The following is a 72,089-nucleotide window of genomic DNA, read 5'->3' as shown; positions in this document are numbered from 1 at the left end:
TCAGCCGCTGGACAGATGTTTTCTATATCTTCAGCTTCTCTTCTCTGAAAATGTGAAAGTCAGTCGACAGGTTTGATTTATCATTATTATTATTAATATTATTAATAATAATCATTTTGACGAAAGAAATCATGGCCGATTCTGAAGCTTTTCTTAAATGATCTAAAGAACGTTTTAATATCTGCTTTTAGAAATGATTATGACGTACCGTGTTCTGACAGTTTTATACTCACTACTATGACTTTATGAAGTTTTTAATCATGTTTTTTCGACACACGATACTGTGATCTCTAGAATTTTCACGTTACCTGTTCTGTTCCTTTTCCCTTTTTAGCAGCTCTACCAAAGTGTACTACATTGATCAACAAAGTGTACTACATTGAAGGTGTACTACATTGATCAACAAAGTGTACTACATTGATCAACAAAGTGTACTACATTGATCAACAAAGTGTACTACATTCAAGGTGTACTACATTGATCAACAAAGTACTACATTGAAGGTGTACTACATTGATCAACAAAGTGTACTACATTCAAGGTGTACTACATTGATCAACAAAGTGTACTACATTGATCAACAAAGTGTACTACATTCAAGGTGTACTACATTGATCAACAAAGTGTACTACATTGATCAACAAGGTGTACTACATTGATCAACAAAGTGTACTACATTGAAGGTGTACTACATTGATCAACAAAGTGTACTACATTGATCAACAAAGTGTACTACATTGATCAACAAAGTGTACTACATTCAAGGTGTACTACATTGATCAACAAAGTGTACTACATTGAAGGTGTACTACATTGATCAACAAAGTGTACTACATTGATCAACAAAGTGTACTACATTGAAGGTGTACTACATTGATCAACAAAGTGTACTACATTCAAGGTGTACTACATTGATCAACAAAGTGTACTACATTGATCAACAAAGTGTACTACATTCAAGGTGTACTACATTGATCAACAAAGTGTACTACATTGATCAACAAGGTGTACTACATTGATCAACAAGGTGTACTACATTGATCAACAAAGTGTACTACATTGATCAACAAGGTGTACTACATTGATCAACAAGGTGTACTACATTGATCAACAAAGTGTACTACATTCAAGGTGTACTACATTGATCAACAAAGTGTACTACATTGATCAACAAGGTGTACTACATTGATCAACAAAGTGTACTACATTGATCAACAAAGTGTACTACATTCAAGGTGTACTACATTGATCAACAAAGTGTACTACATTGATTAACAAGGTGTACTACATTGATCAACAAAGTGTACTACATTCAAGGTGTACTACATTGATCAACAAAGTGTACTACATTGATCAACAAAGTGTACTACATTGATCAACAAAGTGTACTACATTCAAGGTGTACTACATTGATCAACAAAGTACTACATTGAAGGTGTACTACATTGATCAACAAAGTGTACTACATTCAAGGTGTACTACATTGATCAACAAAGTGTACTACATTGATCAACAAAGTGTACTACATTCAAGGTGTACTACATTGATCAACAAAGTGTACTACATTGATCAACAAGGTGTACTACATTGATCAACAAAGTGTACTACATTGAAGGTGTACTACATTGATCAACAAAGTGTACTACATTGATCAACAAAGTGTACTACATTGATCAACAAAGTGTACTACATTCAAGGTGTACTACATTGATCAACAAAGTGTACTACATTGAAGGTGTACTACATTGATCAACAAAGTGTACTACATTGATCAACAAAGTGTACTACATTGAAGGTGTACTACATTGATCAACAAAGTGTACTACATTCAAGGTGTACTACATTGATCAACAAAGTGTACTACATTGATCAACAAAGTGTACTACATTCAAGGTGTACTACATTGATCAACAAAGTGTACTACATTGATCAACAAGGTGTACTACATTGATCAACAAGGTGTACTACATTGATCAACAAAGTGTACTACATTGATCAACAAGGTGTACTACATTGATCAACAAGGTGTACTACATTGATCAACAAAGTGTACTACATTCAAGGTGTACTACATTGATCAACAAAGTGTACTACATTGATCAACAAGGTGTACTACATTGATCAACAAAGTGTACTACATTGATCAACAAAGTGTACTACATTCAAGGTGTACTACATTGATCAACAAAGTGTACTACATTGATTAACAAGGTGTACTACATTGATCAACAAAGTGTACTACATTCAAGGTGTACTACATTGATCAACAAAGTGTACTACATTGATCAACAAGGTGTACTACATTGAAAGTGTACTACATTGATCAACAAAGTGTACTACATTGATCAACAAAGTGTACTACATTGATCAACAAAGTACTACATTGATCAACAAAGTGTACTACATCGATCAACAAGGTGTACTACATTGATCAACAAGGTGTACTACATTGATCAACAAGGTGTACTACATTGAAAGTGTACTACATTGAACAACAAAGTGTACTACATTGATCAACAAGGTGTACTACATTGAAAGTGTACTACATTGAACAACAAAGTACTACATTGATCAACAAAGTGTACTACATTGATCAACAAAGTACTACATTGATCAACAAAGTGTACTACATTGATCAACAAGGTGTACTACATTGATGAACAAGGTGTACTACATTGATCAACAAAGTACTACATTGATCAACAAGGTGTACTACATTGAAAGTGTACTACATTGATCAACAAAGTGTACTACATTGATCAACAAAGTGTACTACATTGATCAACAAAGTACTACATTGATCAACAAAGTGTACTACATTGATCAACAAGGTGTACTACATTGATCAACAAGGTGTACTACATTGATCAACAAAGTGTACTACATTGATCAACAAGGTGTACTACATTGATCAACAAGGTGTACTACATTGAAAGTGTACTACATTGATCAACAAAGTGTACTACATTGATCAACAAGGTGTACTACATTGAAAGTGTACTACATTGAACAACAATGTGTACTACATTGATCAACAAGGTGCATCAGGCCTGAGAAGGAAGTGATTTAAAGCTCCTGTGCCAGCAGCAGAAGCAGGCCTCTGGTGTGGACTGCTGGTCTTGCTGATTCTCAGCAGAGGATTTTTTATTGTCTTATGTTTTGTTAATAAATCTCATGGATTTGATTGTTTTAAAGGTGTCTTCTGTGGTTGATGTGGGTGTCATAGTACGTATAGTGTGTCATAGTATAGTATGTAGCGATGATGCCTTCACTTACTGTTGTACATGTGAACGGTGATGCGTTCAGGTACCGTTATGCCCTTTAAAGAAAAAAACATTTATTTAAGTGAGACATAAAACTTCAAACTGGTTTAATCTCAGGACTAGACTTTCCTTAAACTGGGGAATTAATTTCACTGAAAAATCAAACAGAACTAATAAGAATCTATGAATTAAACCTTGTCCTGAATGTGACCCGGCCTCCGTGTCCCGGTCTCCACGGTGACCTAACGTGGTTGTTTTCCAGCGTTTGGCAGCTGAAGTTCGGCTGCAGGCTGCTGCCAGTGAACCGACCAATCAGGAGTTCCCCACATTAACATGCAGCGAGCGCATGTTTGGGAGATCACTCACACAGAGGAGGTCTTGTTCTCTCCATGCTGAGGAGCTCCGGTGACGTAAAAGCGGATGTTAACGACAGAAGAGAGTCGGCTGAACGCTGCTTCTGTTGGAGATGAGGTTCAGTCACAATGAGAGGAAGACACATAAAGCTTCATGTACGCTTGTGTACTTTTGTACGTGCTAAAAGATGTGCATCACTTCTGCTTTTTAAAGCTTGCATCTCACCCAAGCTGAGTGTGATTTAAAGCCAGAATCAAATCTGAAACCTTGAATTCTCGATTAAAGTGTTTTTATTTCATGTTTCTGAAAAAAGAAATGTGAGGATTTTCCTGCTCAACTCAAAACAGTCTGTTCTCTAACGCTGGTTACAGGAGCAGCAGCTGGAAGTGTTCACACCAAACACAAAGGGAATTATGGAAGAAATAACCAACTACTGTACATGTTGAGGAAGTCCAAGATATCCCGGGAAACTAAACGCCGTCTTGTCTGGTTCATAACATCATCTGCAGAATAATTCACTGTATCTAAGAAGAAACGTGTCGTCTGGTTTCCTACAGCTGTATGAACCCATTAAACACATCTCTGATTTAAATGCAACAAACGGATAAAAAAGATGCTGAAATAATATTTAATGATGTTGATTTGTAAGAAGTCTGAATTCATGCTTTGTCAGGTCTGTCCACAAGATGACAAGCTAACAGCTGTTAAGATGGTTGTTTTCTGAATGGAGTCTGGATCAATCAATGCTAAGCTAAGCTAACATTGTAGCTGCTCCATCATCTAGGCGTACATAGGTCAGCGTGGTTATTGTTTGTTCCATAGACAGTCTGTGGTTCACACTCATACATTCATACACAGTCTGGTCTCTGTACTAAGATGAGGTATCGTAGAGCTCTGGGTGAACACAGACGGATACAAGATGTTTATCCTCCATTTGTGATTCAACAGCGTCAGGACGTCAGAGATGAAGGAGGAGGATCTAACGCTGAAAGGCTGTCGAGCGACAGCGTCACGCGAATTTCTCAAATTCGCAAATTAGTCTTTGTAAAGACTTTGTATGTAATCGCGTCGCATGAAAAATCTCCTTCACGTTGGGTGTGAACGCGGCATCAGTCGCTGTGGTTTCCGTCGTTTGGTCCAAACTTGTCTCACATGGAGTTGGGCTCACCTTTCTTTGTTTTAAAATAATTGATTTAAAAGTGAAAATCAAAATCACGTTTGTGTGCAGTGAGCTGTTCCGTCTCGTTAGAATAACCTCCATCAGTGCTGTTAGTTGTTCACGTTGAAGTGCAGTTTGGTTAAAGAACTTCTTCTGGGTCAAAGTCTTCTTCACATGTTCCAACACACGGTCCACAGCAGCCCCAGTGGAACCAGTGGAACCAGTGGAGCGCTTTGTCCGGAGGCTGAGTTGTAGATCTTGATGCGTCCTTCAACAGATGGATACACTTTCTTCTTCTGCATGATGTAGTTGGACACGACTGAAATGTCCAAATTCCCTGAAAAGGAAATGAAAAAAAACAAAAAAGGATCAAACAAACGATGCTTTTTTCTTTTTACGAGTTCACGAAAACCAAAACGACCGGACGTCTCACCGCTGTCGTGTTTGAGCATCTCCTCGGCGATTATGGAGAACCCGTCTCCGCCCGTCACCATGTAGGACGGCAGCACCACTTTGTAAACCGCCTCCTCCTGAACCGGTTCGTATCGAGGAACCCGACACCGTGTGCAGAGGATGCTGAGGCTCTTCACCAGATGGCCCGCCGGTTTGGAGAAGTCGAACTCTACGTGAAACCCTGTTGGGACGACACGGGAAACGTTTCCATTGATACGTGACTGAAGAACGAAACCTTTGAAGAAACAACTGAAACACTTCTCCATCAAAAGGTCTTGTTTTTTTAACAACCAGTGAACAGGAAGTGACCACATCTGGACTGAGGAGGAGTGACGTAGAGACGCCGTATACGTCTCTGGTAGAGACCTGTCAATCACCCTGTAGCCCCGCCCTAAAGCCTCCCCTGCTTTATGGTCTGTGTGACTCTAAATGGACCATAATGTACTAAATGAACATCATGCTGTATTGAAGAAGACTTGAAACTAGAGATTGAGACCATAAACTCATGTTTACAATGTTTACTGAGGTAATAAATCAAGAGAGAAGTAGAGTCATTTTCTCATAGACTTCTATACAACCAGAGGAGTCGCCCCCTGGTGGACACTAGAGAGAATACAGCTTCAACACATTCAACACGCTTTGACTTCACTTAAGTTAAAGAACCAGAGGTTGTCTCCTGGACTGAACCAAGACGGTAAACTTTATTTATCCTTTCAATCAGCAGATCCACTCCTTCTGTTCTTACCTTTCACAATAAAATCCCTAAATATATAATATTTGTGCGAGTGTTTTGTATTTTTCGTGTTGATTATTCGTAACCTCCCGGTGTGTAAGCTCACTTATGTGCCGGACTATCCACTCTACAATCACAAGACAATGACTTATTTGCCCCTTGTCAGTAAAATGTCTTTTAAAAGCTTATTAATGCTCATAAGTTGTCATTATTCAAACTGCTGTGCAACATTTATTCACAGAAATGAACAGTGAGTGTGAGAGAGCACAAAGCCTGTGAAGCCTGTGACATCCTTAATTAAAGCAGGATGTCGTCTCTCCTCGAGAAGAAGCCGAGCCAAGTTCAGTTTGTTTGAGAGAGTCTGCATTCTGCTGCAGGGCGTTGTTGTTGTGTAGCTGCGTGAGTGTCCTTATTGTTAAAGACACAAACCTTTGTGATGTGTTTGCAAAGTGTGTACAGCCTCGTTCTCTTGCATGTTACGTACCGAGTCTGTTTAGCACTTAATACTACATAACACTGGAGGACAGATAGAAGTGTGAGTACCGGACACTTGGAGGAACTCTCCGGTGCTCTGGCCGTATCGTCTCACGGAGTGTTCGAAGGCTTTGAACAGCGTGGAGCCCTTCAGCTGCACCAGGTCGTAGGTTCCTCCGAAAGGTAGGACGGCGATCAGGTCCTCCATGGTGATCGAACCTGCAGACAAAACTAGTTTCATTCTGACAAAACGTTCGTCACGGAAAACACCAAATCGTCAACGAAGGTCTGTAGCGTCTCTTTTAAACAAGGGCAATGTAGAGAGACTAAAACACGGTGAAATAAAAACAAATAGTCCCAAATTTAGCTTGCAAACAGACAGTTTTAGGCTCTAACTGAGAGTCAAAGGAGACCTCAAGTTGTGTTTCAGATATGTGGATCATAAAAACTGAATTCTGTTTTGGACTCTGGGGACAGGAAGTAGACCTGAACCCAGAACATCCGGGAGATCTGGACGCTTTCGTAACTCTCCTGTGAGATGTCCGGTGCAGAAAGGTCCTCAAAGACTGCGTTAAAGATGAACACATGGACAGATGTTCTTCTTATTTTCCTTCTCCAGCCCAAATCATCTGATATCATCTGATATCTCTCCTGACACAGCTGATCAAATATTTCTGTTTTTCTTTGTATAGACGCACCGTTTCTGGTGCGTTCGTCGATGGATGTGCGGACGCCTCCTCCGTTGAGGATGCAGGCGCTGACGTGGTTCCACTGAAGACCGTCTGAGTCCCCGATGCTGCTGTCGATCTGGAGAAGCAGAGTCACGCTTTCTTATTTATTTAAATTGGTAAGGGACCATTTGTTACCATCTGATGAGTTAAGTTAGCTTCAACATGTAGCTTTTACGTTGTCGTGTTCCACGTTCTCTGAGCGAGTATTTCACTCACTTTCCTCACGAGGAACTCTTAAAATACACGACACAAACAATCAAAACATCTTGCAGAAGTATATTCAGTTTGTAGACAGATTTCTTCCCCCGGTTAGCAGATCGATTCAATGATAGTTTAGCCTTTGAATTATGAAATCCAGACAAAGTTCACCAGAAGAGTCCCTCCTGCTGTTTTAAGCTGCTTCACATTATTTTATTTATTTCTCAGCTTATTTTTATCGACTGTCTCACTGAGCTTTCTGTTTTATTATTGCCTCACTTTTGCCCTTGCGGGATTAATAAAGTAACTATCCATCCATCATCCATCCATCCATCATCCGTTCCATCCATCTATCTACTGTATCTATCCATCCATCCATCTATCATCCACCCATCCATCTATCCATCTACTGTATCTATCCATCCATCCATCCATCCATCTATCATCCATCCCATCCATCTATCTATCTACTGTATCTATCCATCCATCCATCTATCATCCATCCATCTATCCATCTACTGTATCTATCCATCCATCCATCCGTCTATCCATCCATCCATCATCCATCCATCTATCCATCAACTGTATCTATCCATCCATCCATCTATCATCCATCCATCCATCTATCATCCATCTATCATCCATCCATCTATCCATCTACTGTATCTATCCATCCATCCATCCGTCTATCCATCCATCCATCTATCATCCATCCATCTATCCATCTACTGTATCTATCCATCCATCCATCTATCATCCATCCATCTATCATCCATCCATCTATCATCCATCCATCCATCCATCTATCATCCATCCATCTATCATCCATCCATCTATCATCCATCCATCCATCCATCCATCTATCATCCATCCGTCTATCTATCTATCCATCCATCCATCCGTCTACTGTATCTGTCTATCTATCTAAATACGGACCATGGCGTCACAGATCAGGTTTCCCAGGTTGCATTCCCTAAATCGACACTCCTCAGCGGACCCGTTCAGGAAGACCAGAGTGTTTCCCAACACCTGGGCCGAGTAGTTGGCCAGATTCTTCTTCCATTCCTCCACGTCGGCGAGAACTTCTCGATCTGGACGAAACATTCAGGCATTTATTTAAGAGACGGATGAAGCCAGCGGTGTTCCGCCCGACATTAAAAACAACAAAAGGCCACAAAGGGTCAGCAGATGTCCTCTTTACCCTGCGGGACGCCGCTGTCCAGCAGGACGGGGTTTCCTGTGGAGGTCAGGACGTTCCCAGTGTCGTCAAAGGTCACCTTCAGATAACCCAGATACTTTCCAAAGGCGTAGGCCTGAACAACGGGAACCTGACGCCCGTCGGATGATCTCACCATGAAGGGATACAGACCTGCAGGGACCTCAGAGGAAGGGGGGGGTCCTGGAACAGAAGAAAGTGTGGAGAGATCAGAGGTATCGGTCTGTGGGAGTCTAAGAACACTGACCACGTTTATCAAGACGCTCAATGAGCCGAGTATGTTCATTGCAGGTCAGCCTGTGGAGTCTGCTGTTAACCTAGAATATGTTGTAAAATATGCTCTTTGCTGTTTCAGAGCTCAAGTTGAACTCTTCGAAAAAAATCATTTGTGAGAAGAGAAAACAATCTGTTAGTATCCGAGCTCCTGAGTCCAGAATCAAAGTTAAAGTGGATTAAACAGAACTGGTTAATTTAGACTCCCCTCATATATTTAACCTGGAAGAGTCTTGAGACAGAATATCTCTTTTATAAGAACATAAAAACACAAAATCACATACAAATAATTACTATTATAATCATATTTTAGCCGTCACATTTCTCATCTAACACGTTTTGAATGTGACGTTTGAACAACAGGAAGTTAATTCTTGTAGTCTGGCCCAACATTTGCATAAAGACAAATCTTACTCCGTCTTTGAGTCATAACTCAGTCAGATCTTAAGTCACAGACCTGATGTGAATAAACGTCTGTAAATCCATAGAGATCACAGAAAACAGAGGCTCTTCATAACTGCAGAAGTTGCCTGAGAGTCCTCGTGTTTTAAAGTTGTCTTCAGTATCAAAGTAATCCAGTGAAAGCTCTCCGTACATTTAAGGGTTAACTGCAAACAGGAGCTGACAATAGATCATTCGGCTGACTTTGTATTCATTTGGCAGAATGTGCACAAATATGGGGTGAAAATACGAGACAGAGATTAGCAACATTCTACTTCCTGTTGAGTTCCCTTCGCTTCGTTCCTTTGAACGGATTCCCAGAAGTCATCACATTTCAGACTAAACACTTCCAGACGTGGAGCTTCTGTTCCTCTCACTTTCTGCTCAACTCTAACGTTCCTCATCTGGCTTCGTGTCAAGAAACCTTTTCAGTGAAACTATTTTGGCTGATTGAAGTTTCTACACTTTGTTGAACACAAGTTGAACGTGTTCTCTCTTATTAGTTCCTCGTACTTATCGAGCACAAACAGCTTTCCTCTCCTCTCAAACAAAACGACTGGCCGGAGGGAGATGTGAAGGCAGGTTTTCATACAGTTAATGAAGCGCGACACACCTCAACAGTGACTCGACTTCGGAGAGAAAACCAACTAACGAAATGAAATCACTTAGAATCCGATGAGTCATCTGCGAGGAACACACTTCTTTTGTGTTTACGAGCTCCGTGTGTGAAGCTCTCGCAAGATCTGACTGATCATCTAACGACGGCTTTTTAAAGAATGTCTTGTCGAGAGTGTGCAATTATGTGCATTCATGACGATGTATGCTTCCAACATGTTGAATTTTAGTCTACATGTTTGTGACGACCCTCTCTGCCTGTTCCTTTGGCTGCTTTCCTTGCAGGTGTGGCAGAGGGTCGTCAGGCAGAGTGGAAGCACCTGAGGCCATTAGCAACACTGGCCCTGTGTGCCAGAGCACTCGGTACAAAAACCCTCTGGATCTTCAGTTGGCTCTCGCTCCTTCCTCAGACACCCACTTTGGCTTTGGTTTCAGTTATGGTTGGTTTCTACACTATGCAACACTGCATATACACTTTACACGCACCCACTCACTTACACTGCTGAAATGACTGACTTCACATGTCACTGTTAGTTTATGTTTGTCTTTTATATGACTTTAAACTTAATAAATAATTAATCAACTGTTCATTGAATGCGGCTCCCTTTTTTGTCATGGCCGTTCGGCCCGGTTTGTGACGTGTTATCCTGTGTTCAGAGGAAATGTGAGCTTTTATTGTGAAGAAACAGGAAGCTTGGTCGTCTTTGTCGTTGCCAATAAAGAAGCTGTCTCGCAACTTTAAAAGTTCTTTTCTTGTCGAGAAACAGAACGTTTTGATGTGAGATTATTATCATAATCGATTCATCTGACAACTTTTGTTTGGTGAAGAAAACTGTGAAAACGTCATTTTGTTTATTGCTTTTTAGTGACGAACTGTCTGAACCCCAAAGACATTCAGTTCATTATAAAATAAGAAAAGCAGGAAATCACATTTAAGTAGCTGGAACCAACAAACGTTTCACAGTTTTTGCTTTAAAATTGAGCGTAAAGATTATAAAAATAGGTGCAGATTTATTTTCTGTATCGGCTATTTGATTAATTAACTTGTCTGACAATCTATGTTCCAAACAGCTGTGATTTATGTAAAGTGGTGCCATTAGCACACCATTAGCACCTCTATTAGCATGGGCATTAGCATGTCCTCTCTTTGGTTGCGCATGGAAAGAACGTGACAAACGAGGCCAAACTTGGAGCTTATGTAACAGGAAGCACCGTGAAGAATGACATCATCACTCTGAACAAGAAAACAAGAGGACGAAGCCTCAGAGTCTTTGAGTTCATGTTTCTTTTTTCCTTCTTTCTGTGCGTTTGACTGACTTTAACGTCACAAATCTGCACTTTACAGGAGGCCTTGAACACACCACTGTCAGCTTTAAGGACACTTTTTCCGTCCAAACAAGTTCTGGCCGATCTCAGCAGAAAAGCATTCCTGCAGGCCGAAGTCCAAACCAACAAGTCTCCGCCTGCTGCTGTTTCTATGAACGACTGAGTTATTTACGGAGACCACACTGCTGTCGACACCACGTTCACTAAACGTTCTCTAAACCTCAGCACCAGTGTGACCTCACAGTCTCCTCTCCTCACACAGCTCACAGAGAAGTGATAATAATAATAACCTGTTTCTGCTCAGTGGAAAACTCAAAGTTATGAGCTGAGATGCCTCTTGTTGTTACACTTCTCCTCTTTGCTGCTGTAACGCTGCGTATTAAAGATGAAGATGAATCCTCAACACATTGGTGAGAAAATAGCTGCAGAAAAACATTTGCATTAATAAAATAGAAATGCACTCGGATCCACTACAGATAAATAAATGACAAATTGATGTTGTTTATATGTTGTGCAGCGGTGTGAGGGAGTCGTACGATGGAGGTTTCACTGAGTGTACTTGAACGCAGCATCAGCGTGTCCAGATGTGACGTCAGCAGCTGTATCTTCCTCCTTACCCGTGAACAGGAACGTGTTGCTGTGTCCGCCGATGACCACGTCGACTCCGCGGACCTTCCGGGCGATCTCCTGATCCACGGTGAAGCCGGAGTGACCGAGAGCGACGATCTTATCGACTCCCAGCGTCTGCAGCTTGTCCACCTGCAGCTGGAGGGCGCTCACCTCGTCCTCGAACCGCAGGTGAGGTCCTGGAGAGAGACCGGAGGAATGAAGTATTTACACATCATTTATTATCTATTATCACTGATAGAAATCTGATTACTGACGATTTACAAGTTTCATTCAAAAGAAAAGTTGTTTCAGATTCTTAACACAACTAAACAACATGTTTAAAGCTCTGGACACTTTAATAGATGTATCATTTATGAACAAAGTAAAGAGCCTGAAGAATAAAAGAGATGATTTAAGATTCATGTAAAAATAGCAAAAACAACTAAATTCTCTGCAACTCTTAAAGCGTTCGAATCTTTCACTTTGGTGTTTGTTCTTTTGTACGATGTAGCTACAAGAATAAATCATATTTATCTTGTGAACAGTCAGATGAAGAGTTTTGCATATTTAGGATTTATGACTCTAAAATCTTGCATAACACGTTTTTAGATCTTCTCTTCAACATAAACATTCCCTCCAACTCCTCATGACAGCTGGAGAGGAAACAGACAGAGAGAGAGAGAGACAGAGAGAGACAGACAGAGAGAGAGAGACAGAGAGAGAGAGAGACAGAGAGACAGAGAGAGAGAGAGAGAGAGAGAGACAGACAGAGAGACAGAGAGAGAGAGAGACAGAGAGAGAGAGACTTTTTTTTTTTAGAAAACCTTTATTTTGTTTGAACAACATCTTTCTTTATCATTTTAAACAGTTAACCAAATAAAGTCCAACAAACATAAATGTGTCTTTGATTGTCAGATCTGACTCTCACTGAGCTCCATCTTTGTCCAGTTCTTTGTCCACTTTGTGAACTATCTTCTTCAGTCTGAAGCCTTCCTGCTGAGTGAGACCTCCTCTGTCCTTGCTCCTCATGTGAGCTCTGGCAGAGCTGGAGAGCTTCTCTTAGTCAGAGAGGTAGTCCTCCACTTTGGCTCCTCTCACGTTCTTACTGCTCCTCAGATACTCCTTTATTATCTCCACGCTGTAGTCTCTAGAGCTCCTACAGCTGCGTTTAGAGGGCTCACTGTCAGCAGCAGAGTCCTCTTCCATACTGGACTCAGAGTCCTCCCAACTTGATTCAGAGTCCTCTTCCATACTGGACTCAGTGTCCTCCTCCAGACTGGACTCACACTCTGCCGCTCCTCCACTTTCTTTAGTTGCAGCTTTCTTCGCCTGTGAGCTTCCGCTGTCTCCTCTCTGTTTCCTCTTCAGCTGAGGGGCTTTGAGCTGCTCCTCGTCTGCTTCCATGTCCACCTCCCTACCTGTCTCCACCTGTCCTCCAGCACTCTCCCTCACCTGCTGGACCTCACTTGCCCCGTCCTTCACCACCTCCTGTGTCTCACTTGTTTCCTCCACCCTCACCTCCTGTGTCTCACTTGTTTCCTCCACCCTAACCTCCTGTGTCTCACTTGTTTCCTCCACCCTCACCTCCTGTGTCTCACTTGTTTCCTCCACCCTAACCTCCTGTGTCTCACTTGTTTCCTCCACCCTCACCTCCTTTAACCCGCTCGTCCCCTCCTCCCTGCTCTGTTGGACCCCATCTGGCCCGTCCTGTCCGTCTTGCTTGTCCCCTCTGCCCTCTTCAGTACCCATCTGGTTCTGGTTCTGGTTCTGGTCCTTATGAGAGCTGTTTTTCTCAGGACACGTTCTGCTCTGATGACCCACTTTTCCACAGCTGAAACATTTAAAGTCATCAGTTGTTGCATAGATCATGTAGTCAAAGTGGTCTACTCTCACATTGAACACTAGGTTGAGTCCCTTGCTCCTGTTGTTCGGGATCAAGCGCAGCTGTCTCCTGTGAGACACCACGTGCTTCAGGAGAGGAGACCTGCACCCAGAGGACACCTTCTTCACCCCAGACACTGTCCTCCCGTGTCTCGATAGTTCTCTGGTTATGTCTTCATCTCTGATGAACGGTGGGACGTTGGACACGGTTACCTTCACAGCCGGTGTGCAGAGAGGGTACACGGGGAAGAAGTCATCGCCCACCTCGATCCCGTTGTCAATCACCACTTCCGCATTTCTGATGGTGTCTAAAAAGATGACCACGGCATTGTTCATTCGGGCAGCGGACTTCACGCTGCTGTGGCCGACAAGTTCACCCACAGCCAGGCTGCATTCCTCCACTGACACCGGGAACGTCGGCGGGATCTTTATGCCGTGTTTCCTCGTTAACCCGGTCATGTCCATGGTGGCGTTTAGCAGCCGACAGCTCGCGCTGCTCGACTGAACCACTCACAAAGACCCTAAAACCAGCTAAATGTTCACACAAACACCGTGAACCCTGCACACCCCACTACACTATCATATACAACATTCCCCAGTGAAGAAAAATGTCGAAATATCGCTATTAATCGCTCTCAAAACCACGCTCCGTCAACTCCATGCTCCTTCCACTCAGAGAGAGAGAGAGACTCTCTTCCTGCTGGTGCTACTGAGCCTCTCTGTCTCATGTGTTCAGATATCGTGGTCATTATTAAAAGCACTGATGTGAAACGCCACCACGAGACCAAACACACATCTTTAGAGCAAACACTCCGATCTGAACTGAGAGAAGATGTTGAGATGTGTAGACGTTGTTTATTATAAAGTTGACTGAGACCGTTATGATGTGAAATGATTTAAGAAAAGAGAAGAAGAAGACCCTAAAAACAGCTAAATGTTCACACAAACACCGTGAGATACACTATCACATCCAACGTTAACTAGTGACGGGAAAATACCGTAAAAATCAGTGTTAACCGCTCTCAGACACGCTCCGTCAACTCCGTGCTCCTTCCACTCAGAGAGAGAGAGAGAGAGAGACAGAGAGACAGACAGAGAGAGAGAGCGAGAGAGAGAGAGAGCGAGAGAGAGAGAGAGAACATCCTCAGGTCAGCGTGAGACTCACCAGGCTTGGACAGATGGGGGGTTTCCCTCGACGTGTATCCCACCACGCCCACCTTCTCACTGCCGACAGTGAGGATCTTATACGGTAAGAAAGAGCTGCCGAACGTCGCCGCCAGAGTTTCATCCGGTCTGATGTTGGCGCTGAGAACGGGACACTTGATCTGCTGCATGAACGGCTTCATGAGGCCCTCCACTCCGTTGTCAAACTCGTGATTTCCAAAAACCTGAAGAACAAAAAAACAAATAAAAAATAAAAAATTAGAACTGCAGAATGAGATTCAGGCCGCTGCTCTCGGAGACATACGGTGTATTATAGTGTGTTTAGTGAAAGCACACAGAGACTAGTTGCTCTACATTCTGCAGATGGTGAACTTAGAACATGAAAGAATACAACCGGACACGATGGATGGTGGAAGAAGTTCTCAGATGCTGTATTTAAAGGAGCGGCGTGAAGGATTCAGCGGCAGCTAACACGTTGTGGTTGCAGATTGCAACCAGCTGAAACCCCTCCCTTCACTCCTCCCTTTACTTCAGAGTCGGAGAACTACGGTGGCCTACAGGTAACGTAAAAACGCTAAAGGCTCCGTCTCAAACCACTTTGTGAATTGTCCATTCTGGGCTACTGTAGAAACCATAGACTGCATCATCATCAAACTACTGACTCGGACACTCACTTACAGTTACACACCGTCGCACTGCACTTAACACTTTAATAACATACTTGATTTAAACATACTCTTAATCTGTGTTTGTTTATCATATATATATATATGTATATATATATATATGTATATGTTAGTTGTTATTAATAATCAATAATTAATGAAGCTCTCTGTGTGTGTGTGTGCGTGCGTGCGTGCGTGCGTGTGTGTGTGTGTGTGTCTCTCACCATGGCATCATAACCCAGTTTGTTCATGAAGTGTGCAGCTTCGGCTCCTTTGTAGTAGTTGAACCAGACGGACCCCTGGAACTGGTCTCCGGCGTCCAGCAGCAGCACGTTGCTCTCGGCGTTGCGGATCCTCTTGATCATCGTGGCTCTCCGGGCCACTCCGGCGAAACACCCGCCGCCTCCGCCGCATTTCCCGGAGTGCTTGCTGGTCTCCTCTATCCGGGCGTGCACGTCGTTGGTGTGCAGGAGAACCAGGTCCCAGGTCGCCGAGGTGGACACGGAGAAGAAGCCGAGCAGCAGCAGGAGGACGAGCCGCGGCAGAGCGCTCCGCTCCGGGCGCACCGCTTCCATTTCTCCTGCGCGTAAAAACACTGGAGGAGAAACCCGGGACGTGTTACTGTTACAAGACCCGCAGGAACCGGTTCTCTTCGCTCCTTCTGCTCCTCTTTATGAGTTAAACGAGTCCCGCTGACACCACATGCTGGGCAGACTAGACACAGCGCGCCTTCGAGGAGGAGGAAGAGGAGGAAGAGGAAGAGGAAGATGAAGAGGAAGAGGGTTGTTATGATACGCCTTTTCTTCTCTCGTGCCCCCCCCCCCACCTTTGACTTCTCCTCACATTTATTAACTCTGAAGAAAAGACGCTGGTGGAAGTTTAACTGGAGGGAAGTTTATTTATAGACTGTGAACAATAAGGGAACAATGAACACAAGGTAACATGTCAAATGATTAAAACGGAATAAAATGAATCTGTAAAACTGGAAGTTTCTAATAATAAATAAACTAGTTTGTTCTGCAGGATTCATGGAAGAAAACCTCAACATGAAACATGAAATCACTGAACAATAAAACGTCTTCAGGAGCAAACAGGTTGAGTACACACCTACACACACACACACACACACACACACCTACACACACACACCTACACTCACACACACACACACACACACACACCTACACTCACACACACACACACACACACACACACCTACACACACACACCTACACTCACACACACACACACCTACACACACACACACACACACACACACACACACACACCTACACACACACACCTACACTCACACACACACACACACACACACACCTACACTCACACACACACACACACACACACACACCTACACACACACACCTACACTCACACACACACACACCTACACACACACACACACCTACACTCACACACACACACCTACACACACACACACACACACACCTACACACACCTACACCTACACACACACACACACACACCCCTACACACACACACACCTACACACACACACACACACACCTACACACACACACACACCTACACACACACACACACACACACACACACCTACACACACACACACCTACACACACACACACCTACACACACACACACACACCTACACACACACCTACACACACCTACACACACACACACACCTACACACACACACCTACACACCTACACACACACACCTACACACACACACACACCTACACACACACACCTACACACCTACACACACACACCTACACACACACACACACACACACCTACACACACACCTACACACACACACCTACACACACACACACACACACACCTACACACACACCTACACACACCTACACACCTACACACACACACACACACACCTACACACCTACACACACACACACACACACCTACACACAAGTCGACAAGTTTGAAACACAGCTGAAGGAGAGAGAGCTGCTGGTTTCCCTTCACGTCCCTCTGAGGAGGAAACCTGAGGGAACATTTCCACCATCGATAAAATTATTTCTGCTTTTATCTTTGAGCAACAAAAACACACTTCACACTGTCAAACGATCCCGAACACTCTTTCATTTCTATTCATTTTTTGGTTTCCATGTTGAGCAGCGTGAACAAGTCCTTCTGTCCACCAATGAAAGTGATCGTCATGAACTGAGGTTCAGACATTCAGGGTCCCCAGAGGATGAATGTCCTCCTTCAAAAATACTTATACTACATATTTTAGTATAATACTCATCATTTTAATGTTGTAGTGGGACTAGAAGAGAAGGCAACTTTAAGTTGGGAATAATAAAATCCTGAGTCCATCTTCCTTCCTTCAGCGACGGCTCTGATGACGTCATGGTTGAAAGTATTGAACCGTATATTTACTGCTGGAAACGTGATTTAGACTTTAGTGAAATGAGACTTTAAACCTTTTAAGAGAATGTTTTTCTTGAGGCAGCTCTGAAAGTCTTTCTGCTCGTGAAATACACTCAACGACCGTTATTGTGATGAAACGTGGTTCTTGTTCGTGCTCTCCTGAGGATGAACTGTAATAAGCGACTGTTCATCAGGTCAACATGTTGAACTAAAGACATTCAGCCTCAGCTCTACTTTGTGTTGACTGATAATAAGTTAATGCTAACACGCTAAACCAACGAGGCAAACATGCTACATGTTACCTGCTAAACATCAGCATGTTAGCATTTAGCTCAAACCACCACGGTCCAGCCTCACAGGGCCTCCAGTCAGTCTACAGTCAGTCTACAAACATCTGCTGCACTCAAACCTCAGCGTATCGTTGTGCTGCAGCACATTATCCTCATTTATAGTCCATCACAGTCAAAGCAGGCTGTGAACACTCTGCACAGAGGACAAAAACAACCTTCTGTTCGTACATGAAGGAGCTTACTGCGACGCTCTGCCCCGTTTATGACCGCGTACACAGTTCACAGTAGAAGGTGATCTCTGTTTACATCCCATCTGAAGATAAACCAGCCATGAGGCTCCCTGTGGTGGGTTATGTAACTGACCACAGGAAACCAGAGGCTGCCTGCAGGAGAGGAAACTGATGACGCGCCTCTTTAAATCTCTGCAGTGGATTGGCTGGAGACAACAGCAGAATGTAGTTTATATCAGACGAGTGCTTTTCACATCCAAACATGTTCATTAATAGCACACATGCACCACAAAACACTTCAGACATGTGACGATGAAACAAAGCCAGTTCAGTGGTCGAAGGAAAACTTCACTCTAAACTGTTCCAGAAGTTTGTTAAAGTTTTTAAACTTTGAGAAAGGAAAATAAACACATCCATCATCACTTAACTTAAAACCATCAAGTACAGGAAAGTTCTTTGGAAGTTAACACAAAGCATTCTGGGAGTTTTTTATACAACAACAATACTTAGCGGCCTCCTGGCTGAACGATCGCTGGTTGTTGGAAACATCCATCTCCACTTCCACCGTCCCTGTGTGGGTTTCTGTGGTATTTATACTTCCTCTTTCAAATGATTTTGTTGGATATCTACAAATTTCGATGTATTATTTTTTATTCTAGGTATAAATGTGAACGCTGTTTGAGACCAGCATGCTAGGTTAGGTTTTGTAAAAACATCACAGTAAATAAGTACGTTTGTTAGGTTATATATGTTACAGACATAGATGACAATAAGTCAAAGTTGACTTTTGGTTTCACACGGGACACAAACATCGGCCTCCTGAGTGAAAGTCCTGTGTTTGTTTGACCCATTCCTCCATTGCTACCTCATATTATTAGAAATGTATTAATTATACATCAAAAACAAACGTAATCTGGTAGAAAATACGTTTCCCTCGACAGGTAATGTAGTTACTTTGTATGGGAACATAATGTGTAGGAGGCTGATATGTCAGAATCAGAATCAGAATCAGCTTTATTGTCCATTTATGCGAACGCATACAAGGAATTTGACTCCGGTTTTCACTTTGCTCTCAACGCACAAACACAAGTTTACAAATAAACATGAAAAATACAAAAAATAAAACAAGGACAACAAAACAAGTAGAGTAGATGTAAGTATAAACATTTATAGATGTATGAACACAAACCTATACAACAACAATGGAATTAAGGTAATAGTACAAACAGAGGTCGTAGTGCAGTATGTCTGATTAACTGTTCATCAGAGTGACGGCCAGCAGAAAGAAGCTGTTCCTGTGTCTGGTGGTTTTGGCGTACAGAGCTCTGTAGCGCCCTCCAGAGGGGAGGAGGTGAACAGCTTGTGTCCAGGGTGTGAAGGTCTGCAGAGATCTTTCAGCCCGTTTCCTGACTCTGGAGGTGAACAAGTCCAGGATGGAGGGCAGGCTGGAACCAATGATCCTCTCTGCAGACCTGACAATCCGTTGCAGTCTGTTCCTGTCCTGTTTGGTGGCCGATCCAAACCACACAGTGATAGAGGAGCAGAGAACAGACTGGATGATGGTGGAGAAGAACAGGACCAGCAGCTCCTGAGGCAGGTTGAACTTCCTGAGCTGGCGAAGACATAAACACTTGATGAGTGAGAACAGGAAGTGGTGACGATGGTTCCACACTGGACAAGATGAAGATGTTGTGATAATATACTCAGTGAAGAGACAGTCTGATGAAATATCCTCTGAAATACAGATTAAATAAAACCTCTTCAGATCGGAGAAACATGAGCAACATTTACCGTTTTCTCTTCGTCAGACATTCAACACAGAACTTTGATCACAGCATGAAAGCTGGTAAAGAAAGTAGTCGTCTTCATGTGACCATAACTGACCTACAACATGAAGTGTGTGTCACATGTTGATTGATCACCTCGGGAGATTTTCTTTGCCGGCGAGGATCCCTCAGTTTGGGCAAACTTCTGAGGGTCCTCGTTCTCCACTAAAAACAAAAGGTCTGCCTCCAGGAGCGGGGGAGGGGCCTGCCTTCAGTTTAAAACATGTCACCATTGCACGTAACACCTGGGAGGAGGAGTCAGGTGTCTTTATGAGCTGTTGCTTCCTGCACTAAATATCTATAATGCATGTAAAGCACGTAGTGTTGAGAATTCATTGTAAAGGCAGTGAAGATTACTCATGATGGTAAAGAGTGAAGTGTTACTGTGAGCCTAACAACAACAGATCTCTGAATGCTTCTTCCAGTTCTTAGTCCACTAGACTCGGCTCACTAGAGACCGGTCTCTGACCTTCAACAGGTGGTGGAGGACTGGAAGTAGTCCAGGATGGACCTGTTTAAAAGGCCACCACAGGAGGAGGAACCCTGTGGGGCTGGGACCCTCCCTCGGTTATGAAGGTCGGCTTCAGGACTCTGACCCCAACACCCTCAAATCAGGTCCCAATCTGACCCCTACTGCTTCACCACAAACACAAGAGTTATGTGTAAGTCCTGTAATCACATGAACACCAAGCATGATAAACCAGCAGAGCATCAACACTATCTGAGCCAACGAGTTAGTGAATCACATGAGACTGAAGAACAGCATTGAAGCTCAGCTTGTAGCAGCTCTGTTATTCATATTCATATCAATCATTCAGCGCTGTCAGCCTCCCAGGAGAAGAGCTCTCTGACCTCATGGAGACTACGCAGACACCCTCAGAGACCAGCAGCACTGCACTCTGGTCTGAATGTACAGAATACAAACCAGTTTTATTTGTTTTATACAATAAAAAGAAGATTAAAAGTTACAAAAATGGACAATATCAAAAGAAAAGAAAAGACAAAATTCAAAAGTTCAAATCACCAAATAATCCTCGTCAAAAAGACTCAAAGCTAGAAACACCTGAATAAACCCAAAAGCTCTGATTGTGTGTTGTCTCCTGTTTCTACCTTTTTACTTGGAGCGTCTTTAACCTCCTGGTCCTTATATGGTCACAACTAAACATCAGTACATCACTGATGAAGCTGTTGACGTGGTCTTACAGTTCATGAGACTTCTTTAAGTTAACTCTTGTCTCTCAGGTTCCTGTCTGGTCTTCCTGGTGAACGTCAGTCAGGATGTCTCCTAAACAGTTACCATGGTGACAGCATGTGACCTCACATCCTGTTTCCTTTGCTGATCAGAGCAAAGTGTGTCAAACCAAGATTATCTCATTAAATCATCTCAGCCAGTGATGCTTCACAGAGCATGTCTGATATCACATCAATAAATGACTGAGAGTCACTTAAACATCATCATCATTAAATGACCACTCAGCAATATTAGAAATCAAAGAAGTAAAATCATGAGAGATTTATTGAGAGAAATCAATAGTAACTCACTGAGTAGAACAAAACTTAAATGCATCAAGACTTCATGAGTCTAAAGCAGAACTAAAGAAAACAAGCCAAGTCTGCTTCACAGCGCCGGGGTTACAACTGAAAGACTCAGATATTGTCGTTCATGTCATCAGAAAACATCTGCAGCACATTAATGTGACAGAATACACACATGTAGTAGATGTTGTGCTCTACATGAGACAGTGATATTATTAATGTGTTCATTTCATCACCAGGTTTACAAGTTATCCTCAAGATGTTGGTAACCTTTGACAGTGTTTGAGCAACAATGATCCTCAGAACATCTGGTAGCAAACAGAGGTAAGGTTTAGGAGGAGATAGCAAACATCTGTATACGCTCCAACACTCTGTTCAGTAGAGCAGACTGAGCTGAACATGGGCGTCAAACTTACAGTCAGTGGGACTTCTGGTGTGAGGGGCGTGGCTTTTCAAAAATCGCATTTTGGGAGGTTGATTACAGCGCCACCATGTGGCCGATTGGAGTCATATTTATTGAGAAGCACATGAACATCATTTCCAGTTATTGATCCAAGTTTCATTTTTCTACCTCATTCCAGCTCACGGGAGTTTGAGCTGAAGCGGCAGACAACAAATAAGAACCCCAACAAAAAGAATCAGTAGAATTTCAAAAGGTCCTCGAGCCTAAATAAGAGTAAACCTGTTGTTATATGAGACCAATGTCTCTACATGTGAGAGGGTGTCAGACTTTAGTCTTTAAAAGTCTTCTGGTGTTTAACACACAACATAGAATCCAGGTGGAGGTGGTGGAGCAGTCTCCAGTCTCCAGATGCTCTCTGGATCACCAGGACTCAGCTGACATCAGATTACTTCCATCTGATGAGAGAAGAAGAGGAGAAGAGATGAACGAGTGTTTCCAGAGACTCCCTTCATCAGCTGTCAGTCAGTGACAGCACATCCAGTAGAAAGAGCAGCTTCCTCTCAGCTCTCATGTTAACCTACACTGAGCTCCAGGCTCACACACCTGCAGACTCTTTGGACCTCCGGTCTGTTGACTCTGCAGGTTCCACTGAAATAAAGTGCTGAGAGTCCTGAACGCATCATGACTGCAGAAGCAGAGAGGTGTTCACTGCTCACTGTGAAGATGGATCTAACCCTGTTACGCTGCGTTCACAACAAACACCGAGCGGATGTTCAACACGACGCCATTACATACAAAGTCAATGCAAAGACGCTGATAGACGTAGATTTGAGCCAATGAGGCGAAAGACGTGATGAGAACTGAAATATTTCCAACGGAGTAAGAGACACACGTGAGGCTGTGTGGTTAAAGCCTTTCAGCGTTAGATCCTCCTCCTTCATCTGACGTCCTGACGCTGTTGAATCACAAATGGAGGATAAACATCTTGTATCCGTCTGTGTTCACCCAGAGCTCTACGATACCTCATCTTAGTACAGAGACCAGACTGTGTATGAATGTATGAGTGTGAACCACAGACTGTCTATGGAACAAACAATAACCACGCTGACCTATGTACGCCTAGATGATGGAGCAGCTACAATGTTAGCTTAGCATTGATTGATCCAGACTCCATTCAGAAAACAACCATCTTAACAGCTGTTAGCTTGTCATCTTGTGGACAGACCTGACAAAGCATGAATTCAGACTTCTTACAAATCAACATCATTAAATATTATTTCAGCATCTTTTGAATGTTTGTTGAAGTTAAATCACAGCTGAATGTGTTTATTCTGGGTTCATACAGCTGTAGTAAAGCAGCCGACGAGTGTCTGATAGATACAGTGAATACTCCTCCACATGATGTGATGAACCACACATGATGGACTTTGGTTTCATCAGATATCTGGGACTTCCTCAACTCGTACAAAGCAGCACTAGAGATTATTTCAGCCCTGACTGATGATTGGCTACATGGAGGTAAGCCCCTCCCCCCTCTTGATCAAACTACCACGATGCTAACATTAGCTTTGTGTTTGGTGTGAACACAGCATCAGAGCTCAAAGAGTCTCCGTCACATTTCATCTACTGTGAAATATTTAATGTCAAACATGTAAATATGGAGTCTGTTGTAAAAATATGAGGACAAAACTAAAGACAAAAGGACAGACACATATAAGATGTTAAAGGTTCCACATGTTCCTACAAAGACTGAGCAGTAGAACATCAGCAGAGGTTACTAAATGTAACGCTGGTTCTATGAAGTGAGAGCAGTGATGTGCAGGCTTCAGTCAGACTGATCTCAGAGCTGTGACTAAGATGAACTGATCAATAGTTTGATAGTTTGATGAATGAGGACCACTGTCTCTAAACATCTGGTGATGCCGTCAGCTGTTAACAAGCTTCACTTCCTGTAGACGTGAACAACAACACATCGACTCAAACACACAATCACAACAAGCTTCTGACTCATCTGATTGGCTGACTGCTCTCTCGCTCTCGTCCAATCATGAAGCCTGTGGATCTGTGTTTGGTACAATACTGCTGAAACCAGCACGGACTGACTCCAACCCTCTACTGACCTCAGAGTCTCCAGTCTACAATGTGGACTCTTCTTAAGATCAGACAGAAGCTTCACGTCTGAATCCTTCAGCTTGTTTCCTCTCAGATCCAGTTCTCTCAGATGGGAGGGGTTTGACTTCAGAGCTGAGACCAGAGAAGAACAGCCTTCCTCTGTGATGTCACACTCTGACAGACTGCAAACACACAAAACAACACACAGAGTTTATCATATCGATACACAATGAATCATTATTTTCATCATCAACATGAGTGGCTTTCATTTTGGTTTCATCTTCTTTAGTAAACAGACATTTAGTGTAAATCCTGTCACTGTTGTGACATTTTAAATCATTATTACAGTGAAATAAGTGATTCCAGTGGAGTAGATTGCTGTAACAAACTAACAGCACGACTTAAACCGTCCTGGTTCCCTGACAGCAGGTGGGCCAAAGGATGTTCATGTTGGTTGGACAAGACATCCAACACTTTGATCCTGAGCAGGATAGTGACCAGTTCACCGTTCACTTTACGCCATTATTTCCAAACTCATATTAGCAGAGACACTAGCAGACATTGTTATCCCACAGTAACATGTTGGTAACACCACCATGAACTTGTATGCAGTAGATCACTTCAGACTTCAGAGCTGAGAGCAGAGAAGAACAGCTGACCTCTGTCAAACTGCAGTAACTCAATCTGCATGAAGAAGAAATGATGAAGAGAAACAATCTGTTCATAATCCAATCAGATGTGTTCATCTTTTAAATGTGGAACTCAACTTCACAAGGGTTTCCTGCAGCGTGGTAGCAGACGTGTAGAAGCAGCTTAAGTCAGGAGAAGTCATGACTTGTTTCAAATATAATATGAACTTTCAGGACAAACTGATCACAAAGCAAATGTTCAGATGAACCTGGAGCACAACAGGTTGATGAAGATGTGAGATGGATGATTCTTTATAGAACTTTGAGACATCTGTTACTAAATGTATTGATCTGTGTTGATCCAGATTCTAAAGAGCAGATCAGAAAATTAAGACAAAGTTTAAAAAATCCAAAATGTTATGAAAAAAAAGTCAGTATCAGAAATGTTATTTATAAATTACTTTAATAGTTATTTTACTACAAATTTGAAAAAAAGGTTTGGTTCCTGACGTGTGATTAAACTACATTTTCTTTCTCTCAATGATGAACACTGACTCACTCAAATATAGATTTTATCAGTGGCGGCTGGCCAATAGAGGGCCATGGGGCGTGGCCCCACCTTGAGCCACACAAAAAAGATTTATAATAAATTATACAAATTGTCAATATTTGTGTTTTTGAACTTTGGAATGTACCCAGTAATATGTGTAAAATATGATATCTGCGCAAAATATATGCTTTTCCTGCTCGTCCTCTCCGCCTGTCTGCTCGTCTCAGAACGTGCAGCTAGGGGGGCCAAACGAATTTGGGCCAAAAGAGGCGGGTCTAAGAAGCAGTTTAGCCAATTGCTGATTAAAGATATAAATGAGTGAAATACAATTTAGCCAATCAGCGTCCTCCAATAGATTCAGCTTTGGGCCAAAGTCGTTTGGCCCAAAGCTGCGCGTTCTCGTCAGGACTAGTCTCTACAGGCGAGCGCCAGCGCGAGCACTGCTCCTCCAAGACCCGTCTGAGAGGAGAACTTTGAGGAGAACCTTCAGGCCAAAGAGCTGATATCAGATCAGCCTGACCTCACAACCAGACAGCAGACTAGCGGGAAAGGGAAGCAGCACATGAAGCTGCTCCACTAGCTGAACACCAGACAGGTTAGGCTAGTGTGATGGGAAAATATATTATCGTATTATGCTTAGTTTTAAAGAATGTAAGTACTAAAAGTGCAGACACAGAACAGTAGTTCTGTAGATTTAATTAGTTTAGTATCCAGGTGTCTTGTTATCTGTTATCTTGTACACTGTTTCTTTGTTGGTAAGACGGAGACACAGAGAGACCTTGACTAACAGACATCCTTTGTCTGAAATACTTTTACTCCCCTTTTGACGCATTATCTGAAGTTGTAAAGGCGTGAACCTTTGTATGCATAAATGATGTTGAATATTGCACTTCGAAGAAGGTTTCACGCAGTCTGCTGAATACGTAGTTGCTGTGCTTTCTTCCCTCTTGCAAGAGAATAAACGGACAAAGACAACTTTGAGTCTTCTGATGACTTCATTATTAATTCGTGAACAAAAACTCTCTCCTCCCGATTAACCTAGAGATTTTCCACCACACTAGCTGGATGACGTCATGCTAATAACTTATTTAGCTTTTTAAAACTACGGGGACAGATCCAGCACGGACACTTAGGGAGTGAGGGAGGAGGAGGTAAGGAAACATGAGAACACCACGGTAGGGAGTGAGGGATGAAGAGGTAAGGAAACATGAGAACACCAGGGTAGGGAGTGAGGGATGAGGAGGTAAGGAAACATGAGAACACCAGGGTAGAGAGTGAGGGATGAAGAGGTAAGGAAACATGAGACCACCAGGGTAGGGAGTGAGGGATGAGGAGGTAAGGAAACATGAGAACACCAGGGTAGGGAGTGAGGGATGAGGAGGTAAGGAAACATGAGAACACCAGGGTAGAGAGTGAGGGATGAAGAGGTAAGGAAACATGAGACCACCAGGGTAGGGAGTGAGGGATGAGGAGGTAAGGAAACATGAGACCACCAGGGTAGGGAGTGAGGGATGAGGAGGTAAGGAAACATGAGACCACCAGGGTAGGGAGTGAGGGATGAGGAGGTAAGGAAACATGAGAACACCACGGTAGAGAGTGAGGGATGAGGAGGTAAGGAAACATGAGAACACCAGGGTAGGGAGTGAGGGATGAGGAGGTAAGGAAACATGAGAACACCAGGGTAGGGAGTGAGGGATGAGGAGGTAAGGAAACATGAGAACACCAGGGTAGGGAGTGAGGGATGAGGAGGTAAGGAAACATGAGAACACCAGGGTAGAGAGTGAGGGAGGAGGAGGTAAGGAAACATGAGAACACCAGGGTAGGGAGTGAGGGATGAGGAGGTAAGGAAACATGAGAACACCAGGGTAGGGAGTGAGGGATGAGGAGGTAAGGAAACATGAGAACACCAGGGTAGGGAGTGAGGGATGAGGAGGTAAGGAAACATGAGAACACCAGGGTAGGGAGTGAGGGATGAGGAGGTAAGGAAACATGAGAACACCAGGGTAGGGAGTGAGGGATGAGGAGGTAAGGAAACATGAGAACACCAGGGTAGGGAGTGAGGGAGGAGGAGGTAAGGAAACATGAGAACACCAGGGTAGGGAGTGAGGGATGAGGAGGTAAGGAAACATGAGAACACCAGGGTAGAGAGTGAGGGAGGAGGTAAGGAAACATGAGAACACCAGGGTAGAGAGTGAGGAAGGAGGAGGTAAGGAAACATGAGAACACCAGGGTAGGGAGTGAGGGATGAGGAGGTAAGGAAACATGAGAACACCAGGGTAGGGAGTGAGGGATGAGGAGGTAAGGAAACATGAGAACACCACGGTAGGGAGTGAGGGATGAAGAGGTAAGGAAACATGAGAACACCAGGGTAGGGAGTGAGGGATGAGGAGGTAAGGAAACATGAGAACACCAGGGTAGAGAGTGAGGGATGAAGAGGTAAGGAAACATGAGACCACCAGGGTAGGGAGTGAGGGATGAGGAGGTAAGGAAACATGAGACCACCAGGGTAGGGAGTGAGGGATGAGGAGGTAAGGAAACATGAGAACACCAGGGTAGGGAGTGAGGGATGAGGAGGTAAGGAAACATGAGAACACCAGGGTAGAGAGTGAGGGATGAAGAGGTAAAGAAACATGAGACCACCAGGGTAGGGAGTGAGGGATGAGGAGGTAAGGAAACATGAGACCACCAGGGTAGGGAGTGAGGGATGAGGAGGTAAGGAAACATGAGACCACCAGGGTAGGGAGTGAGGGATGAGGAGGTAAGGAAACATGAGAACACCACGGTAGAGAGTGAGGGATGAGGAGGTAAGGAAACATGAGAACACCAGGGTAGGGAGTGAGGGATGAGGAGGTAAGGAAACATGAGAACACCAGGGTAGGGAGTGAGGGATGAGGAGGTAAGGAAACATGAGAACACCAGGGTAGGGAGTGAGGGATGAGGAGGTAAGGAAACATGAGAACACCAGGGTAGAGAGTGAGGGAGGAGGAGGTAAGGAAACATGAGAACACCAGGGTAGGGAGTGAGGGATGAGGAGGTAAGGAAACATGAGAACACCAGGGTAGGGAGTGAGGGATGAGGAGGTAAGGAAACATGAGAACACCAGGGTAGGGAGTGAGGGATGAGGAGGTAAGGAAACATGAGAACACCAGGGTAGGGAGTGAGGGATGAGGAGGTAAGGAAACATGAGAACACCAGGGTAGGGAGTGAGGGATGAGGAGGTAAGGAAACATGAGAACACCAGGGTAGGGAGTGAGGGAGGAGGAGGTAAGGAAACATGAGAACACCAGGGTAGGGAGTGAGGGATGAGGAGGTAAGGAAACATGAGAACACCAGGGTAGAGAGTGAGGGAGGAGGAGGTAAGGAAACATGAGAACACCAGGGTAGAGAGTGAGGAAGGAGGAGGTAAGGAAACATGAGAACACCAGGGTAGGGAGTGAGGGATGAGGAGGTAAGGAAACATGAGAACACCAGGGTAGGGAGTGAGGGATGAGGAGGTAAGGAAACATGAGAACACCAGGGTAGGGAGTGAGGGATGAGGAGATAAGGAAACATGAGAACACCAGGGTAGGGAGTGAGGGAGGAGGAGGTAAGGAAACATGAGAACACCAGGGTAGGGGGTGAGGGATGAGGAGGTAAGGAAACATGAGAACACCACGGTAGGGAGTGAGGGATGAGGAGGTAAGGAAACATGAGAACACCAGGGTAGGGAGTGAGGGATGAGGAGGTAAGGAAACATGAGAACACCAGGGTAGAGAGTGAGGGATGAAGAGGTAAGGAAACATGAGACCACCAGGGTAGGGAGTGAGGGATGAGGAGGTAAGGAAACATGAGACCACCAGGGTAGGGAGTGAGGGATGAGGAGGTAAGGAAACATGAGAACACCAGGGTAGGGAGTGAGGGATGAGGAGGTAAGGAAACATGAGAACACCAGGGTAGAGAGTGAGGGATGAAGAGGTAAGGAAACATGAGACCACCAGGGTAGGGAGTGAGGGATGAGGAGGTAAGGAAACATGAGACCACCAGGGTAGGGAGTGAGGGATGAGGAGGTAAGGAAACATGAGACCACCAGGGTAGGGAGTGAGGGATGAGGAGGTAAGGAAACATGAGAACACCACGGTAGAGAGTGAGGGATGAGGAGGTAAGGAAACATGAGAACACCAGGGTAGGGAGTGAGGGATGAGGAGGTAAGGAAACATGAGAACACCAGGGTAGGGAGTGAGGGATGAGGAGGTAAGGAAACATGAGAACACCAGGGTAGGGAGTGAGGGATGAGGAGGTAAGGAAACATGAGAACACCAGGGTAGAGAGTGAGGGAGGAGGAGGTAAGGAAACATGAGAACACCAGGGTAGGGAGTGAGGGATGAGGAGGTAAGGAAACATGAGAACACCAGGGTAGGGAGTGAGGAAGGAGGAGGTAAGGAAACATGAGAACACCAGGGTAGGGAGTGAGGGATGAGGAGATAAGGAAACATGAGAACACCAGGGTAGGGAGTGAGGGAGGAGGAGGTAAGGAAACATGAGAACACCAGGGTAGGGGGTGAGGGATGAGGAGGTAAGGAAACATGAGAACACCACGGTAGGGAGTGAGGGATGAGGAGGTAAGGAAACATGAGAACACCAGGGTAGAGAGTGAGGGAGGAGGAGGTAAGGAAACATGAGAACACCAGGGTAGGGAGTGAGGGATGAGGAGGTAAGTGTGACTAAGCGGAGAGCAAGGCAGTCCTTCAATCAGAGGATCGGTGGTTCGATCCCCGGTTCCGGCTCCACTAGTCGCATGTCAATGTGTCCTTGAGCAAGACACTGAACTCCAACAATTGCTCCTGTAGTTGAGCCTACGGTGTAAAAACGGAATAGAATCTGAATTGTAAGTTGCTTTGGATAAAAGTGTCTGCTGAATGACTGTAATACTATACTATATATATATATATATTACACTGAATATTATTATATGATATATATATTATATTATATTATACTGAGACTAAAATTATATCCTGACGTGTTTATCAAAATGTTATTTCTGCTTTTTTTCGTGTTGGAATAAATGTTAAATATTTAACTGTAAAGTAGTAATGCGTGTTTGATACCTTAATGATTTTGCATTAAATCATTCTGGGATGTTTGCTGACATTGATTAGATGGCCCTACCGAGAACATGTTCACCAGCCAACACTGGTATATAGAATATTCAAGTTTATTTTTGTGTCTCTTAGAGTGACATCTCGTAGGTGAAGCTCAGTGGGCCCCTGACCCTTTGGGCCCCTGGGCCTGTGCCCGGTAGGCCTGTTCAGTAATCCATCCAATCCATTCAGTTCTTCTACAAGTGGCCATATTTACCATTATCAGCATTTTGAAAATGTCGTGTATTGTTGAGACTAAGTCGTGGTTACAGTTTTGGCTTATTGAGCAGCATGAAGCCAGACAAGTTGTACATTTGATGATTGTAGAGGATGACATGCAGACAACGAGGCAGCTGATGTGAAGTGGAACATGTTACCAGAAAATGTATCACTTTATGGATCTATACGTAGATAAATCAAATAGAGTTATTGATGAAACATGAAGGTGCTGCACTAGCAGCAGACAGTGAACCCACCTCAGAGTCTCCAGTCTACAATGTGGACTCTCCAGAAAACCACTCAGCAGCTTCACTCCTGAATCCTTCAGGTTGTTGTGACTCAGTTCCAGTTTTCTCAGATGGGAGGGGTTTGACTTCAGAGCTGAGACCAGAGAAGAACAGCCTTCCTCTGTGATCCCACAGTCTGACAGACTGCAAACACACAAAACAACACACAGAGTTTATCATATCGATACACAATGAATCATTATTTTCATCATCAACATGAGTGGCTTTCATTTTGGTTTCATCTTCTTTAGTAAACAGACATTTAGTGTAAATCCTGTCACTGTTGTGACATTTTAAATCATTATTACAGTGAAATAAGTGATTCCAGTGGAGTAGATTGCTGTAACAAACTAACAGCACGACTTAAACCGTCCTGGTTCCCTGACAGCAGGTGGGCCAAAGGATGTTCATGTTGGTTGGACAAGACATCCAACACTTTGATCCTGAGCAGGATAGTGACCAGTTCACTATTCACTTTACACCATTATTTCCAAACTCATATTAGCAGAGACACTAGCAGACATTGTTATCCCACAGTAACATGTTGGTAACACCACCATGAACTTGTATGCAGTAGATCACTTCAGACTTCAGAGCTGAGAGCAGAGAAGAACAGCTGACCTCTGTCAAACTGCAGTAACTCAATCTGCATGAAGAAGAAATGATGAAGAGAAACAATCTGTTCATAATCCAATCAGATGTGTTCATCTTTTAAATGTGGAACTCAACTTCACAAGGGTTTCCTGCAGCGTGGTAGCAGACGTGTAGAAGCAGCTTAAGTCAGGAGAAGTCATGACTTGTTTCAAATATAATATGAACTTTCAGGACAAACTGATCACAAAGCAAATGTTCAGATGAACCTGGAGCACAACAGGTTGATGAAGATGTGAGATGGATGATTCTTTATAGAACTTTGAGACATCTGTTACTAAATGTATTGATCTGTGTTGATCCAGATTATAAAGAGCGGATCAGAAAATTAAGACAAAGTTTAAAAAATCCAAAATGTTATGAAAAAAAAGTCAGTATCAGAAATGTTATTTATAAATTACTTTAATAGTTATTTTACTACAAATTTGAAAAAAAGGTTTGATTCCTGACGTGTGATTAAACTACATTTTCTTTCTCTCAATGATGAACACTGACTCACTCAAATATAGATTTTATCAGTGGCGGCTGGCCAATAGAGGGCCATGGGGCGTGGCCCCACCTTGAGCCACACAAAAAAGATTTATAATAAATTATACAAATTGTCAATATTTGTGTTTTTGAACTTTGGAATGTACCCAGTAATATGTGTAAAATATGATATCTGCGCAAAATATATGCTTTTCCTGCTCGTCCTCTCCGCCTGTCTGCTCGTCTCAGAACGTGCAGCTAGGGGGGCCAAACGAATTTGGGCCAAAAGAGGCGGGTCTACGAAGCAGTTCAGCCAATTGCTGATTAAAGATATAAATGAGTGAAATACAATTTAGCCAATCAGCGTCCTCCAATAGATTCAGCTTTGGGCCAAAGTCGTTTGGCCCAAAGCTGCGCGTTCTCGTCAGGACTAGTCTCTACAGGCGAGCGCCAGCGCGAGCACTGCTCCTCCAAGACCCGTCTGAGAGGAGAACTTTGAGGAGAACCTTCAGGCCAAAGAGCTGATATCAGATCAGCCTGACCTCACAACCAGACAGCAGACTAGCGGGAAAGGGAAGCAGCACATGAAGCTGCTCCACTAGCTGAACACCAGACAGGTTAGGCTAGTGTGATGGGAAAATATATTATCGTATTATGCTTAGTTTTAAAGAATGTAAGTACTAAAAGTGCAGACACAGAACAGTAGTTCTGTAGATTTAATTAGTTTAGTATCCAGGTGTCTTGTTATCTGTTATCTTGTACACTGTTTCTTTGTTGGTAAGACGGAGACACAGAGAGACCTTGACTAACAGACATCCTTTGTCTGAAATACTTTTACTCCCCTTTTGACGCATTATCTGAAGTTGTAAAGGCGTGAACCTTTGTATGCATAAATGATGTTGAATATTGCACTTCGAAGAAGGTTTCACGCAGTCTACTGAATACGTAGTTGCTGTGCTTTCTTCCCTCTTGCAAGAGAATAAACGGACAAAGACAACTTTGAGTCTTCTGATGACTTCATTATTAATTCGTGAACAAAAACTCTCTCCTCCCGATTAACCTAGAGATTTTCCACCACACTAGCTGGATGACGTCATGCTAATAACTTATTTAGCTTTTTAAAACTACGGGGACAGATCCAGCACGGACACTTAGGGAGTGAGGGAGGAGGAGGTAAGGAAACATGAGAACACCACGGTAGGGAGTGAGGGATGAAGAGGTAAGGAAACATGAGAACACCAGGGTAGGGAGTGAGGGATGAGGAGGTAAGGAAACATGAGAACACCAGGGTAGAGAGTGAGGGATGAAGAGGTAAGGAAACATGAGACCACCAGGGTAGGGAGTGAGGGATGAGGAGGTAAGGAAACATGAGACCACCAGGGTAGGGAGTGAGGGATGAGGAGGTAAGGAAACATGAGAACACCAGGGTAGGGAGTGAGGGATGAGGAGGTAAGGAAACATGAGAACACCAGGGTAGAGAGTGAGGGATGAAGAGGTAAGGAAACATGAGACCACCAGGGTAGGGAGTGAGGGATGAGGAGGTAAGGAAACATGAGACCACCAGGGTAGGGAGTGAGGGATGAGGAGGTAAGGAAACATGAGACCACCAGGGTAGGGAGTGAGGGATGAGGAGGTAAGGAAACATGAGAACACCAGGGTAGAGAGTGAGGGAGGAGAAGGTAAGGAAACATGAGAACACCACGGTAGGGAGTGAGGGAGGAGAAGGTAAGGAAACATGAGAACACCAGGGTAGGGAGTGAGGGATGAGGAGGTAAGGAAACATGAGAACACCAGGGTAGAGAGTGAGGGAGGAGAAGGTAAGGAAACATGAGAACACCAGGGTAGAGAGTGAGGGAGGAGAAGGTAAGGAAACATGAGAACACCAGGGTAGGGAGTGAGGGATGAGGAGGTAAGGAAACATGAGAACACCAGGGTAGAGAGTGAGGGAGGAGAAGGTAAGGAAACATGAGAACACCACGGTAGGGAGTGAGGGAGGAGAAGGTAAGGAAACATGAGAACACCAGGGTAGGGAGTGAGGGATGAAGAGGTAAGGAAACATGAGACCACCAGGGTAGAGAGTGAGGGATGAAGAGGTAAGGAAACATGAGACCACCAGGGTAGAGAGTGAGGGAGGAGAAGGTAAGGAAATATGAGAACACCAGGGTAGAGAGTGAGGGATGAGGAGGTAAGGAAACATGAGACCACCAGGGTAGGGAGTGAGGGATGAAGAGGTAAGGAAACATGAGACCACCAGGGTAGAGAGTGAGGGAGGAGAAGGTAAGGAAACATGAGAACACCAGGGTAGAGAGTGAGGGAGGAGAAGGTAAGGAAACATGAGACCACCAGGGTAGGGAGTGAGGGATGAAGAGGTAAGGAAACATGAGACCACCAGGGTAGAGAGTGAGGGAGGAGAAGGTAAGGAAACATGAGAACACCAGGGTAGAGAGTGAGGGAGGAGAAGGTAAGGAAACATGAGAACACCACGGTAGGGAGTGAGGGATGAGGAGGTAAGGAAACATGAGAACACCAGGGTAGAGAGTGAGGGAGGAGAAGGTAAGGAAACATGAGAACACCACGGTAGGGAGTGAGGGATGAAGAGGTAAGGAAACATGAGAACACCAGGGTAGGGAGTGAGGGATGAGGAGGTAAGGAAACATGAGAACACCACGGTAGGGAGCGAGGGATGAGGAGGTAAGGAAACATGAGAACACCAGGGTAGGGAGTGAGGGATGAGGAGGTAAGGAAACATGAGAACACCACGGTAGAGAGTGAGGGATGAGGAGGTAAGGAAACATGAGACCACCAGGGTAGGGAGTGAGGGATGAGGAGGTAAGGAAACATGAGACCACCAGGGTAGAGAGTGAGGGAGGAGAAGGTAAGGAAATATGAGAACACCAGGGTAGAGAGTGAGGGATGAGGAGGTAAGGAAACATGAGACCACCAGGGTAGGGAGTGAGGGATGAAGAGGTAAGGAAACATGAGACCACCAGGGTAGAGAGTGAGGGAGGAGAAGGTAAGGAAACATGAGAACACCAGGGTAGAGAGTGAGGGAGGAGAAGGTAAGGAAACATGAGACCACCAGGGTAGGGAGTGAGGGATGAAGAGGTAAGGAAACATGAGACCACCAGGGTAGAGAGTGAGGGAGGAGAAGGTAAGGAAACATGAGAACACCAGGGTAGAGAGTGAGGGAGGAGAAGGTAAGGAAACATGAGAACACCACGGTAGGGAGTGAGGGATGAGGAGGTAAGGAAACATGAGAACACCAGGGTAGAGAGTGAGGGAGGAGAAGGTAAGGAAACATGAGAACACCACGGTAGGGAGTGAGGGATGAAGAGGTAAGGAAACATGAGAACACCAGGGTAGGGAGTGAGGGATGAGGAGGTAAGGAAACATGAGAACACCACGGTAGGGAGTGAGGGATGAGGAGGTAAGGAAACATGAGAACACCAGGGTAGGGAGTGAGGGATGAGGAGGTAAGGAAACATGAGAACACCACGGTAGAGAGTGAGGGATGAGGAGGTAAGGAAACATGAGACCACCAGGGTAGGGAGTGAGGGATGAGGAGGTAAGGAAACATGAGAACACCAGGGTAGGGAGTGAGGGATGAGGAGGTAAGGAAACATGAGAACACCAGGGTAGGGAGTGAGGGATGAGGAGGTAAGGAAACATGAGAACACCAGGGTAGGGAGTGAGGGATGAGGAGGTAAGGAAACATGAGAACACCAGGGTAGGGAGTGAGGGATGAGGAGGTAAGGAAACATGAGAACACCACGGTAGGGAGTGAGGGATGAAGAGGTAAGGAAACATGAGAACACCACGGTAGGGAGTGAGGGATGAAGAGGTAAGGAAACATGAGAACACCACGGTAGGGAGTGAGGGATGAAGAGGTAAGGAAACATGAGACCACCAGGGTAGGGAGTGAGGGATGAGGAGGTAAGGAAACATGAGACCACCAGGGTAGGGAGTGAGGGATGAGGAGGTAAGGAAACATGAGAACACCAGGGTAGGGAGTGAGGGATGAGGAGGTAAGGAAACATGAGAACACCAGGGTAGGGAGTGAGGGATGAGGAGGTAAGGAAACATGAGAACACCACGGTAGGGAGTGAGGGATGAAGAGGTAAGGAAACATGAGAACACCAGGGTAGGGAGTGAGGGATGAGGAGGTAAGGAAACATGAGAACACCACGGTAGGGAGTGAGGGATGAAGAGGTAAGGAAACATGAGAACACCACGGTAGGGAGTGAGGGATGAAGAGGTAAGGAAACATGAGAACACCACGGTAGGGAGTGAGGGATGAAGAGGTAAGGAAACATGAGAACACCAGGGTAGGGAGTGAGGGAGGAGGAGGTAAGGAAACATGAGAACACCAGTGTAGGGAGTGAGGGATGAGGAGGTAAGGAAACATGAGAACACCAGGGTAGAGAGTGAGGGAGGAGGAGGTAAGGAAACATGAGAACACCAGTGTAGGGAGTGAGGGATGAGGAGGTAAGGAAACATGAGAACACCAGGGTAGAGAGTGAGGGAGGAGGAGGTAAGGAAACATGAGAACACCAGGGTAGAGAGTGAGGGATGAGGAGGTAAGGAAACATGAGAACACCAGTGTAGGGAGTGAGGGATGAGGAGGTAAGGAAACATGAGAACACCAGGGTAGGGAGTGAGGGATGAGGAGGTAAGGAAACATGAGAGCACCAGTGTAGTGTAACCAAGTGGTACTGACGGGGTGAAACTATTGGGTCCGCCGGACCGGTAATGGGGTGCATGGGCCCTGATTAGCTAAAAAGATGCACCTGCTGGCAAATCGGGGGCTTTGTCGTTCTCTCCGGTGTCACGAGCGGGTGTGCTGAGTCTGCTCGCTGTCTTCGCCGCCACGAGTGGGGGGTGCGGAGTCCAACTACTTGCTCTCCCGCAACAAGCAGAGACATAGCGTGAGGCCGCATGAGAAGGTGCGTCGGTGGCGCAGTGTCTGGGAGGCATCCGTTACGGAGGGGACAGCGTGTGTTTGGGGGATGGCTGATTCGGGTAAATATATTTAGAGTGGAAGGGTTTTCTTTATGTATGTCGTGTGCTGGGGGAATTGGGTATAATTCAGAAAGATGTAATGTTGTATTTGTGTTTTTTAGAGCTTCCTGAGCAGTGCACCCAATGGTAGCTGGGGGGGAATCCAAGTGGGGGTGGCTGGGTTGCTAAATATTCGGTGGGTTGAATTACAATCTTTTTGGGTTTGTTTTCTGTTTAGTGGCAGTTGTTTGTGATTACTTATGTTTTCGTTTTCATTTCTTTTCTAGTTAGTGAGACGCTGCGTTGGTCTTTTGTTTTGTTTCTGTTGCTTTAAATTATTTGTGATGCCGATCTGAGCGCACGGTCTGTGAACTCCTCCTGCCCACTAAACCAGCTGTCACTGGTTGCTACACACAGTTAGATTTGTACCAATAAAAGAGTTATATTTTCATAACACTGCTTCCTGTGTGTACGTGCCTTTACGGTGTTTGAACCGGGTTTCTGTGGTAACGGGGTGCTACAGTAGGGAGTGAGGGATGAGGAGGTAAGTGTGACTAAGCGGAGAGCAAGGCTGTACTTCAATCAGAGGATCGGTGGTTCGATCCCCGGTTCCGGCTCCACTAGTCGCATGTCAATGTGTCCTTGAGCAAGGCACTGAACCCCAACAATTGCTCCTGTAGCTGAGCCTACGGTGTAAAAACAGAATAGAATCTGAATTGTAAGTTGCTTTGGATAAAAGTGTCTGCTAAATGACTGTAATACTATACTGTATGTATATATATATATATATATATATATATATATACACAGTGCATCCAGAAAGTATTCACAGCGCTTCACATTTTGTTATGTTACAGCCTTATTCCAAAATGGATTAAATTCATTATTTTCCTCAACATTCTATACACAACAACCCATAATGACAAAGTGAAAACTGTTTTTTGAAATTTTTTGCAAATCTATTAAAAATAAAGAACGAAAACATAACATGTACATAAGTATTCACAGCCTTTGCCATGACACTCAAAATTTAGCTCAGGTGCATCCTGTTTCCACTGATCATCCTTGAGATGTTTCTACAACTTGATTGGAGTCCACTTGTGCTAAATTCAGTTGATTGGACATGATTTGGAAAGGCACACACCTGTCTATATAAGGTACCACAGTTGACAGTGCATATCAGAGCATAAATCAAGCCATGAAGTCCAAGGAATTATCTGTAGACCTCCGAGACAGAATTGTATCGAGGCACAGATCTGGCGAAGGGTACAGAAAAATTTCTGCAGCATTGAAAGTCCCAATGAGCACAGTGGCCTCCATCATCCGGAAATGGAAGAAGTTTGGAACCACCAGGACTCTTCCTAGAGTTGGCCGCCCAGCCAGACTGAGCGAACGGGGGAGAAGGGCCTTAGTCAGGGAGGTGACCAGGAACCCGATGGTCACTCTGACAGAGCTGCAGTGTTGTTCTATGAAGAGAGGAGAACCTTCCAGAAGGACAACCATCTCTGCAGCACTCCACAAATCAGGCCTGTTTGGTAGAGTGGCCAGACGGAAGCCACTCCTCAGTAAAAAGCACATGACAGCCCGCCTGGAGTTTGCAAAAAGGCACCTGAAGGACTCTCAGACCATGAGAAACAAAATTCTCTGGTCTGATGAAACAAAGATTGAACTCTTTGGCCTGAATGCCAAGCGTCATGTCTGGAGGAAACCAGGCACTGCTCATCACCTGGCCAATACCATCCCTACAGTGAAGCATGGTGGTGGCAGCATCATGCTGTGGGGATGTTTTTCAGCGGGAGGAACTGGGAGACTAGTCAGGATTGAGGGAAAGATGAATGCAGCAATGTACAGAGACATCCTCGATGAAAACATGCTCCAGAGCGCTCTGGACCTCAGACTGGGGCGACGGTTCATCTTCCAACAGGACAACGACCCGAAGCACACAGCCAAGATAACAAAGGAGTGGCTTCGGGACAACTCTGTGAATGTCCTTGAGTGGCCCAGCCAGAGCCCTGACTTGAACCCGATTGAACATCTCTGGAGAGACCTGAAAATGGCTGTGCACCGATGCTCCCCATCCAACCTGATGGAACTTGAGAGGTTCTGCAAAGAACAATGGGAGAAACTGCCCAGAAATAGGTGTGCCAAGCTTGTGGAATCATACCCAAGAAGACTTGAGGCTGTAATTGCTGCCAAAGGTGCTTCAACAAATTGAGCAAAGGCTGTGAATACTTATGTACATGTTATGTTTTCGTTCTTTATTTTTAATAGATTTGCAAAAATTTGCAAAAAACAGTTTTCACTTTGTCATTATGGGTTGTTGTGTGTAGAATGTTGAGGGAAATAATCAATTTAATCCTTTTTGGAATAAGGCTGTAACATAACAAAATGTGGAAAAAGTGAAGCGCTGTGAATACTTTCCGGATGCACTATATATTATTATATTATACTGAGACTAAAATTAGATCCTGACGTGTTTATCAAAATGTTATTTCTGCTTTTTTTCGTGTTGTAATAAATGTTAAATATTTAACTGTAAAGTAGTAATGCGTGTTTGATACCTTAATGATTTTGCATTACATCATTCTGGGATGTTTGCTGACATTGATTAGATGGCCCTACCGAGAACATGTTCACCAGCCAACACTGGTATATAGAATATTCAAGTTTATTTTTGTGTCTCTTAGAGTGACATCTCGTAGGTGAAGGTCAGGGGGCCCCTGACCCTTTGGGCCCCTGGGCCTGTGCCCGGTAGGCCTGTTCAGTAATCCATCCAACAGCAGCATGAAGCCAGACAAGTTGTACATTTGATGATTGTAGAGGATGACATGCAGACAACGAGGCAGCTGATGTGAAGTGGAACATGTTACCAGAAAATGTATCACTTTATGGATCTATACGTAGATAAATCAAATAGAGTTATTGATGAAACATGAAGGTGCTGCACTAGCAGCAGACAGTGAACCCACCTCAGAGTCTCCAGTCTACAATGTGGACTCTCCAGAAAACCTCTCAGAAGCTTCACTCCTGAATCCTTCAGCTTGTTTCCTCTCAGTTCCAGTTTTCTCAGATGGGAGGGGTTTGACTTCAGAGCTGAGACCAGAGAAGAACAGCCTTCCTCTGTGATGTCACAGTGTGACAGACTGCAAACACACAAAACAACACACAGAGTTTATCATATCGATACACAATGAATCATTATTTTCATCATCAACATGAGTGGCTTTCATTTTGGTTTCATCTTCTTTAGTAAACAGACATTTAGTGTAAATCCTGTCACTGTTGTGACATTTTAAATCATTATTACAGTGAAATAAGTGATTCCAGTGGAGTAGATTGCTGTAACAAACTAACAGCACGACTTAAACCGTCCTGGTTCCCTGACAGCAGGTGGGCCAAAGGATGTTCATGTTGGTTGGACAAGACATCCAACACTTTGATCCTGAGCAGGATAGTGACCAGTTCACCGTTCACTTTACACCATTATTTCCAAACTCATATTAGCAGAGACACTAGCAGACATTGTTATCCCACAGTAACATGTTGGTAACACCACCATGAACTTGTATGCAGTAGATCACTTCAGACTTCAGAGCTGAGAGCAGAGAAGAACAGCTGACCTCTGTCAAACTGCAGTAACTCAATCTGCATGAAGAAGAAATGATGAAGAGAAACAATCTGTTCATAATCCAATCAGATGTGTTCATCTTTTAAATGTGGAACTCAACTTCACAAGGGTTTCCTGCAGCGTGGTAGCAGACGTGTAGAAGCAGCTTAAGTCAGGAGAAGTCATGACTTGTTTCAAATATAATATGAACTTTCAGGACAAACTGATCACAAAGCAAATGTTCAGATGAACCTGGAGCACAACAGGTTGATGAAGATGTGAGATGGATGATTCTTTATAGAACTTTGAGACATCTGTTACTAAATGTATTGATCTGTGTTGATCCAGATTCTAAAGAGCGGATCAGAAAATTAAGACAAAGTTTAAAAAATCCAAAATGTTATGAAAAAAAAGTCAGTATCAGAAATGTTATTTATAAATTACTTTAATAGTTATTTTACTACAAATTTGAAAAAAAGGTTTGGTTCCTGACGTGTGATTAAACTACATTTTCTTTCTCTCAATGATGAACACTGACTCACTCAAATATAGTATATTTAGAATATTCAAGTATATTTTTGTGTCTCTTTGAGTGACATCTTGTAGGTGAAGGTCAGGGGGCCCCTGACCCTTTGGGCCCCTGGGCCTGTGCCCGGTAGGCCTGTTCAGTAATCCATCCAACAGCAGCATGAAGCCAGACAAGTTGTACATTTGATGATTGTAGAGGATGACATGCAGACAACGAGGCAGCTGATGTGAAGTGGAACATGTTACCAGAAAATGTATCACTTTATGGATCTATACGTAGATAAATCAAATAGAGTTATTGATGAAACATGAAGGTGCTGCACTAGCAGCAGACAGTGAACCCACCTCAGAGTCTCCAGTCTACAATCTGGACTCTCCAGAAAACCACTCAGCACCTTCACGTCTGAATCCTTCGGCTTGTTGAAGCTCAGATCCAGTTTTCTCAGATGGGAGGAGTTTGACTTCAGAGCTGAGACCAGAGAAGAACAGCCTTCCTTTGTGATCCCACAGTTTGACAGACTGCAAACACACAAAACAACACACAGAGTTTATCATATCGATACACAATGAATCATTATTTTCATCATCAACATGAGTGGCTTTCATTTTGGTTTCATCTTCTTTAGTAAACAGACATTTAGTGTAAATCCTGTCACTGTTGTGACATTTTAAATCATTATTCCAGTGGTGGGCCGTGTGTTTTATACCTGGGCCTTCAGTGCTGTTCTACAGTTGAATCATCTCCTAATAACCTCATGATGACGCCACAGCTACGGTTATCATTTGTTTCTAGGGGTGTAATAATACACGTATTCATATTAAACCGTTCGTACGAGGCTTAGGAACCGAACAATACGTCTGAATAATACTCGTGCATTTGTAAAATGCAGAAGCTTAAATTGAGGGAAATATAATGTTTTCGGTGGAGCCACTGCGCCCAACCTGGCAACGTGCTGTCTGACACGCCCACCACAGAAGAAGAACATTGTACTCTGGTGAGGCGTGTGGGTTCTGGGAGGCTATGCTAAACTAGCTTAGCAGGAAAACCAACAGCAGCACACACGCTGCACTCTCCCCGCAGCGTTTAGCTGTTCATTACTGATTCAAACAGGCTAAAGCAACATGACAACAGAGCAACAGATCAATCCAGCAACACTGCAGCGTTGAAACACGTATTCATCCACACACTGAAGAGCACCATTCAAATATTATCCACATCAGAGGGAACAATATCATAAAATATCATAAAAATGACACCAGAGACACATGAACTCAGTAGTGACGCTGCTGCAGATGTAAAAACACAGAAGGATTCATCACTCTCTCACCAGCCTCGGCACAGCAGCAGTTTAAAGATTATAATCACATCGTAATGAATTGAAGTAGAAAAGTATTATCTGTGTGAGCTGTTGCTATGTCTTGCTAATTATCCTGCAATACATATCTAAACTGAATTTAAAGTAACTATATCTGAGATTTAATCCACCAAGTAGAAATAAGTACTCATGACTGTAAAGAGTTAAAGTATTACTGTGTGCAGAACAACTAAAGGGCTGTGGATGGTTATCCTAGTTCCCAGTCCACTAAACAATCCCTTAGAGTTTAAATCCTAGCTATCAAGACCTATCCTGGCACCTCACCACGAGCCTCCATCCATCAGAGGAAAGCTGCCATTAACTGACGCGACTGATCGCTGCACTCGGCCAGAGGGCCTCTCTGCCGAGTGCAGCTACCGGAGGAAGCAGGGTAGACGTCAGGAGAGACGGGGTGAGCAAAGCCAGGCGAGTCTCCTCAACCCCCCAGCTTATCAACCTTTCAGTAGAGAGCTGATCACTAGTTAGCCGGTATCACGACATAAAGCTCCGGGATCTAGCAAGGTGAAGCTCAGGGGGCCCCTGACCCTTTGGGCCCCTGGGCCTGTGCCCGGTAGGCCTGTTCAGTAATCCATCCAACAGCAGCATGAAGCCAGACAAGTTGTACATTTCATGATTGTAGAGGATGACATGCAGACAACGAGGCAGCTGATGCGAAGTGGAACATGTTACCAGAAAATGTATCACTTTATGGATCTATACGTAGATAAATCAAATAGAGTTATTGATGAAACATGAAGGTGCTGCACTAGCAGCAGACAGTGAACCCACCTCAGAGTCTCCAGTCTACAATGTGGACTCTCCAGAAAACCACTCAGCAGCTTCACTCCTGAATCCTTCAGCTTGTTCCAACTCAGATCCAGTTCTCTCAGATGGGAGGAGTTTGACTTCAGAGCTGAGACCAGAGAAGAACAGCCTTCCTCTGTGATCTCACACCATGACAGACTGCAAACACACAAAACAACACACAGAGTTTATCATATCGATACACAATGAATCATTATTTTCATCATCAACATGAGTGGCTTTCATTTTGGTTTCATCTTCTTTAGTAAACAGACATTTAGTGTAAATCCTGTCACTGTTGTGACATTTTAAATCATTATTCCAGTGGTGGGCCGTGTGTTTTATACCTGGGCCTTCAGTGCTGTTCTACAGTTGAATCATCTCCTAATAACCTCATGATGACGCCACAGCTACGGTTATCATTTGTTTCTAGGGGTGTAATAATACACGTATTCATATTAAACCGTTCGTACGAGGCTTAGGAACCGAACAATACGTCTGAATAATACTCGTGCATTTGTAAAATGCAGAAGCTTAAATTGAGGGAAATATAATGTTTTCGGTGGAGCCACTGCGCCCAACCTGGCAACGTGCTGTCTGACACGCCCACCACAGAAGAAGAACATTGTACTCTGGTGAGGCGTGTGGGTTCTGGGAGGCTATGCTAAACTAGCTTAGCAGGAAAACCAACAGCAGCACACACGCTGCACTCTCCCCGCAGCGTTTAGCTGTTCATTACTGATTCAAACAGGCTAAAGCAACATGACAACAGAGCAACAGATCAATCCAGCAACACTGCAGCGCTGAAACACGTATTCATCCACACACTGAAGAGCACCATTCAAATATTATCCACATCAGAGGGAACAATATCATAAAATATCATAAAAATGACACCAGAGACACATGAACTCAGTAGTGACGCTGCTGCAGATGTAAAAACACAGAAGGATTCATCACTCTCTCACCAGCCTCGGCACAGCAGCAGTTTAAAGATTATAATCACATCGTAATGAATTGAAGTAGAAAAGTATTATCTGTGTGAGCTGTTGCTATGTCTTGCTAATTATCCTGCAATACATATCTAAACTGAATTTAAAGTAACTATATCTGAGATTTAATCCACCAAGTAGAAATAAGTACTCATGACTGTAAAGAGTTAAAGTATTACTGTGTGCAGAACAACCAAAGGGCTGTGGATGGTTATCCTAGTTCCCAGTCCACTAAACAATCCCTTAGAGTTTAAATCCTAGCTATCAAGACCTATCCTGGCACCTCACCACGAGCCTCCATCCATCAGAGGAAAGCTGCCATTAACTGACGCGACTGATAGCTGCACTCGGCCAGAGGGCCTCTCTGCCGAGTGCAGCTACCGGAGGAAGCAGGGTAGACGTCAGGAGAGACGGAGTGAGCAAAGCCAGGCGAGTCTCCTCAACCCCCCAGCTTATCAACCTTTCAGTAGAGAGCTGATCACTAGTTAGCCGGTATCACGACATAAAGCTCCGGGATCTAGCAAGGTGAAGCTCAGGGGGCCCCTGACCCTTTGGGCCCCTGGGCCTGTGCCCGGTAGGCCTGTTCAGTAATCCATCCAACAGCAGCATGAAGCCAGACAAGTTGTACATTTGATGATTGTAGAGGATGACATGCAGACAACGAGGCAGCTGATGTGAAGTGGAACATGTTACCAGAAAATGTATCACTTTATGGATCTATACGTAGATAAATCAAATAGAGTTATTGATGAAACATGAAGGTGCTGCACTAGCAGCAGACAGTGAACCCACTTCAGAGTCTCCAGTCTACAATCTGGACTCTCCAGAAAACCACTCAGCAGCTTCACGTCTGAATCCTTCAGCTTGTTTCCACTCAGATTCAGTTCTCTCAGATGGGAGGGGTTTGACTTCAGAGCTGAGTCCAGAGAAGAACAGCCTTCCTCTGTGATCTCACAGTGTGACAGACTGCAAACACACAAAACAACACACAGAGTTTATCATATCGATACACAATGAATCATTATTTTCATCATCAACATGAGTGGCTTTCATTTTGGTTTCATCTTCTTTAGTAAACAGACATTTAGTGTAAATCCTGTCACTGTTGTGACATTTTAAATCATTATTACAGTGAAATAAGTGATTCCAGTGGAGTAGATTGCTGTAACAAACTAACAGCACGACTTAAACCGTCCTGGTTCCCTGACAGCAGGTGGGCCAAAGGATGTTCATGTTGGTTGGACAAGACATCCAACACTTTGATCCTGAGCAGGATAGTGACCAGTTCACCGTTCACTTTACGCCATTATTTCCAAACTCATATTAGCAGAGACACTAGCAGACATTGTTATCCCACAGTAACATGTTGGTAACACCACCATGAACTTGTATGCAGTAGATCACTTCAGACTTCAGAGCTGAGAGCAGAGAAGAACAGCTGACCTCTGTCAAACTGCAGTAACTCAATCTGCATGAAGAAGAAATGATGAAGAGAAACAATCTGTTCATAATCCAATCAGATGTGTTCATCTTTTAAATGTGGAACTCAACTTCACAAGGGTTTCCTGCAGCGTGGTAGCAGACGTGTAGAAGCAGCTTAAGTCAGGAGAAGTCATGACTTGTTTCAAATATAATATGAACTTTCAGGACAAACTGATCACAAAGCAAATGTTCAGATGAACCTGGAGCACAACAGGTTGATGAAGATGTGAGATGGATGATTCTTTATAGAACTTTGAGACATCTGTTACTAAATGTATTGATCTGTGTTGATCCAGATTCTAAAGAGCGGATCAGAAAATTAAGACAAAGTTTAAAAAATCCAAAATGTTATGAAAAAAAAGTCAGTATCAGAAATGTTATTTATAAATTACTTTAATAGTTATTTTACTACAAATTTGAAAAAAAGGTTTGGTTCCTGACGTGTGATTAAACTACATTTTCTTTTTTTTTAATGATGAACACTGACTCACTCAAATATAGTTTATAGTGTATTCAAGTATATTTTTCTGTCTCTTAGAGTGACATCTCGTAGGTGAAGCTCAGGGGGCCCCTGACCCTTTGGGCCCCTGGGCCTGTGCCCGGTAGGCCTGTTCAGTAATCCATCCAACAGCAGCATGAAGCCAGACAAGTTGTACATTTGATGATTGTAGAGGATGACATGCAGACAACGAGGCAGCTGATGTGAAGTGGAACATGTTACCAGAAAATGTCTCACTTTATGGATCTATACGTAGATAAATCAAATAGAGTTATTGATGAAACATGAAGGTGCTGCACTAGCAGCAGACAGTGAACCCACCTCAGAGTCTCCAGTCTACAATCTGGACTCTCCAGAAAACCTCTCAGCAGCTTCACTCCTGAATCCTTCAGGTTGTTTGAACTCAGATCCAGTTCTCTCAGATGGGAGGGGTTTGACTTCAGAGCTGAGACCAGAGAAGAACAGCCTTCCTCTGTGATCCAACACCGTGACAGACTGCAAACACACAAAACAACACACAGAGTTTATCATATCGATACACAATGAATCATTATTTTCATCATCAACATGAGTGGCTTTCATTTTGGTTTCATCTTCTTTAGTAAACAGACATTTAGTGTAAATCCTGTCACTGTTGTGACATTTTAAATCATTATTACAGTGAAATAAGTGATTCCAGTGGAGTAGATTGCTGTAACAAACTAACAGCACGACTTAAACCGTCCTGGTTCCCTGACAGCAGGTGGGCCAAAGGACAGAAAGCTCAGTGAGACAGTCAATGTGAAACAAATTAATTAATTTTAAACAAAATTATAATAATAAAAATAAATAAATAAAAGATTTATTTGATAATTTAGTAAAATCAAGAAATAAAAGTAAAACAGAAAAGAGACAACATGACATAAAAGCCAGTCTGTAAAAATGTGTTTTAAGAAGTGATTTAAAAGAGATTAGTGATCCTGAGAGCCTCATCTCCTCAGGCAGCTCGTTCCAAAGCCGAGGGGTCCTGATGGCAAAAACACGGTCACCTGAGATTTGGTAAACTTCAAGCTTGCACAGTTAATGTATGACGGCTCAATGTAGTGAGTGAGTAATGTAAGATCAGTTTCGTATGACTACAGAACAAGATTAGAACAAATGCAAACAAAACAGTTGAAAGAGTCGTGAATGGTTTACAAATAAAATGAGTTTGTTACTCTGAGGTTAATTAAAAATATCTATACTGTCGGGGGAAAATTGTTAATAGTTCTAATGTTACTTTTATTTTGACTTGAATCTGTCCACATGTGGTTTCGGTCTAGTGTGAACTTTGACCTATGGGCAACAGAGCAGGGGTTTCCTGCTTTCTTCTGGGAACCAAGGTGGGGGCAGCTTCTCAAATGTGGGGAGCCTTATAGGAGACAGATGGTTACTTGATTTTGTGTAAACATCCCTCAGACAGCAGGAGACTGACTGACTGACTGAAGTTTGATTGACATGCAGCTTCCTGCTGATGGGGGAAAGGCGGCACTCAGTCGTGTTCTTAAGGCTCGCTTCTTTGTGGAGAAGAGAGAGTCTCCCTTCGCTCCTGAGGGTGAAGAGACCCTCTCAATGCTATCAGCTGATTAGCAACCTATGACTCTGTTTTACTCTGTCGTTTTATTCAGTTCATTCTGTTAGTGCACATTTGAGCTGTTTGGGCTCGTTAGATCTGTTTGGATTTTGTTTGTATGCTTTTATAATTTTTCTATATCTTTATCTTGTAATAAATACTTAAAGACAGAAAGCTTAAAGGTGATTTTGATTTCTCTCGAGGAAATACTTTAATTTCCACCACATATACAAAATAAAAAGACTAACTAAACTAGGACTAGCCTATGAATTAAGGTAAATGATATCTTGCATTAAGACTCATCTTCCTTAAGTCGTTATTCATAATTGGATATCTCTGTGTCCCTCAGGAATGTAGATGCTGGTATAACTGGAAAAGTGGGGAATTAAACCTCGTACGCTCAGCCTTTACAAAGGTTTTATAGTTCATTAATTGGTTTGAGTGTCAAGATTGACCACCAAGCTGCTCTGAGTCAAACCACTGAGTGACCGTCGGGGTCATGAGAGCAGTCTATGGACGAAGTTTATTAGTTCAGATTGTGTCATCGTTGTTATTTTCACTTTTCAGTTTAATCATCTTTCCATCGACGTTCGCTACAGTCATGCTAACAGATTCAGTGTTTTAGTGTTTTCAGCTGAGCTCGACCAGAGAACATTCAGTTAAAACAGATCCTCATTTTTCTCCGTGGAGTTAGCTGGTGTAATGTAGCCTCATTGTGTTTTATGTTGAACCTTCTGTGTCAGCGCTCTCCTCCTACAGTTACTTTCGAACAAGTCATCTCTTCACTAAAAAATGAATGAGAATGACACGAAAAAAACACAACTAAGCTGTGCTCATCCGAACCCCCAAAATAAATCAACCAAAGGAAATGTCACAAATCTTCAGTTAAGGATTTATATATACGTATATATATATATCTATATATATCTATATATATATATATATATATACCTATATATATATAGACACGCACACACATGTATGAGGTAGACAGACCAGCACCAGACAGACGGTAAACTGACCTCAGAGTCTCCAGTCTACAGTTTGGACTCTCCAGTCCAGCAGACAGCAGCTTCACCCCTAATTCCTGCAGGCTGTTGTCGCTCAGGTCCAGTTCTATTAGATGGGAGGGATCGGACTTCAGAGCTGAGGCCACAACTTCACAGTGAGTGTCTGAAAGTCCACACTTTGGAAGTCTGTGAATAAAGATAAATGTATAATCTGTTATCTTAAAAGTCTAATAATTATAAAAATGAACTAAAAGACAACTTCTCATACAGCATATGTGGACAACAGATACGGTAAGAATCACTGGTATTAATTCATAGATTTCTGTTGTTCATACTTTCAACACAATAAACAACAGCAGACTGAAGTTACATCAGAAATTTGGGGTTTATGATGCAACATTGTTGCATTTTTCATTCTTGTTCAGTTCACACTGCACTTCGTCAAACACATCACAAATATCAGCGTGAAACCCACCGACACTTCTCGGGCTCAGAAACAACGGAGCAACACCAAATGTATGCGTTCTTGGATTTTCTGGGTTTGGATTGGTGTTTCTATCAATCAAATATTTTAGAAGAAGGCAAACAATATGAGAAGGAGAAGGAGAAGGCAGTCGCTGATGAGAGAGAGAGATTATGATGAGTTGTCCTTATTACACAGACGACTGTTTTTTGGTTCACTTCCTGTATTTTGGTGGAATCGTGTTTTCATCTAAAGTGAAGCAACAAGAGCTGGAATAAAAAAACGACCGGCCAGACAAGCCTATGTGAGCCGGAACACGAGTCACAATTCTTCACGTTCACGATGAAAATGACCGAGCCAATCAGATCTCAACATAAATAAGGAGCAGTCCAAATTTGGAGGAGTAGGTTGGTCCTCGCCACGGCCGAGGACCACATCTACAGACATCGTAATTTACAGTCTATTTTAATAATTTTTGATGCTATAATCAGATAACACTTGTGAGATTGTTCAGATCTAAAATATTGTGTATATGTTGCTGGTTAATATAGTCCATGAAGATATTACACAGCTCAAATTGAAAATATTCAGGTTCGCCTGAAAAAAAAGCACTTTTATTGAAATTTTGTTTTTGAAATAATGCAGGTAGCAGCCTAAAAACTCTCCCAAATCATAGCACAACTGATCAGTAGTCTTAGAGTAAAGGTTTGGCTGGGATACAGTGAAGAATAATAAAGGTTAGAGAGGCTTTTAATACAGAAAGGTCACTCGAGGTCATCATTTTGGAACCAGCTGTTGCAGCTCTTACATTGTACTTTTATATACTATATAACTATATATTTCACTTTTTTATCACTCATATTATTCAATACATCCAAATACAGCCGATTGGCATCATTTTGAGAGCCAGGGTCCTCTCAGAGCCTGTTTCTGGCTCTCATCCTTGGGATTTTCTCGTCTGAATTCCAGTTGCTGTGTGTGTATGGGGCTGTAGCTCAGCCTATCATCGGTCGATTTCAGTCAATGAGCCCGCCTTCAACGTGTCAGAGTCTCAGGAAGGTGGTCTTCGAAACCGGTGTTGATTGACAGAACTTTCAGTGAGTAAAGATGCAAAAGGTGCCGCGCATCCCAGAGCGTAAAATTCCATTCGCCAAAAGTCCGACCCCCTCCCCCCGGGTCCCACAAGTGGGATTGACCCCCCTTCGACAGGAAACAGATGAGAAACAGACAGAATGTAGTTGCCACCAATGTTTCTATGAACCGGATTATTATCGCCGTTTCTTTCGTGATTTCTTCATAAATGTGAGTAAATACCTATGATTTTTTCCGGTGAAGTGAACTGTTGTGTTGGCGTTGTTGGCTCACAGCTTTGTACTGGTTTCACGGAGAGAAAAACCCAAGGCATTTATGGGTTCTGCGTCGAATGCTAATGCTAGACGATGTATTGATTAGCCGTGTAGCCGTTAGCTTGTTGTTGGAATATTGAAGCGCAGTAAATAAAACGCCGATTTTTGGCCAGAAATTCGTGGTTTCATGGCACATTTTCTAGTTGCTTATACTAGTAGTGTATAGTTGTGTTTGGAGTGTGTAAAAAGTGACTTATATGATAGTGTTGCCCAGACTTTGCTGTTTAATCCGGTATATAAAATGTACAAATGCACAATAATCGCTATCAATATGAGCAATTTTTGGACGATATTTGCTACCCCCCCTCAGCTCGAGAGCCCCCAAATTTTTTTTTTTGGGGGCTAGTATGCAGTTCATAACAGTTATAAATGTTTTATTCTTGATTAATAAGCCAGTCTATTATGTGTTTCATAATTGTGTTTTCATACTTTATAAATGATGGATTCACCATTTGTAAATGAAGTATTATATATTTTACAAACCAATTATTAAGGAGTTGTAGATGATTAATAACATCCTTTATAAAGTGTTAGTAAATGATTAATAACTTCTTTAGATTTACATTATTCATGCATTTATATCTATAATGATTTAGATTAGGTTAGGGACTATATTAATATATTAATATATGCTTTATAAATGCAAATTAATACTGCAATTCATGATTCAGTAGGTAGTTACTACTCCTTAGTAAAGTGTTTTGTGTGACCTCATCTAAAGTGAGGACTATCTCTGCTTTATAAAGCATTTATAAATGACATTGAAAGGCCAGCAGTGCCTCTAAACACATAGTTTTTCAACAGAAAAGGCAAACAGACAAAACACAAAGTGATGAAGAACATATTAATATTTATTACAAGAAGGAAACAATATACTGTTAAAACAAACCTCTCGGCCGTTCATTCATGTAAGAAACAAACAAACAAACAGATTCTCCTTCAGGAGAACATGGCTGGATACAAAACATTTGTAAATATACAACTAGAGCTAACCAGGAGCTTTGCATATTAGTTTACATTTACTGATTGAATTATTCATTTTAACCAAGCTAGAAGAACAACAAGGTCATCATCCATTTGTCTTAAATACCCTTTCTGACCCCGCCCTCACTGGTTTCATTATCTAGTCCAACTCTCCACACTCCACATAACAAGATACATGACCCATGTGCTGCCTGTTTGCTTCCGCTTCCCATCTCTCTACACAAACTCCAAAAATATGCAAATTACATACCGTACGTAATGGAGCCACTAAAAGTTATACGTTATAATGTCAAAGGTCTCCATAACCCTGTTAAGAGAAAGAAGAGTGTGCATCAGATGAAACAGGCCAACTATCACATTGCATTCCTTCAGGAAACCCACTTATCTGACGCGGAACATGAAACGTTGGAAAGGTCTTGGGCAGATAAAGTATATTACTCTTCACACCGGTCAGGGAGAAAAAAGGGAGTATCCATACTCATACACAGACAAATGAATTTCACACAAACACTAGTTCATAAAGACTATATAGAGATATATTTTAGTTTATGGATTAATTGATGACACAGAAGTGTCCCTCATAAATGTATACGCACCTAATGAAGACGAGCCGGGCTTTATCAGGACGTTGTTCAATAAGATCCTACAATATAGTCCAGGGCTGCTACTGATGGGAGGAGACAATTAACGGACCGACAACCTGCCTCTAAAGCTCCACTCTCTACAATGAGTACAACGCTCAAATACCAATCCCTTGAAGCACGCCTTGTAGATATATGGAGAAGCAAGTTCACCTTCTATTCAAGCAGACATACATCCTATTCAAGGGTTGATTATTTCTTTACCACTAAGGCAGATCTACACAGGACAGTGGACATTGAGATTCTGCCTATAACTATATCCGACCACAAACCTGTGGCATTAAAATGGGATGTAGGTCAAAGACCAACATCTAAACAATGGAGACTTAATGCATCTCTCCTTCATGATAAAGAATTTACCTCCTTTATCACAGCAGAACTCAAGGAATACTTGGATATCAATCTCTCGGCCGAAACGACACCTCTTACACTGTGGGATTGTGCCAAAGCATACATCAGAGGCTGTATTATTTCATATACTTCTGCTAGGAGAAGAGGAAAAGAGGCTAAACAGAGAGAACTGGAAGATAAAATAAAAGACTTGGAACATAAACATAAACAATCTGCGTCGGCCAGTCTCCTAAAAGACCTAAACACAACCCGGAGAGAACTCAACAGCCTATTATCAGATACAATGAGGGAAGTTTAAGATTCACAAACCAAAGATACTATGAACACGGTAACAAGGCAAGCAGATTATTAGCATTAAGAAAACAGCAATCATCTAATACAGGACAGAAAATCAAATCAAAAGAAACATTTGTTACAAAACCAGATCAAGTAGCAGAATCCTTTTATGAATCTATATACAAAAACACGGATACCTGCTCTGATGATGCAAAACTTACAGAGTTCCTAAATCCTATGAAGTTAACTGAAGTGACAGAATTAGCAGCTAATTAGATGAGCCTATTGAGGAATGGGAGATCAAGCAGGTGATCTCAACGCTCAAAAATAATAAAAGCCCAGGACAAGGATATGTTATCACCACTGTTGCTAAAAGCATACCACCATGCATTAGAATCTAAAACTATGGCATTGTGTTGGACTGAGGCAACTATAGTGGTAATTCATAAAGAAGGTAAAGACCCCACAGAGTGCCAATCCTATAGACCAGGGGTCGGGAACCTATGGCTCGCGAGCCAGGTGTGGCTCTTTTGATGATTGCATCTGGCTCGCAGATTTCGGCTTTTCAGATAAAACATAAAATATTATCACTTGTTTTAATCCATCCATCGATTTTCCACTGTTCATGTCCTGTTCAGGGCTGCAGTTGGCTGCAGGAGCAATTGTCCATTATTTTTATTGGATGATAATAGCCGACGTTGGCCGTTGCTGGGTAAACAGGTAAACGCCCCCTTTTGACTCAGTGTTCTCGGTCGTTAGCTCAAAGCTAACCCTTCGACGAAGAAGATGGCGAAAAGAAAAAAGGATGAGGAGTATCGTACATTTCAGGACGAATGGACTGAAGAATTTGCCTTTGTGGAGAGAGCAGGTTCTGCGGTGTGCTTAATTTGCAATGACAAAATTGCATCGATGAAACGGTCGAATGTAAAGCGGCAGAAGTCGCAGAAGTCGCATTAATTGTGAGTATTACAACAACATTATTTAAAACAATAAATTCAGAGGCTTATTATACTCACATTTAGTTGAATTCAGTCTTAAAATATATTATATGGCTCTCACTGAAATAAATTTCCAAATATTTTGCTTTCATGGCTCTCTGAGTCAAAAAGGTTCCCGACCCCTGCTATAGACCGATGTCACTGCTGAACGGGGACCTGCGCATTCTAACAGCAATCTCAGCAAGAAGAGTTCATCATGTAATAACTGGAATCATCCATCCTGATCAGACGGGATTCATCACTGGAAGATACTATGGCGATAACTTACGACGCTTATTAAACATAATATCCCATCAGAAAGAAGAGAAAACAGAAGCAATGATTATGTCCCTAGATGCTCAAAAAGCATTTGACCGGGTATCATGGCAATATTTATTCCAAACACTAAAACGGTTCAAATTTGGCCCCAATTTTTAAATTGGATACAAACATTATATTCATCAGCGCAGGCAGCTGTTAGTTAATGGATATAGATCACAAAGATTCACGTTGGAACGCGGCTGCAGACAAGGCTGCCCTCTATCACCCTGCTGTTTGCTGTTAGTATTGAACTCTTGGCCCAGCTCAGCCGAGATGACAAAATAAAAGGAACTGTAATACATAAAGAAGAGCATAAAATATCTCTTTACGCTGATGATGTATTATTATATCTGACGCAATTATTATTTCTTCATCCCTTGTTTTTATTTATTTTATTTCATTTTATTATAATTATTTTGTGTACCAAGACTACATGCAGCTGAAAAATGGACAAAGAAAGTAACTGTCTGAAAACGCATGTTGTTATGTTGTTGAAAACTAAATACAAAGTGAGTTAAAAAACAAACAAACAATGCACTTACCGAGCCTTTCTGCAGTTCCTCACAGCTGGAATCAGTCTCCGTCGTCCCTCCTCTGATGTCTTGTACTTCTTCGGGTCCAACTCATCCAGAACCTCCTCTGACATCTGCAGCATGTAGGCCAGAGCTGAGCACTGGATCACTGAGAGTTTCTTCTCTGATCTGTTCTCTGACTTCAGGAACTCTTGGATCTCCTGATGTACTGAGAGGTCGTTCATCTCCATCAGACAGTGGAAGATGTTGATGCTTCTGTCAGGAGAGATGTTCTTACTCTTCATCTTCTTCAGGTTGTTGATGGCTCTCTGGATGGTTTTTGGACGGTTGTCTGTCTGACCCAGCAGGCCTCCTAAGAGTCTCTGGTTGGACTTCAGAGAGAGGCCATGAAGGAAGCGGACAAACAGGTCCAGGTGGCCATTTTTACTTTCAAGGGATTTCTCCATGGCTCTCTTCAGGAAGTCCTCCAGAGATGAATACTTGTAGTCTTCTCCCATGAAGTCCTTCAGTACCTCTGTCTTCCTGTTTGTGAAACAGTGGAACATGTAGACTGCAGCCAGAAACTCTTGAACACTCAGGTGAACAAAGCAGTAGACTGTTTTCCCAAAGATCACACTCTCTCTTTTGAAGATCTCTGTACAAACTCCTGAGAACACCAAGGCCTCCGTGACATCAAGACCACACTGCTCCAGGTCTTCTTGGTAGAACATGATGTTTCCTTTCTCCAGATGTTCAAACGCCAGCCTCCCCAACTTCAGGAGAACTTCCCTGTCAGCCTCCATCAGTTCCTGAGGACTCGTCTCTTGTCCCTCATGGTACTTCTGCTTCTTCCTCTTTGTCTGGACCAGCAGGAAGTGTGAGTACATGTCAGTCAGGGTCTTGGGCAGCTCTCCTCTCTGGTCTGTAGTCCACATGTGGTCCATAACTGTTGCAGTGATCCAGCAGAAGACTGGGATCAGACACATGATGTGGAGGCTCCTGGATGTCTTGATGTGTGAGATGATTCTGCTAGACAGCTCTTCATCACTGAACCTCCTCCTGAAGTACTCGTCCTTCTGGGGGTCGGTGAAGCCTCGTACTTCTGTTACCCTGTCAACACGTGTAGGAGGGATCTGATTGGCTGCTGCAGGTCTGGAAGTTATCCAGACGAGAGCCGAGGGAAGCAGATTCCCCTCGATGAGGTTCGTCAGCAGCACGTTGACCGATGCCTTCTGTGTAACATCAGACACGACCTCATTGGTGATGAAATCCAGTGAAAGTCTGGTTTCATCCAGACCATCAAAGATGAACACAACTTTACAGACAGAGAGCTCCTCTGCTGGGACCTTCTGTAATGTTGGATGGAAAACATGGATCAGCTGGAGAAGACTGTACTGCTCATCTTTGATCAAGTTCAGCTCCCTGAACGAAAGCAGAACCACCAGACTGACATCTTGGTTCTCCAAACCCTCGGCCCAGTCCAGAGTGAACTTCTGCACCGAGAAGGTTTTTCCAATGCCGGCGACGCCGTTGGTCAGAACGACTCTGATGCGTCTCTGTTGGTCAGCTGAGGCTTTAAAGATGTCGTGGCACTTGATCGGAGTGTCATGGAGGCTCTTCTTCTTGGAAGTTGTCTCAAGCTGCCTCACCTCATGTTGGGTATTAACCTCTTCACTCTGTCCCTCTGTGATGTAGAGCTCAGTGTAGATCCTGTTGAGGGGGGTTCCACTTCCTGCTTCATCACTTCCTTCAGTCACACATTCACATCTCTCCTTCAGACTGATCTTATGTTCATTTAAAATGTCCTTCAGAACACTGGTCTGACTGGCTGTCTCTACTCTAGGTCTTTTTCTGGATCTTTCTCCACACTGGGGACAAGAATAGTCTCCTGATGTACCAGACTGGTCCCAGTATGAGGTGATGCACTGTGTGCAGAACCAGTGTCCACAGCTGGTAGAGACTGGATCCCTCAGGACGTCCTGACACAAAGCACAGCAGGACGGCTGCTCCACCGTAGCAAGATGAGTCCTCTTCGTTTTATCTCTGTGGAAATGAACACATGACATTAGTTGTGACCAACTCCCGTATTCACATCCACTTGTCTGTTAATTCATTCATTCATTAAATAAAAAAAATGTTCAACACCACAAATGTAAATAGTTATGTATATATAAATATGAAAGACAAGCTCTAGAATAAAAGGAACAAAACCACAGACCTCATAGAGGGGAAATCACATACCGTCTATCTAACGTTTACTACCTTGGTGTTTGCAAAGCTTGCAGCTCTCTGCAAAGACAGAAAACAGTCAATGATCGGTTCCGTTTAACTTTCTAGACTTATGAACATCATCCAACAAGACCGCCTGATGTACAAAGAGCTTAGACATCGTCCTGACATCCGTGCTGGAAATTGTGCATTTTATCCACACGCCTAATCACTGCAGTTCAGATATCGAATGGTGGCGCATCATGGAAACATATTGAGTGATGTTCTGCTCCATTGTGAGATGGCTTTCAAAAGTTAAAAGGCTTCCTCTCTTTTTTCAACATTTACTTGCAGTGAAACTTACTCTCAGTATCAAAGTCGGACCTTGAAAAACATCTATAGATGTGCTGCACTGACAACCGATGCACCGAAGAAATCACCTTCCAACTAGACATGCAACCAATCTAGCCACCAGAACAACAGCTCGATGTTAACCTGCATAGCTGGAGTGAAGAGGAGAAATCGGTGCACAGAACAAGGCACCTTGGTTTCCAAAGTGCCTTAGCAGCATATGACTCGACAGCTAAGGGGTCCTAGAACTACTACTACTACATATTCTGGAGATTTTATCTACAGCTGGAAACACGTGTGAGAGTGAATAGTTTCTACATGTCTGAGGTTGATTTAATGAACTTTGCACAAAGTCCCACATGTGGAGGGGGAACGTTATTTTATAATAGTAGTTTATTGACAAACACTGAGGATGCCTTCATTACTGTTCTCTAGAGTGTTTCTTTACTGTTCTCTAGAGTGTTTCTTACTGTTCTCTAGAGTGTTTCTTTACTGTTCTCTAGAGTGTTTCTTACTGTTCTCTAGAGTGTTTCTTTACTGTTCTCTAGAGTGTTTCTTACTGTTCTCTACAGTGTTTCTTACTGTTCTCTACAGTGTTTCTTTACTGTTCTCTACAGTGTTTCTTTAATGTTCTCTACAGTGTTTCTCACAGTGTTTTTTCAGTTTTCTTCAGGTCAGTCTACAGTAGAAACAGTCTCTTACTTTGTTTCTGAGGGTTCAGGTTCATTGCTGAAGTTTAGAGGTTCCCCTTTGGACCAATCACTCTTCATGGACAGACAGCTGGGTGTTGGAGACGCTGCTCTCAGTCTGTGGGAATAGTTATATATATTTCACCATCTGCATATTCTAGGGATTTTACCTACAGCTAGAAACACATATGTGTGAGAGTGAATACTTTCTACATGTCTGAGGTTGATTTACTAAACTTTCCACAAAGTCCTACATGTGGAGGGGGAACGTTATTTTATAATAGTAGTTTATTGACAAACACTGAGGATGCCTTCATTACTGTTCTCTACAGTGTTTCTTTACTGTTCTCTAGAGTGTGACTAACTGTTTTCTAGAGTGTTTCTTTACTGTTCTGTAGAGTGTTTCTTTACTGTTCTCTAGAGTGTTTCTTTACTGTTCTCTAGAGTGTTTCTTACTGTTCTATAGTGTTTCTTTGCTGTTCTCTACAGTGTTTCTTTACTGTTCTCTACAGTGTTTTGTACTGTTCTCTACAGTATTTCTTACTGTTCTCTACAATGTTTCTTACTGTTCTCTACAGTGTTTCTTTACTGTTCTCTAGAGTGTTTCTTTACTGTTCTCGACAGTGTTTCTTACTGTTCTCGACAGTGTTTCTTTAATGTTCTCAACAGTGTTTCTCACAGTGTTTTTTCAGTTTTCTTCAGGTCAGTCTACAGTAGAAACAGTCTCTTACTTTGTTTCTGAGGGTTCAGGTTCATTGCTGAAGTTTAGAGGTTCCCCTTTGGACCAATCACTCTTCATGGACAGACAGCTGGGTGTTGGAGACGCTGCTCTCAGTCTGTGGGAATAGTTATATATATTTCACCATCTGCATATTCTAGGGATTTTACCTACAGCTAGAAACACATATGTGTGAGAGTGAATACTTTCTACATGTCTGAGGTTGATTTACTAAACTTTCCACAAAGTCCTACATGTGGAGGGGGAACGTTATTTTATAATAGTAGTTTATTGACAAACACTGAGGATGCCTTCATTACTGTTCTCTACAGTGTTTCTTTACTGTTCTCTAGAGTGTGACTAACTGTTTTCTAGAGTGTTTCTTTACTGTTCTGTAGAGTGTTTCTTTACTGTTCTCTAGAGTGTTTCTTTACTGTTCTCTAGAGTGTTTCTTACTGTTCTATAGTGTTTCTTTGCTGTTCTCTACAGTGTTTCTTTACTGTTCTCTACAGTGTTTTGTACTGTTCTCTACAGTATTTCTTACTGTTCTCTACAATGTTTCTTACTGTTCTCTACAGTGTTTCTTTACTGTTCTCTAGAGTGTTTCTTTACTGTTCTCGACAGTGTTTCTTACTGTTCTCGACAGTGTTTCTTTAATGTTCTCAACAGTGTTTCTCACAGTGTTTTTTCAGTTTTCTTCAGGTCAGTCTACAGTAGAAACAGTCTCTTACTTTGTTTCTGAGGGTTCAGGTTCATTGCTGAAGTTTAGAGGTTCCCCTTTGGACCAATCACTCTTCATGGACAGACAGCTGGGTGTTGGAGACGCTGCTCTCAGTCTGTGGGAATAGTTATATATATTTCACCATCTGCATATTCTAGGGATTTTACCTACAGCTAGAAACACATATGTGTGAGAGTGAATACTTTCTACATGTCTGAGGTTGATTTACTAAACTTTCCACAAAGTCCTACATGTGGAGGGGGAACGTTATTTTATAATAGTAGTTTATTGACAAACACTGAGGATGCCTTCATTACTGTTCTCTACAGTGTTTCTTTACTGTTCTCTAGAGTGTTTCTTTACTGTTCTGTAGAGTGTTTCTTTACTGTTCTGTAGAGTGTTTCTTTACTGTTCTCTAGAGTGTTTCTTTACTGTTCTCTAGAGTGTTTCTTACTGTTCTATAGTGTTTCTTTGCTGTTCTCTACAGTGTTTCTTTACTGTTCTCTACAGTATTTCTTACTGTTCTCTACAATGTTTCTTACTGTTCTCTACAGTGTTTCTTTACTGTTCTCTAGAGTGTTTCTTTACTGTTCTCGACAGTGTTTCTTTACTGTTCTCTAGAGTGTTTCTTTACTGTTCTCGACAGTGTTTCTTACTGTTCTCGACAGTGTTTCTTTAATGTTCTCAACAGTGTTTCTCACAGTGTTTTTTCTGTTTTCTTCAGGTCAGTCTACAGTAGAAACAGTCTCTTACTTTGTTTCTGAGGGTTCAGGTTCATTGCTGAAGTTTAGAGGTTCCCCTTTGGACCAATCACTCTTCATGGACAGACAGCTGGGTGTTGGAGACGCTGCTCTCAGTCTGTGGGAACGACAACAGTTTTACGCATCTCATTAGAACTAATAAAGAGCAGAGTTAACATTGACATCATCATGATCTGATAACAACAAATCTTCATCTCATGTAGACACATATAACTGCACATCGTTCTTGTAAATCAGTTTTCTTTCTTTCTGTTTTTGTGCTACTTTGCTCTATTTCAATGCTTCATTATACTCTTATTGACATATATATGTAGTGAGTAGTGTGGAGGGAGCTACAACCACATTTCATAATGTCATGATTGTCCCTGCTCTTACGAGATGTTATTGTATCCTGATTTATTTTGAAGTACTCACCTGGTGTCTTGTTTCAGGTAGCTTCACTTCCTGTCTTTGTTTGTTTCCGCCTGTGATTACCTGCCTCGCCCTGGTTACTTTGACCTTTCACCCACTACCTTTGCTCCCTTGTGTACTCAGTCTTTTGCTCCTTTTGTCTGTTGCCAGCTCGTTAGTACTTCCTCCTCTAGCGTAGAGTCTTTTCTGCTGTATTAGTGGTATTTACACCTTTCTTTTGTGTGTTTTTGACTCAGCCTCTGCTGATTCTGGACGGCATTCCTGTTTACCGAACCTTTGCTGCAAAGTAAAGACTTCACCTGCTCCGTGTTTTCAAGTCTTGCATTTGAGTCTGTTGTCTGTTTGTTCCAGTGTCACATGTAAAGCTGCACCTTAAACCAGTTTATGAGCCGAGCAGCTCGTGAAACATAAGGTGTGGCAGAGTTAGAACCTACAACTGTTTATTTCCGTGTGTCAGACACATCGTTAGTCAACTTATTGGGCCGGACTCAGCAGATTTACTATTTAAAAAGCCAAATAAACTTTAATGAGACATCCCCAGTGACTGAATATAACAAACCTCGTGTAACTGTAAAAGAACAGAGTTGCACTGCAGCGTATAGCATGAAATAACTGAACCAGTCTCTTACTTTGTGTGTGAGGGTCCAGGTTCCTTCCTGAAGGGTGGAGGTTCCCCTTTGGACCGATCACTCTTCATGGACGGATGGCTGGACTCTGATCCGTCCGCCTCTTCTTCCAAATCACTCATCTCCTCCAGTCAGTGACACTGAGACACAAACAGTGTAATAAAGTGACTCCACCTCTGAAGTTGGTCACCTCTTCCTTATTTCACATTAGTTTGATCAAAGACGTGTATTTTACAGCCTTCAGAATGATAAACTGTGACTCTGTCATGCAGCTGCGAAGGCTCAGAAACCAGGAAATGAAAACATGTGAAGAGTCACCCTGTGCTCTGGTTTTATGTTATCTATTAAAACGGATTAATAAACAATGAATCAGAAAATATTGTCAGATGAATCAACAGCAAGAGTAAATAGAGTTAACTCAACCTCAACACGACGTCCTGTTTTCCTCCTGTTGTCAAGTTTAAAATGGAGTCCAGACAGACTTCACTTTCAGTTTCACAGGACCACGAGTGTGTGTGTGTGTGTGTGTGTGTGTGTGTGTGTGTGTGTGTGTGTGTGTGGAGTAGATTGCTCTCACAAACTAAAAGCACGACTTAAACCGTCCTGGTTCCCTGACAGCAGGTGGGCCAAAGGACAGAAAGCTCAGTGAGACAGTCAATGTGAAAAATATTAACTAATAAATAAAAAAAATATATAATAATAATAATAAAAAATAAATTAAATTAAATTTTAAAAAATAAAATAAAAGATGTATTAGATAATTTAGTAAGATCAACAAATAAAAGTAAAACAGAAAATTTTGGAACAGACAGAAGCCCCCCCCCCACCTGAGGATCTGAGGCTGCCAGCTGGATCATAGGGGGTCAACATGTCCTCTATATATGTTGGGGCCAGACCCAGACGTGCTTTAAAATTGATCAGTAAAATCTTTACATCAATTCTAAAACCAACAGGGAGCCAGTGGAGAGAAGCAGGATTGGGGTGATGTGATGGCGTCTGTTAGAACCAGAGAGAAGCAGAGCTGCTGCCTTCTGAACTAGTCGGAGGAGAGAGAGAGACTTCTGGTTGATGCCAGAGAGAAGGAGGAGTTTCAGTAGTCCAGTCTTCTAAAGATGAATGCATGAAGGACTTTCTCCAGCTCAGGGTGAGAGGAGTGGTTTGATTTTAGAGATGGTTCTAACTTGAAGTAAACAGGACTGGACAACTTTAGTGATTTGTGGTTTGAAGCTTAAATCTGAATCAAAACCACTCCTAAGTTTCTGACAGTGGACTTTATGTTAACGGACAGGGGGCCAAGGGCCCTTTAATGGGAGTGAGAGGGTTTGGGGGACTAAATATTATGATTTGAAGTCTGAAGTCCAGAAAAGGGAACAGCTGATCGACGGATTCGTATCCGTAGCGGCGGCCCAGGCAAAGCATATCTCATCTATGCAATCTCAGCTGGTCTCGGACACTGCGGACACTATTCCCTGGCTACCCGGCCCTGCGGACGGGGAGTGTAGTCGGTCCTCCGACCACGAGCTGAGAGGACCTGCTATAGACCCGACCCATAGCTTGCGTTTTCTCTCTTCAACAATTGACTATTGGTTATTTTCCCTCAGTGTCTCAGGTGTAACGGTAAAATATGTTCTAACATGTTCTCTGCATAGTCTCTGTAAGAGGAAAGTGCCCGCTGTGACATAAAACATTCCATATATGGCAATAGCATAAGACGAGAAACATGCAAGCCATATAGGGCAGCGGCAGAGAATGAGGCGCCTTCCTGTAATGCAGAGGACATGTACCAGACACTGATGCACACGTATGACTTGTCCCCCACATGTCCCCCCCTTCTTCTCACTGTCTCCTTTGTTTGTAAAGGTATAAATAAGAACGTACGGAGATGATTCTTGGGGGCACTCTCACAGGTTACTGCAATACGTATCTGTGAAACTGCTCTCCTTGCTTGCAACGCAATAAATTGACTTTACACACTTTGATTATTCATCAAGAATCTGTTCATTTGATATTGACTAAAAAACCTTTATACTCTTCTCCCGACTAGTCATAGAAATATTCCACAACACCTGTCAGTCCTGGTGTCTGTGTGCATTTGATGTGAGGACGCCGTCACACCCTCATCACTTCAGAGTCCAAGTCTAAAATAAAACCAGTGTGACGTCAAAACCTGTCCAACAGGTGGTAGATGTCAGCCTATCAGAGGTGGTAGATGTCAGCCTATCAGAGGTGTGTGTATTTCCTCATTCCTCTCCCTCACCTGTAGCTGAGTCATGTTGTTGTTTCTCACTTGTACTTCACTCTTTTGTACTTTTCCTCTATAACACCAAATCATAGAGTCGTGGCAAAAACTCCTACATGTGGTTGTTCCTTTAACTCATATATTCGATGTCCTCGTATTGTTTTTACCACGTAGAGTTCGGGTGCAGTATGTCTGACTCGCAGCCTTGACAAGCTCCAGAAGGATTTTATGGTTCACTGTTGCTTTCCATTTATTGCAAAATAAACCAAAATATGAACATAAGAAGCAGTTGTTTGAATGTCTTTGGGTTTTTACTGCAGCGTTTCCGAAGCCTCTCAATCAGCAGACGCTGTCACAGGCTGAGGCCGAGGTCAAAAACGTCACCGGCTTCTCCACCTCACTCTGCGTCATGCCCACCATCCTATAGGATTGCCCTCCTCACCTGTGGGCGGGGCATCTTGCTTTCAACACAAATAAAGAAACAGATCAGTAATTAAAACACATAGACATGAACTTAAATGCGTCTCCTACACACAGACACCTGGTCAAAAGTCACCGACAGGTGGTGTAGTTCCACCAACTGTCCACTAGAAGCTGCTAATTAACCATCTAATGGCAAATATATATTAAACAAATATTCTTAATAACTTCTATCTGAGATAAATAACTGATTTGAAAATGATTTGCATGTTTTACTGGTTGAAGCTCAACACCATGTAGATTTAATCTGAGCTCACATCATCAGTGAGACATGTAGAGGAAGTCAGAAGTGGATTAAATCATTTCCTCTTCATCCTACAAGTGTTACAATGACTGTTTCTCTGAATCCCACAGGCCATGAATCAAACATCAAAGGGTTCAAACTCATCTCAAACTCATATAACTAAGTTAGTAATGATTAGAAACCCTGAGCACTATCTGTTTGGCATTCATATAGTGGCATAAGTATAATAAAACACCATTTTATGAGAATATTAAGATAAATGGTTGAGCTCCCAAAGTGACGCTCTCTTCTCTTCTAATCTCTTCTAATCTCCCGACACGCCTCCGACCCACCACGTCACCCGCAGACCTGATTTATCAGCTTCAGGTCATTTCCCTCCCTGCACCTCCTTATTAACAAATATGAATCATGCAAGACAGTTTTGTTGCAGAGCGTCTCGTCTCACTAGATGTCAGCAGACTGCAGGAAATGAAGCTCACAGAAAACATCTCTGGGTGAAGAAGTTAGTGAAGCTCTGTATGAATCTTAAATGTGCTGCGAGCAGATTAAATGTCTCAGAGCGACACATTTAAGGACGTATTTATGTGGAGAGTAACGGTTTCATGACAGACAGAGTGAAAACAATCAAATCTACCAACTGGAGTCAACGGACACTGTTTCCTGACATAGCGCACTTTGACAGGCGCTGTGGAGGTAAATAAAGTGTCTGAAGAACAGCAGAGTGACGCAGCCTCCTGTCAGCCTTTCTTACTCCAGCTGATGGAGAACAGAAAGCTCTGCAGAGAGGTGGACCAGCGTCTGTTTTTTCTGTGGAATGAGAGCGAAACAATAGAAACCTCCTCCTGCATGCATTCATCCTGTCCGTCCTGCATTAATACACCGAACATGGAGACGGTGCTCCCTGATGGATTCATCCTTTATGTTCTCTCTCTCAGAAGTCTGAGACGTTCACAGGACAGCGAAGGTGTTTCACTTTTGTTTGTTTGTTTGTGTGGACAGGAAACCTTATAATTGAGTCACGAGTCAAGATCGTAAGCGTAAGATTTAGGGACGTTTATTCTCAACGGACTTCAGACATAATGGTGACCCCGGACAGTCACACTGAAATATATGAATGTGTGTTCATGTCCTTGTGAGAACATTTGAGTTATGACTGTTATCTGATTTTTGACTCAAACGCAGCTCACGCCGTGTCTTTGCCTTCCCTTCAACTCTCCGTCGCCCCCCTGTGGAGGCTTTTGTCTTCCTCTGTCTTCAATTACAGACATAAACTGTATATAAGAAGTGGACGTAGTTATCCATTGGTTTGTGGACTGATGTTTCTCAGCCTCTAATTCAGCATTTTGGTCGTCACAATCTTGATTTTTGGCCGTAGACATCTTGTTTCTTTGCAACCAGCAGTGACACTAGACGGTGGAGCTACAGCACAACCAAAGTTACAATTAACTTTGAACTAAAAACATGCTGTGAAAGAGTTAAAGCTGTAAGATAAAAACACGGACAACTCCCACAGCGGACAACGCTGTGGGAGAGACCTGTCAATCACCGTGTAGCCCCGCCCTAAAGCATCCCCTGCTTTATGGTCTGTTTGACTCTAAATGGACCATAATGTACTAAATGAACATCATGCTGTATTGAAGAAGACTTGAAACTAGAGATTGAGACCATAAACTCATGTTTACAATGTTTACTGAGGTAATAAATCAAGAGAGAAGTAGAGTCATTTTCTCATAGACTTCTATACAACCAGAGGAGTCGCCCCCTGGTGGACACTAGAGAGAATGCAGCTTTAACACATGAAGCTTTGACTTCATTTAAAGAACCGGAGGTTGAAGCTTGTTTACAAGATATTTCGTCAATGCTAACGTGTTACATAGATATCAGACTAATATTACCCAGATATACTTATTGTTAATACCAAGCTATTACCAGCTTATTACTTTGGTAATTACATTGTATTACTTAACGATTACCCTCTTTATTATCAAACTATTACCCCACTATCACCATTTTGTTAGCAATCTGTAATGTAAAGTAACTTCACTGACCAGCTCCACCGGTCCGTCTGAAGGTCACTGCCTTGCTCAAGAGCCCTCTGTCAGCAGCTGGCGATGAAGATGAGGGCTGACTTTGTGCTTTTGAACCCTTCGTCTTTGAAGACGAAGGGTTCAAAGGGTCTGACATCTTCACTAATCAATGGAAGCTCCTCTTCATCGCGTCGACCTTTCTAACGATCCCGATGGTAATGAGGCCTCTGGTCCCCGAGGAGGAAGCGGGGGTCCTGCTGTCAGGGGGAGGGGTCAGAGGTCAGAGGTCACAGTCAGTCCACACACATGAGCTCTTAGGAATCCAACATCTTCCTCAAGGACTCTTCATCGGGGCGGATACAGCAGCCGATCCCCCACAGTGGCACCGACGGTGTCCATGACTTTCATGTGACTTTCTGTAACTCGGCTTGAATGTGTTCAAGTCGTGGAAGATCTTCTCTTCGCTGCTCTGGAGAGAAACAAGCAGTCGAGTGTCGTTGGACCCGAGAGCCCCCGGTGGGGGTCTTTTTTTAGAGTGTGCAGCATTCAGCGTGTCGTAGAAAGCATTTTTCATAAAGAAATATGATTATTGCTCCAGACAAAATAGATATCGAATTAACGGGAAAAGTCCGAGCAACATCATCATACCAGCCATTGTAAACACTGCAAACACAATTATACATGAACTAATATCATATCTGGACGATATCTGGACAATTTGCCACATTTTTGGCCAAAAATCGCCGATCTATGCTCACTGTAAGGCTCTCTCATCACGGAGCATGATCGCACATGGCGGATGAGCAGATGCAGCAGGGGCACGATTCGACCCGGAAACGCACAGCGGCGTCCAAATTACTCTCCTTCAAACCGTTCAAAAGTTATGAGTATGCATGCCAACATCAGCCACAGGTCACGAGAAAAAAAATTGGGTAAAAAAACTTACGTTTTGACGGTTTTGGCGATGAAAAACGGATTTATTCCGGTGGATTTCGACGCAGCTCTCTCCTCCATGTTCTGCTGCATGCCTGTGAGTGAGATCAATGCGCTGGCGGAATGAATGACAAAATGGCAGACGATTCTGTGGGGTGGAGCAATCCATGTAGAGAGGGGGGTTCGCCCAGCATTTTCCGATTTTTAGTCAGTAAACAGACCCGGATACGATCAAACACCCCTGCATGGCTCCCGCTGGACTATCCCGCATCTAAAAACGTCTCACACGAGTAAATCGGCCTTACCAGGGTCACATGACACACATTATGAGCCATTTATTGTTATGAATGACAGATATGAAAAATCATAACTGCTAAAAATTATTGAAAATGGTGTCAAACTGATTTATTAGGATTATTGAACACTCTTAGTGATAAGAAAAGTGAATATATAGTTAATATGTAGTTATATAGTATATAAAATGAGTATACAGCAATGCAACAGCTGGTTCCGAAAATCATAATTTGGATTTTTATGACCATTTATGCTGGCCTTTCTTCACTCAATCGAAGTAAAATATGTTGTGGGGACATGTAACACGTGTTGTTCTATGACTTTTTTGTGGTTTTAGATTTACAGCTGCATTATTTAAATAAAAAAATGTTCACTACAAGTGCTTATTTCCAGGCGAGCCTAGAAATTTGTCAATTTGAGCTGTGTCATAAGTATATCAGTTATTAACCAGTAACATATACACAATAGTTACACAATTAAAAACATCTCACAAGTGTTACCAGTATTCTAGCATCAAAATTATTAAAATAGACCTTGTAGTTAGAGCTCAGGACTCTTTTGCGTATGGCTATGCAATTTTCGCGAAGAGGCCTAAAAATAGGGCTAGGGTCAAGAAGGTTAAATGTGCTGTGAAGACGAAAAGGTGAATTATGTCACAAATAAACAAACAGAAACTGTTTAGTGCCACCAAATAATATTTAAACAATGTGACAACTGATAGATTGGACATATTGTATTACAAATATGAATCATTTAGTTTTTTATCACACTAACATCCTATAATCTACAAGTACTTTTTCACATAAAGGTTCTCTGTGTGAGGTTTCTCACCAAAACTCTGCTGAATGTATTAACTTCGGCTCTAAATATTTGCAGAGAAAAGGTTGAAGGAGGAGGCGACATGTACTCTAAGATACCTTTACTCCACTTAGGTACACATTTTAGGTACTTGTACTGAACTTCAGTAGTTCTGTTCCCTGCTGCTTTCGACCTCTCGTCCACTTTCAGGGGTCTCCAGTGTGAATCATACTCGTATTTGTTCATACTGATGTTGTGAAGCCCCGAGTTTGGCAATTATGGTCGTCGCCATCTTGTTTTTTTGCAACCAGTGAACAGGAAGTGACCATATATGGACTGAGGAGGAGTGACGTAGAGACGGCGTACACGTCTCTGGTAGAGACCTGTCAATCACTGTGTAGCCCCGCCCTAAAGCATCCCCTGCTTTATGGTCTGTGTGACTCTAAATGGACCATAATGTACTAAATGAACATCATGCTGTATTGAAGAAGACTTGAAACTAGAGATTGAGACCATAAACTCATGTTTACAATGTTTACTGAGGTAATAAATCAAGAGAGAAGTAGAGTCATTTTCTCATAGACTTCTATACAACCAGAGGAGTCGCCCCCTGGTGGACACTAGAGAGAATGCAGCTTTAACACATGAACCTTTGACTCCTTGAGACGATCCAGAGAGCCGACTGTTCGCTCTAAACAACAATGGCGGCTCCTGAAGAGGTTAGCATAGTTGCTACAATAGCATCGGAGTATTTCTTCATTGAAAGAAGAACAAAGAACGACACTGAAGGCTTTCCTTGATGGAAAAAGTATGTTTTCACTCTTCCTCTGACTGGCTTCAGTTCAGTGTTTGATTGACGGATGGTTAATCCAATCAGCTGACACTTTCTAAAGTGCCCGTCCATCTAAACAGCAAAACATTCATAACCTGCAGCAAATCTGTCACATTCATGACTGTTACAACCTGTAGATCAGTGGAACATCATCAAACCTCGACTCTTCTAATGAACTCTTCGTCCACGGCACCAGAGAAAAGCTCACATTACATAAATGAACCAAAACAAACTAGCGAGACTTCTTGCTCGAGGTTTTTCTGTTTGTAAATCTCATTAAGGAGCCGTCACACCGACGCCCACCTCTTGTGATTTGCGTCACTGATGCTCTCCAGCGGAGGTCTGGTGATGAGGCGCGATCTGTCTGAAGGGCAAACGTGGCGTCAAAAAACAACAACCTCGGCTTCAATTAAACCTGTCAGCTCGTCCACATCGATGAGGCCTGAGGGACCACGAGGAAGCACCAGGAGGAGGCTTCTCTCTGAGAACAAGATGTCATAAATGATGTGTGGTCTTTGTTTTCCAGCCATAATGTAACACTTCCCGATCAATATGATAAATGAATAAAAGAGACAAAGAAGCTCAGCGTTCCTGCACATCAGGAGAGGTTATTTAAATCTCATATCTCATTCTACACATCAAAGACGATTGTGCAAATAACAAAAGCTTAAAACGGAAGCTTTTGATGCATAAATCAGGAGCTCAGAGGGGACACCAAGTACAACATTAAAAATAGTTTTTATAAAAAACGGATTGTGATCAAACTGACGCCCGTCTTTTGATTTTGTACTTTCTGTTCTGCACTTTAGTTGAAGCTTTATTAAACGCTTGATTTTCCAAGAAGAAGAAGAAAATAAAAGCCTTTATGTTCTCGTTCCTCGTCGTCAGTGAAGCCATCACGGACACGTTGAAGTTATTAATCCTTTTGAGACATAATCGCTGCCATCTCCAGGAAAAAAAGCGTCACTTCTCAGCACATTAAGTTTCTTTATGAGCGTTCTGACCACACGCAGAAATAAATGTAATACCTGCGTCGTGTTACTGATGGAAATATCTTCCTCCATAATTCACTCTGACCTCAAGTCCCAACGCTGCCGGTCACATGTCGAGCTGCTCGGTGATCAGCGTGACCTTCGAGGAACGTTCTCTCTGTTTGAAATGAGAAGCTGTGTCTCTGTACGTGAATCAAATGTGAATATTAATAAACTTCCAGAAAACTGGACAAAAAAACAGCAGATTGCATTTCCGAGTCTAATCCGAACACAAGCCGGAGCTCTCCCTTTGAATTATGGGAATAACGGAGGAAAGGTAGGGTTCCATTTCTGACATTTTGTGAAATAAATCCTCTCTCTCACTTTCTTGCTGAGACTTGGACGAGAAGATCGATATCACTCTCACGTCTGTGCGTCAAATATGAAGCTGCAAAATCACACGGCCTGTCTGCTGTCACCTGTCTGTCTGCTGTTACCTGTCTGTCTGCTGTCACTTGTCTGTCTGCTGTCACTTGTCTGTCTGCTGTCACTTGTCTGTCTGCTGTCACCTGTCTGTCTGCTGTCACCTGTCTGTCTGCTGTCACCTGTCTGTCTGCTGTTACCTGTCTGTCTGCAGTCACCTGTCTGTCTGCTGTCACCTGTCTGTCTGCTGTTACTTGTCTGTCTGCTGTCACTTGTCTGTCTGCAGTCACCTGTCTGTCTGCTGTCACCTGTCTGTCTGCAGTCACCTGTCTGTCTGCTGTCACCTGTCTGTCTGCTGTTACTTGTCTGTCTGCTGTCACCTGTCTGTCTGCTGTCACCTATCTGTCTGCTGTTACCTGTCTGTCTGCTGTCACCTGTCTGTCTGCTGTCACTTGTCTGTCTGCTGTCACCTGTCTGTCTGCTGTCACCTGTCTGTCTGCAGTCACCTGTCTGTCTGCTGTCACTTGTCTGTCTGCTGTCACCTGTCTGTCTGCTGTCACCTGTCTGTCTGCAGTCACCTGTCTGTCTGCTGTCACCTGTCTGTCTGCTGTTACTTGTCTGTCTGCTGTTACCTGTCTGTCTGCTGTCACCTATCTGTCTGCTGTTACCTGTCTGTCTGCTGTCACCTGTCTGTCTGCTGTCACTTGTCTGTCTGCAGTCACCTGTCTGTCTGCTGTCACCTGTCTGTCTGCTGTCACCTGTCTGTCTGCAGTCACATGTCTGTCTGCTGTCACATGTCTGTCTGCTGTCACATGTCTGTCTGCTGTTACCTGTCTGTCTGCTGTTACCTGTCTGTCTGCAGTCACCTGTCTGTCTGCTGTCACATGTCTGTCTGCTGTCACTTGTCTGTCTGCTGTTACCTGTCTGTCTGCTGTTACCTGTCTGTCTGCTGTTACCTGTCTGTCTGCAGTCACCTGTCTGTCTGCTGTCACTTGTCTGTCCGCTGTCACCTGTCTGTCTGCAGTCACCTGTCTGTCTGCTGTCACCTGTCTGTCTGCTGTCACTTGTCTGTCCGCTGTCACCTGTCTGTCTGCTGTCACATGTCTGTCTGCTGTCACATGTCTGTCTGCTGTTACCTGTCTGTCTGCTGTTACCTGTCTGTCTGCTGTCACTTGTCTGTCCGCTGTCACTTGTCTGTCTGCTGTCACATGTCTGTCTGCTGTCACATGTCTGTCTGCTGTTACCTGTCTGTCTGCTGTTACCTGTCTGTCTGCTGTCACTTGTCTG

The 72,089-nt window shown here is 43.1% G+C and overlaps 2 protein-coding genes across 5 annotated transcripts; both read right to left on the bottom strand.

Moving 5' to 3' along the window:
• Positions 1–3,889: 3,889 nt before the first annotated feature.
• Positions 3,890–16,307, bottom strand: LOC142941003 (snake venom 5'-nucleotidase-like). Its single transcript, XM_076083238.1, has 9 exons — positions 15,780–16,307; positions 14,892–15,114; positions 11,854–12,042; positions 8,567–8,764; positions 8,302–8,456; positions 7,135–7,243; positions 6,506–6,655; positions 5,210–5,410; positions 3,890–5,113 (listed from the first exon to the last, which is right to left on the bottom strand). Exons 1-9 carry the CDS (start codon positions 16,128–16,130, stop codon positions 4,947–4,949), a joined length of 1,743 nt encoding a protein of 580 aa, XP_075939353.1. The 5' UTR covers positions 16,131–16,307; the 3' UTR covers positions 3,890–4,946.
• A 4,895-nt stretch (positions 16,308–21,202) lies between these two features.
• LOC142940996 (NLR family CARD domain-containing protein 3-like) lies at positions 21,203–62,060 on the bottom strand. 4 transcript variants are annotated; one of them, XM_076083221.1, is made up of 16 exons: positions 61,985–62,060; positions 61,565–61,701; positions 60,517–60,621; positions 59,774–59,878; positions 59,056–59,160; positions 58,338–58,442; positions 55,107–57,119; positions 49,158–49,331; positions 46,866–47,039; positions 45,356–45,529; positions 43,557–43,730; positions 41,758–41,931; positions 40,247–40,420; positions 31,131–31,304; positions 24,364–24,537; positions 21,203–22,698 (listed from the first exon to the last, which is right to left on the bottom strand). In XM_076083221.1, exons 2-16 carry the CDS (start codon positions 61,681–61,683, stop codon positions 22,689–22,691), a joined length of 3,954 nt encoding a protein of 1,317 aa, XP_075939336.1. In that variant the 5' UTR covers positions 61,684–61,701; positions 61,985–62,060; the 3' UTR covers positions 21,203–22,688. The 4 variants fall into 4 exon arrangements, with proteins under 4 accessions (XP_075939336.1, XP_075939337.1, XP_075939338.1 ...); XM_076083222.1 differs by lacking the exon at positions 41,758–41,931; XM_076083223.1 differs by lacking the exons at positions 41,758–41,931; positions 43,557–43,730; positions 45,356–45,529.
• Positions 62,061–72,089: the final 10,029 nt, after the last annotated feature.

Source organism: Anarhichas minor, unplaced genomic scaffold (assembly GCF_050575085.1).
Source record: "Anarhichas minor isolate MPS153535 unplaced genomic scaffold, ASM5057508v1 ptg000124l, whole genome shotgun sequence".
NCBI classification, from domain to species: domain Eukaryota; kingdom Metazoa; phylum Chordata; class Actinopteri; order Perciformes; family Anarhichadidae; genus Anarhichas; species Anarhichas minor.
Note: the sequence above shows the minus strand (reverse complement) of the source record. Positions and strands in the feature narration are given on the sequence as shown.

Bases quoted from the DNA above. Each gene is read 5' to 3' on its own strand.
- LOC142941003 (XM_076083238.1), bottom strand. From the start codon at position 16,130: ATGGAAGCGGTGCGCCCGGAGCGGAGCGCTCTGCCGCGGCTCGTCCTC. The intron at 7,244-8,301 runs GTCCGTATTTAG...CTGCTTCTCCAG, and splicing joins ACCTGATCTGTGACGCCATG to ATCGACAGCAGCATCGGGGA. The intron at 6,656-7,134 runs GTGCGTCTATAC...TTTTGTCTGCAG, and splicing joins CGACGAACGCACCAGAAACG to GTTCGATCACCATGGAGGAC.
- LOC142940996 (XM_076083221.1), bottom strand. From the start codon at position 61,683: ATGAGTGATTTGGAAGAAGAGGCGGACGGATCAGAGTCCAGCCATCCG. The intron at 58,443-59,055 runs GTAAGAGACTGT...CTATTCCCACAG, and splicing joins CCTGAACCCTCAGAAACAAA to ACTGAGAGCAGCGTCTCCAA. The intron at 40,421-41,757 runs GTGGGTTCACTG...GTGTGTTTGCAG, and splicing joins TGTAGACTGGAGACTCTGAG to TCTGTCACACTGTGACATCA.